Source organism: Pteropus medius, unplaced genomic scaffold (assembly GCF_902729225.1).
Source record: "Pteropus medius unplaced genomic scaffold, Ma_sr-lr_union100, whole genome shotgun sequence".
NCBI lineage: Eukaryota > Metazoa > Chordata > Mammalia > Chiroptera > Pteropodidae > Pteropus > Pteropus medius.
The window spans coordinates 197867-269955 of record NW_024346238.1 but is presented as its reverse complement, the minus strand read 5'-3'; the positions used below and the strand labels follow the sequence as shown (position 1 = coordinate 269955).

General features: G+C 34.7%; 4 protein-coding genes and 5 pseudogenes across 4 annotated transcripts; 4 read left to right on the top strand and 5 right to left on the bottom strand.

The window, feature by feature from the left end:
* Window positions 1-4854: 4854 nt before the first annotated feature.
* LOC120613094 (olfactory receptor 5W2) lies at window positions 4855-5793 on the bottom strand. The gene has a single exon (XM_039875720.1). The coding sequence runs from the start codon at window positions 5791-5793 to the stop codon at window positions 4855-4857; it is 939 nt and encodes a 312-aa protein (XP_039731654.1).
* A 7789-nt stretch (window positions 5794-13582) lies between these two features.
* On the bottom strand, window positions 13583-14763 carry LOC120613093 (olfactory receptor-like protein OLF1). The gene has a single exon (XM_039875719.1). The coding sequence runs from the start codon at window positions 14525-14527 to the stop codon at window positions 13583-13585; it is 945 nt and encodes a 314-aa protein (XP_039731653.1). The 5' UTR covers window positions 14528-14763.
* Window positions 14764-19932: 5169 nt separating this feature from the next.
* LOC120613079 (olfactory receptor 5L2-like) lies at window positions 19933-20881 on the top strand (annotated as a pseudogene).
* A 2131-nt stretch (window positions 20882-23012) lies between these two features.
* On the top strand, window positions 23013-23948 carry LOC120613092 (olfactory receptor 5D16-like; annotated as a pseudogene).
* A 6088-nt stretch (window positions 23949-30036) lies between these two features.
* Window positions 30037-31021, top strand: LOC120613077 (olfactory receptor 5L1-like; annotated as a pseudogene).
* A 7972-nt stretch (window positions 31022-38993) lies between these two features.
* On the bottom strand, window positions 38994-39932 carry LOC120613076 (olfactory receptor 5W2-like). Its single transcript, XM_039875709.1, has one exon. It carries the CDS (start codon window positions 39930-39932, stop codon window positions 38994-38996), a length of 939 nt encoding a protein of 312 aa, XP_039731643.1.
* Window positions 39933-48186: 8254 nt separating this feature from the next.
* On the top strand, window positions 48187-49228 carry LOC120613091 (olfactory receptor 5I1-like; annotated as a pseudogene).
* A 2038-nt stretch (window positions 49229-51266) lies between these two features.
* On the bottom strand, window positions 51267-52205 carry LOC120613075 (olfactory receptor 5W2-like). Its single transcript, XM_039875708.1, has one exon. The coding sequence runs from the start codon at window positions 52203-52205 to the stop codon at window positions 51267-51269; it is 939 nt and encodes a 312-aa protein (XP_039731642.1).
* Window positions 52206-64821: 12616 nt separating this feature from the next.
* LOC120613090 (olfactory receptor 8U9-like) lies at window positions 64822-65796 on the bottom strand (annotated as a pseudogene).
* Window positions 65797-72089: the final 6293 nt, after the last annotated feature.

Sequence of the window (72089 nt, the reverse complement as noted above, 5' to 3'; positions counted from 1 at the left end):
ATATCATCGTTTATCTACTTTAATGCTGATAGACTGTTGAGTTAGTTTCTCTTTTTCTATCATCAATAATGTGAATGTGAACATTCTTGCACATGTTTTTGGTAGAGATATAGAGTCATTTATCTTGTATATAAAACCAGGAGTTGAAAATGTATTCATGTGTGTACGTGTGTAAAATTTAGTTTTAGTACTATCATTATACGGTTTTCTATAGAAGTCTGCAAATCCATACTTCCGCTATCACTATTAGTAAAATGGATCAAATTTGATGGTATTGGGGCTCCTGCAACCTGTGAAATTATCTCTGTCATCATTGCCACTTCCATTTCAGGTCAAATTTGCCTAGAAATGTAATGTATTCCTTTGTTACGAATAAATTTGCAAATGTCTGCATTTTTTAAAAATCTCTCCAAAGATAGCAGTGGGTCTATGCATTGATAGAATCATATCAATATAGGTTCAGAATGATGAATTCCTGCAAGTACTTGATTTCCATTATACTAATAAGTTGGATATCTACTTTTATGAAGCATCTCTTAAGTAAAAATGCAGACTAGAAGGCCAGGTAAATGGGTCCAGCTTGATGGTAATGGAAGTCCTTTAATATATGCTATCTATCTCTCTATCATCATCACCACTTCCATTTCAAGTAAAATTGCCCTATAGATGTAATGTATTTCATTGGTATGAATGTATTCTCAACCACCTGCCATTTTTTCAATCACTTCAAATAGAAGTAGGTCTATGCATTAATAGATTCATACCAACACATATATAGATATGATAGCTGGAATACACAATGAAGATTATCTGCTTTAAGCCCCTCTTTTGACAGTGTATATGAGGCTGAAAGAGGAAAAGCGATATGTTGAAAGTCACAGGTATAATGAGTTGGGAGTAGATGCAGACTCAATATTGTTATTTCTACTCCAGGTGATAACATGGTTTGATAAGGGATCTAAAGCTAATTCAAATTTGCTATTCTTAAGATGGAACCATATTATTATCACTATAGTGAGAATTATTATGGTTTTGATTTAACAAATTTTGCTAGCTAGCTTTTCACTAGTATAGAGCTCACTTCTTGTACCATTATTCATAGACCCCAACTGTCATCTCTAGTTGTGCTTATCTTTAGGGATACCGATCCCTCAGCCAAAAATATATATAAGGAACTTTGATGAAAGAATTGGCTTATGACACTGACTTGTTGCACACCATTGCTGAAGGAGCCTGAGTCCTGGGAGCCAGAGATGGGAACTGGAGCCTACGAATGGTGGGATGACAGTGTGACTAGATTCCGCAGAATGGACGCTATAGAAGGTAAGGCTGGAAAGTCTAAAGAAAGCATTTAGTCCACGGATGAAGTTGAGTCGTGGGAGAGAGGATGAACTCGTGAAGAAAGCCTTCAGATAGTGAAAATGTACGTTGGTTTATGACTCTAGGTCACAGTTCTATGTACTGCACTGAAACTATCTTTCCAAGAAGAATTTTGTCCAACAGATCAGTGGGAAGTTAGGACTCTGGCCAAGGTGGTTTCCACAGTGAAGAATGAAATGGCAGGATAATGACAGGCAAGAGTTTTGTCCTAAATATTGAGCAGTAAATGTCTAAAGTGTTGGGTTCGTCATAATAGATAAATATCGGTTCTTTTGCAGCGAAGTGTGCCATTACAGCCACGGCACTTGGGATAGGGACAAACAGAATAACATGAAATGGGGTACTCTGGGATTAATCATTTAAATTCTATTTTGGGGGTCAATGTGGGGTCTGGAACTTAGGTCAGTAGGAAGTTTCAGGTATCCGGCCTGGACATGGAAATGGTGTGGCCAGCATGGGGAGCCATGAAGAAACCACTGTTCAGCTGTATCCAAGAGTGAAGGCAGGATCAGGAAAAACAAATCCTAAGGTGGATGGCAGAGAGCTTCAAACATCACCTGATCAGGAACTGGAATCTGACAGATTGGGGAGCAGGCTCTAATGTAGATGAAGATGGATCCGGGAGACTCCATTTCATACCATAATGCCATGAAGGATATACCATATTTTCTTTTAGCACCAGGGTTTCAATCCTTGATAGGGGCTTAGTTGGCTCTGTATGGTCTTAGAAACTGTCTCGAACAATCATATATGCCTCATTTCATATATATATGGATATATTAAACCCATGATAAAGAGATGAGGACACTGAGGCTTAAAAAAATTAAGTAACTTTATTAAATTTTTTATTTTTTATTTTTTAATTATAGTTGACTTACAATATTATATTAGTTTCAGGTGTATAACATAGTGATTAAACATTAATACAACTTACGAAGTGATCCAGTAGTCAAAGGTCACACAACTAATAAGGAAATAATAGTAAACAAATTTGAACTCTGTTTCATTTCAAAGTCCAGTTTTTGTCTTAAATTGTCTCCCATCTTTAACTTTTTAAACTTTTATTATTAATTTTTAAGTTAAATTTATCAGGGTGATATTGGTTAATAAAATTACGTAGGTTTCAAGTGTATAATTCAACAATACATCATGTGTATATTGCATTGTGCATTCACCATCCAAAGCTGAATTTCCTTCCATCACCACATGTTTGCCCCTGTTATCTTTATCTACCACCCCCTTCCCCTTTCTCTCTGGTAACCATTAAACTGTTGTCTATGACTATGAGTTTTTGTTTTTTCATTTTGTTTGTTTATTGTTTTCAGTTTTATATCCCACATGTAAGTAAAATCATATGGTTCCCAACTTTTTCTGTTTGATTTATTTTGGTAAACATGATCGTTTTTTAAAAATGAAAATAGAACACAAATAAAAGCAAATATTCTGCTTTCCTGATCATGTGTAAAAGCTGTTTGTTCAGTATCTTTAAAGAAAAAGGTAATGCAAAGAAAAGCAAGGAATATATTTTTTCCTTAAACAGATATGTAAAAGACGGCCATTGAACCCAATTTCATGTAATGTGAATAAGCTTAATTTTATAGATATAAATATACTTAACACATTTCAGTGAACTAACTCAGTAAAAAACATCAGTAAACTAAGATGTTTTGACAATGATTGAGAGGTCCTGGTATGTTGTTCTGTGAACAAAATAAATTATTTGGGATTATAAAAGAAAATAGTTAAGAGTAAGAAAATATTTTTATTAAAACTCTCTTTAATCAGTAATCGAAGGCAAATAATCTGCCAAAAATTGCATGATTTAAATGTACCATTTCATTCTTATGGTGCTTGGATGTATATAACGATTAGCACATTTTATGCACTAAAGGACATATAAAATTAAGGAAGAGCCCTAAATAAAAAACATTGTACAATCCATGACTGTTCTCTTGAAAGCAGAAAAGAGTGCCTTCATGTTCCTTTCTTGACAACAACATAAAATAAAATAAATACTCTTCGAAATCTAAAATTGTGGGTTTTTTTAATAACCGAATTGTTAATTGATTATAGTGAGAATGACATAAGCAATTGGCTTAATTAAATTATTGGAATAAAGTAAGGATTACTTAGCAGCTACTCATCGATGACAATACTAAAATTGTGTTTAGAATACAGTTCCAGTTTATTTTAGAGATATACAGAGAGCAAATATAAATCCTTACGAGTGGAATACCAATATACCTACTATTGCTCATTTTTCTATTGAACACATTTTTGTTAATAATTAACCCTTTTTAATTTAAACTATATCAACTGGGCAATTTGATTATTTTTAAAAATTTCAGTCTTAATTAGCATGGAATTATGAACACATCAAGACTGAGTATTCTTTTCCAGTGATCCTTGAGGTGGTCCTGGTGCATTAAGCCCAACTACCGTTCATGCAGTGTCTGTACAGTTGTCAATAGCACCATTTCTGTTCTTCACAGTGAGAGCAAGAAGGAATGTGAAGACTGTGAAGTATAGTATAACTCTAGAGCTGCTGATGCTAGAGATATCTTGATAAAATTGGAGCAGAATGATGAGAAATAGAGGATCTGAGACATTGACTACATCAAATGATTCCTTTCCTTGATACTTACACAACTTAGGGAACAAGACAAAAGCACATATGAATTTTGTCTAAGATGTACATACTAGAATAAAATAAAATAAAATAAAATAAAATAAAATAAAATAAAATAAAATAAAATAAAATAAAATAAAATAAAATAAAATAAAATAAAAAATAGAGAGATATTTTTTGTAAATTTTCAAAAACTATTGTATCAATTTTGAAGAAGACACTCATTCATTCAATAAATGTTTATGAAAGGCATCCTGGAGCCGAGCATTGTAAAACACAAAGAGGAAATGATGGTTAACAAGGCAGGAAAGGTCTGCATTTGTGGAAATTTAGGACTGGAGTTAGGACTGGAGTTTCTACGATTTAATTATAATTGACTTAATTATTACTTATATACTCTAAGCGTTATGATGGAACACTTATAGGGGAAAACTAGGACATAAGAAACATTCAAACAAACCTATTTTAATCCACTAACACTCAATTCTGGCTGAGTAAATTTATTAAACCCATCGTTTTAAAGAAATGGAACCTTAAAAGGATAAGTTAAGTTGACATGGGTGGAGCGGCTGCTCTGCATATGTCTCTCTGGGACGTACACATGGACAGAGCAGGAAGATATACAAAGATCCTTTTTGAGAAACAGCAAAGTGAACCTGTTACCAGTCTTTCTTACTTTGGAGAGAAGAATAAGATCAATAATAAGTGCTCTCTAAATTCGATTTTGACACAATAAGCAAAATATCTAAAAGGGGCACCAATAAGACTACAGCAAACTATGTCACAGTACATGAACTATAACTGTCAGAATCTTTCAATATATACTTTGAGGTAACAATAGAGTTTCACCCAGAATATAATTTAGTGCTGATTGATTTTTTCAAGGCATCTTTCACATCCTTATTCCTTAAGCTGTAGATCAGTGGGTTTAACATGGGGATGACAACTGTGTAGAAAACGGAGGCCATTTTGTCCGTGTCCATGGAGTAACTGGAGCTGGGTCGGAAATACATGAACAAGAGTGTCCCATAAAATATAGCCACAGCGGTTAAGTGGGAGGCACAGGTAGAGAAGGCTTTGAGTCTCCCCTCTGCTGATTTCATTCTAAGGATGGTAGTTATGATGTAGCTGTAGGAGAGGAGCACAGTGACAATACTGAACCCCAGAACACAGCTACTGTAAGTGAACATCATTATCTCATTGACAGATGTATCTGACGACGAGAGGGCTAGTAAGGGTGGGAAGTCACAGAAAAAGTGATTGATGGTATTAGAATTGCAAAATGACAATCGGAATGTGCAAGAGGTGTGGATTGCTGAATCTACCAAACCTTGGATGTACACAATGGCCACCAGCTGTGTACAGACACTCCTGGACATGGTAATTGTATAAAGAAGTGGAATGCAAATGGCTACATAGCGGTCATATGCCATGACAGACAACATGACACATTCCACATCTGCAAAGGCACCAAAAATAAACATCTGAATGGCACATAAGTTATAAGGAATCTTCTTTTGCTCAGATAAGAAATCGACTAACATCTTGGGAGAGACAGTGGAGGAGTAGCAGACATCGCAGAAAGACAGATTGCTCACGAAATAGTACATGGGCGTGTGGAGTTTGGAGTCCGCGCTGATCAGCAGGATCACCCCCACATTGGCAATCACAGTGATGCCATAAACCAGCAGAAAGAGCACAAAGAGCCCCAGCTGCACGTCCCGTCTGCCAGAAAGTCCTACGAAGATGAAGTCAGTAAACACAGTGCAGTTCTCAACAGCCATCACTCAGTTCTGGAAGCCCTGCTTGTGAAAGCAGAAACGGAAGTGGGAGTTTAACACTGTCTTACTGTCTTAATAGTAAAACTGCAGGTGCTTTCCCTTTTCAGTAATGAGAAGTAAACAATAATAGGACTACATGAGGAAGCTTGACTCCTTAGAAATATACGCTATGTGATATAAATTGATAAAATGATAACGATAGTAATATCGCTTACATTTGCATAGCATTGTATAGAGTTTACGGCACATTTTTATCCAAATTAATCATGCTATTTCCATAACAGCTTAATATTTATAATATTTTTTTGTTAGTTCTTTGTTATAGATTGAGTGATTGATGTTTTCAGAGTTGAGGCGATAGTTCTTTAATTTGTGTCGTAACCCACATCTTCTGACAAAGTTGTTGTTGTTTTTCAAGATTGTGGAAACATGGTTATATCCTGTAATAAAGAAACATAGTTCAGTGAGAGGGGCAAGTAACAAATACTTTTCTTTGCTTTTCCCTTGTCATCCACAATTGTGGAGTGGGCAGAGATATGGCAGGTTCCTATTTATAACATTTCCCCCACTTCCCTATTAACTTCTCACGTCCTTTTCAATCTTAGTTAACAGGGTTGGAAATAGTCTGTGATTGAGGACCCACTGGAGCAGGGAGGGTGTGGGCTGCTGGAGAGGAGCATAGAGAGGTCTTCATGAGGGATAAGCTAGAGTGCACAGATGGTAATATGTCAGAGACACCACGCTCCCTCTGACAGCTGCTGTGCTCGGGTGAGATTGTGAAGAATGTTTGAGACCTGACAGTGGGCATGCTGGTAGCACAAGTGGCAGAGAGGGGAAAAAAAGTTTATGTATTTCTATGTGAATTACTTTCCTCTAATCAAGTGGAATTCTCATGTCTATTTACTAACAGAACAGCTGTGTAAGACACATGACAAAAGTCCTCATCTGCCCACAGTCCCATAACCTGAGAGGATCATGTGAGAACCGTGCCCCCATCCCACTTTTCTAGAAATTGAGATATTGCTTATGTTTTTTTTTTATCTTTATTTTCCTTGACTATCTCTGAAATCTGTCTCCTTTTGCTTTATCAGAATTGGTCTTTGAGAGGTCAAATGACTCCTATGTCCTATCGCTTTATTTTATACAAACCAATTATGTGTGTATAATACTGTGCATGACCTCCTCTGTCCTGTGAGAAATTAATAAAAGTGAAATTGAAGGTGGATAAAAAACAGAAAAACAAAATATGAATCATAATGTAGTGATCGAATTGCAGGTCTCCTAACCCTTGGCAGAAACTCATTTAAATATCTGCCCCTGTAGACACAGTTTTAAGAAAATGATTTCCTTAAAAGAAAAAAAGAAAAAAAGAAAATATCTTAAAAAAATACAAAAGTTCAGGTAAGATACAAAAAACAAAAAACAAAAAAATCTGTCCTACCACCTCCATAATCCATACTTGCATTCTGTTGCACTCCCTGCCATTTATATATATGACTCTGAAGTGTATTGAGAAAAGAAATTAAATAAATATTTGTATAATATTCCATGTTATCCCTTTGGTTTTATAGCATGCTTTCTGTCATATTAAAACAAAAAAAAACTGAAGCAAGCTAAAATATAAAGCAGAAAAACACAAAGTACCTGTACCTGTTCCAAGGCATTGACCTGTCTGTTGCATCTAGTCTGCCTGCAAGAGAGATCGGCACTGTCTCCCGACTGACCTGGATTATATCACCATCTCTGTGTCTGGTCCCTGGGGGTTGAATACTTGGTCTCTCAGGAATAAGTGATAGATATAATAATATCCTTTATCATCTGGTTTATCCTACAGGCTGGGTGATTGAGAAAGAAATACAGATCTTTCAAAAATTGTCAGGTGGTTTAAAAAGCCACCTAAACAATTCTCCACCAGGTAAACTCAAGAAAATGCTACGTTCGTGGCACCTAAGAGCTTTCCTACTCTTCTCTGCTTCTGTGGTGCCTACCTGGAGGAGGCAGAGTCACCGTTGTCACCTTCTGATTCTTCTCTATACTCGTTTTTCCTTCAGGTGCTCCCTGTCCTCAGGGATGCCAATTTCCTGAGGCCACACTCCCTTTAGGCAGCTCAAACTTTACCTTCGTAAACACGGAAGCCCCTCCAGGCCATGCAGTCTAACTCCCACTTCACATTAACTTGGAGCATGGGTAGCCATATACTGTTGAAAATTGGATCATCTAAATTCCTCCCCAAGGGTTTGAATTTTATGGGATGGCTTTTTTAAACTATGAGTCGAAGGAAAGGTTTAAGGTAGAATTTAAGACAAAAAAGACAAACAAATGAGAAAAAAATTTGTGTCTTCATGGCTTTTCAGATATCGCTGGTGCCCCCAAACATTATGTAAACAACACTCTACTCATAAACTCCTTCTTCCAGACAATGGTCCCCTGGCCCTGAGGTCTGGACTATTATCACACAAGTTCAGTGCATGATAGTGCTACCAAGGAAAAACAGGTTTAGTAAGTCTCCCTGTTGTAGAAAACAATAAAAGTAGGATCTGTGGGTTGCTAAAACATCTCTGATATCTAAGTAAGATAGTTTCTGGTGACAAAAGATAATCATTTAATTAAATATTCTATGAAAGTTGCAAGCTTTATTAATTTTATAAGTATATCTTAAACATGTATTGTGTATAGGAAAATGCTAGAGAATTAAAATTAAAACTCTACTATTGTCTACAATCTGATAGAAAGTTGTCTTTATTTTTTTGTTGTTTAAAAATTTTTAAAAATTAAATTTATTGGGGTGATATTGGTTAATAAATTCATATAGGTTTTATGTATTCAAGTTAGCAACATGTCACATGCATATTGCTTTGTGTGTTTAACACTCAAAGTTAAATTTTCTTCCATCAGCATGTATTTGATCTCCTTTGCCCTTATGTACTTTTCCTCTCCCCACTTTCCCTCTGGTAAACACTAAACTGTTGTCTGCATCTATGAGTTTTTGTTTGTCTTGTTTGTTGCTTTCAGTTTTATATCCCACCTGTAAGTAAAATCATATGGTTCTCAACTTTTTCTGTCTGACTTGTTTTTGCTTAGCATGATAATCTCAAGATCCATCCATGTTGTCACAAACTGTTGGCTTTATATCATCTTTTCTTATGGCAGGGTAATATTCCATTCTTTATATGTACCACATCTTCTTTATCCATCATCTGTAAAGGCACTTCGGTTGTTTCCATGTCCTGGCCACCATGACTAATGCTGCAATGAACATTGGGGTGCATATATCTGTTACCACTGGGTTGATGCAAAACCCCACATAGCTCCAGCAGCATGGGGGATGGGGAGGGATAATGGCGCAGAAACATAGTTAGCATTTTTCTTCAGTTCTTCCTCATTGACACAGCGAAGAACCACAAGTCAGTGAGATTTAGAAAAGATTTATTAAAGGTATATTTTAGAAAGACATAGCATGCCCCAAGGAGGCACATGGTTTCAGTGATGAGCTGTCACAACAACCAACAACCACACAAAAAAGGGCCCAAAGGTGGGAATCCCTGCATTATACTTGGGCTGTGATGAGTGGTTCCAAAGGCATTCCTAGGTGATTGGCAAGTGAGGTTATTTTGATTGACAGTTGGCTGCTCTATAACTCTTTGCCTAGTACCCATGTGTATACTCAGAATTCTACTACTATTGAGATATTCTTTGGACAATCTCTAGGCTGGGCCCCTATTCCTTTATTCTCCCTGTCGCTCATGTCTGCCTAGCTACCTAACATTTCTTTATGCATAAATATTTTCAAATTTTGAAGGTAGACATACAGAAGAATGATTTTTGGGTCATATGGCTATTCTATTCTTAATTTTTAGAGGAAACTCCATTCTGTTTTCCCTAGTGTCTGTAGCAATTTACTTTCACATCAGCAGTGTATGAGGACTCTTTTCCCCCCTACAACCTCTGCAACACTTGTAATTACTTGTCTTGTTGATAATTGCCATTGTAACCGAATGTAATGTGGTATCTCACTGTGGTTTTGATATGCATTTCCCTAACAGCTAGTGAAGTTGAGTATTTTTTCATATATCTGTTGGCCATTTGTATGTCTTCTTTAGAGAAATGTCTGTTCAGGTCTTCTGCCCATTTTTTTATTGAATTGTTTTTAATGTTGTTGTTGAGTTGTATGAATTCTTTGTATAAATTTGATATTAGCCCCTTATCAGTGGTGTTGTTTGCAAATATTTTCTCCCATTCAGATGGCCGCCTCTTTGTTTTGTTGATGGTTTCTTTTGCTGCACAGAAGCTTTCTTTTATTTGAATTTTTTAATTTATTTATTTAAATTAGTTTCAAATATACAGTACATTCGTTAGACATCTATATAGTTCATAAAATGATGCCCCCAATCGCAGAAGCTTTCAAATTCGATATAGTACCATTCATTTATTTTTGCTTTTACTTCCCTTGCCTTTGAGGACAAATTCAATAAATCTCTAAATCCAAAGTCCATCAGTTAGTACCTATGTTTTCTTCTTTGCTATTTGTTTCGGGTCCTGTATTTAGGTCTTTGATTCGTTTTGTGTTAATTTTGGTGTATGACGACGGATAACAGTCTAGATTCATTCTTTTGCATGTGGCTTTCCAGTTTTCTCATAAACCATTTATTGAAGGGGTTTCCTTTCTCCGCTACATGTTTTTGGATCTTTTGTCAAAAATTACTTGCCCATATATATGTGGATTTATTTGTGGGCTCTGAATTCTGTTCCATTGGTCTGTGTGTCTGTTTTTCTGCCAATACCATGCTGTTTTGATTATTGTTGCTTTGTAGTATAATTTGAAGTAAGGCACTATGATGCTTCCAGCCTCAATCTTTTTTCCCAGGATTGCTTTGGGTATTTGAGGTCTTATGTGATTCCATATAAAACTAATGATTTCTTTTGTGTTCTATTCTTTAAAAAATGCTATTGGAATTTTTATAGGGATTGCATTAAATTTGTATAGTGCTTTGGGGAATAAGGCTGTTTTAACTATATTGATTCTTCCAATCCATGAACATGGAATATTTTTACATTTCTTTGTGTCTTAAGTTTCTTTTAATAATGCCTTATAGTTTTCAGTGTATAGGTCCTTCACATGCTTTGTCAAGTTTCTTCTTAAGTATTTTATTCCTTTTGTTGCAATTGCAAAGGGAGTATTTTTTTTTTCTTTATCTGAAATGTATTGTTAGGGTATAGGAACACACTGGATTTTTGTACAATAATTTTGTATCCTGCAACTTTATTCTTTTCATTATTTCTAACAGTTTTTTTTTTCCTTTGGTTGCAGTCTTTAGAGCTTTCTGTATAGAGAAATCATATCATCTACAAAAAATGACAATTTGACTTCTTCATTCCTAATTTGGATGACTTTTATTTCTTTCTCCTGCCTGATTGCTCTGGCTAGGAATTCCAACACTATATTGAATAAGAGTGGTGAGAGTGAGCATCCTTGTTCTGTTCCTGATGTTCGAGCGAAAGGTTTCAGTTTTTCACTATTAAGTATGACATTAGCTGAGGGTTTGTCATTTATGACCTTTACTATGTTGAGATATTTTCTATCTATATACATTTTATTGTGTTTTAATAATAAATGGATACTGTATCTTGTCAAATACTTTTTCCGTATCTATTGATATGATTACATGGTTTTTATCTTTAATTTTGTTTATATAGTATATCATATTGATCAATTTGTGTATGTTCAACCATAATTATACCCCTGGAATGAAGCCCATTTGATCGTGATGTATAATCTTTTTAATGTATTGTTGTATTTGATTGGCTAGTGTTTTAAGATGTTTGCATTTATAGTCATCAAAGATATTGGTCTGTAGTTTTCTTTTTTGTGTGTTATCTTTACCAGGTTTTGTTATCAGGATAACGCTGGACTTCATAAATTGAGTTAGGAAGTATTGCCTCTTCTTTGATTTTTTGTAAGAGTTTGAGAAGAACAAGTATTAAATTATCTTTGAACGTTTGGTAGAATTCACTAGTGAAGACACTGGTCTTGGACAGTTTTTACTTTTGGGGAGGTTTTCGATGATTGTTTCAATTTCCTTACCGTTGATCAATTTATTTAAATTTTCTAATTCTTTTTGATTCAATCTAGGAAGATTTAAGAACTTGTTCATTTCTTCTAGGTTATTGAATTTGGTGGCATATAATCTTTCCTAGTATTCTTGTTTGATTCTTTTACTGTGGTATCAGTCATAAATTTTCTTTCATTTCTGATTTTGTTTATTTGTGCATTTTCTCTTTTTTCCTTAATGAGTCTAATGAGGGGTAGTCAATTTTATTGCTGTTTTTAAAGAATTAGCTCTTTGTTGCATTAATTTTTTCTCTTGCCTTTTTGTTCTCAGTTTCATTGAATTCTGCTTTAATTTTTATTATTTCCTTCCTTTTGCTGACTTTGGGCTTCACTTGTTCTTCTTTTCTAGTTCTTTAAGATTCAATGTTTGGTTGTTAGTTTGTTATTTTTCTTGTTTCCTGATATAAGCCTGTCATAATATAAACTTTCCTCTTATTAACGCTTTTGATGTATCTCAGAATTCTTAATATGTTGTAGTCTCATTCTCATTTGTTTCTTTGTATCTTTTGATTTCTCCTTTTATTTCGTCTTTGACCCCTTCATTCTTAAGCAGTATCTTGTATAACCTCTACTTCTTTGTGGGTTTCCCCACTTGCTTTTTGCAGTTGATCTCCATTCACAAAGCGTTGTGCTTGATATGATTTCAGACTTCTTGAATTTGTTGGTCTAGTTTCATGTCCAAATATATGGTCTATCCTTGAGAAGGTTTCATGTGCACTAGAGATCAATTTATAATCTGATGTCTGGGAATGAAAGGCTCTGTAAATGTCAATGATGTTCAATTGGGTTAATTGTTCATTTAAGGGTGATATTTCCTTATTGATTTTTTGTTTGGATGATCTATCCATAGCAGACATTAGGGTATTTAGGTCTCCTACTATAATTGTGTTTTTGATTTTTGTCAGTTTCTTCCTTTAGTTCTGTTAGTAGTTGCTTTATGTATTTTGATGCTCTTCTGTTTTCATTTTGATGCTATCCCGAATAATTCAATGGTGAATATTTTTGTTCATGTCTTTTGGTGAATCTATTCATTCATTTGTCTTGGGTATAATTCTAGAATTCTAGAATTTTTTGGAGGGGAGTCATAGTACACACACACACACACACACACACACACATATAATTAACACCTATGAAATGCTTAATGGTATTGGTAGTAATATCAGCATTTACTCAGGTAATATGTAGCAATGATGTAGGTACTATATTCTTCTCATTTTACAGAAAGGTTAACTGAGGCATAGAAAATTTAAGTAACTTGTTTAAAGTGCCATTCACTAGATTAATACAGAGCTGCAATACGAACCAAGGAAATCTGGCTTCTTCCGTCATCCTGTAATCTATACTTGTCAATAGATATTCTACACATAAACACACATACCCACACACACATATGTACTTTTCTGAAGTATTTACTACAACCCTTAAGACAACCTGATACAACCCATTTTAGCATTAACTCCAAACTAGTGATCATTGAACAGTAGTCTGACTATTATTTAGCAGTAATTTTGAAAAAAATATTTTCTTACATTTTGGGGTTATAAAATGCATTTGACTGTGTGAAGAATAAATGTTTGACAGAGTCTCCTGTGTGAGAAATGATGTATGTGGTAAGGTTGTTGCTGATTCCCAGTTAGAGCTGGTAATTTGGGAATTAGATGAATCTTGGACCCTCATATCTCACGAGGCATCTACCTTAGATCCTATGGCTTTCTTAGTGGCATCTTTTACATCTTTGTTTCGCAAACTGTAAATCAGTGGGTTCAGCACTGGGATGATAACAGTGTAGAACACTGAGATAAATTTATCAATGTTGGGTGAATACAGGTAACTGGGCCGTGAGTAAATGAAGAGAAGAGTCCCCTGATAGATGGCCACAGAAATCAGATGAGACGCACATGTAGAGAAGGACTTCTTCCTTCCGCTGGAAGAGCGGATCTTGAAGACTGAGTGAAGAATGAAAGCATAGGAGGTGATGATAATGATGAAACAGATAATTTCCACCGAGCTGCCGTACGTGGAGAGGAGCCACTCATTAACTGATGTGTCTGTGCAAGATAGCTTAAGCAGGGGAGGGAGGTCACAGAAGAAATGATTAATGACATTTTTATCACAGTATTGGAGAATAAACGCAAAGATTGTGTGAACCAGGGAACTCATGTTGCCTCCAATGTATGACAAGACGATCAGCCATATGCAGATTCCCCGAGACATCACACCCGTGTACAGTAAAGGGTTACAGATGGCGACATAGCGATCGTATGCCATGGCAGCCAAGATAAAGGATTCCGTATCTGCAAAAGCACAGAAGAAGTAAAACTGCAGGGCACAGCCATAATAGGAAATAGATTTGTTCTCTGAGAGGAAATTGACCAGCATTTTGGGAACAATGGCTGAAGAATAGCAAAGGTCTACGAAGGATAAGTTGCTAAGGAAAAAATACATGGGGGTTTGAAGGCGCGGATCGATTCTGATTAACATCATTAATCCAATGTTTGCCAGCAAAATTATACCATACAATGTCAGAAACGCGAGGAAGAGGACAATCTGCAGTTCAGGGCGTGTTGAAAACCCTAACAGAATAAACTCAGTCACCAAGGTGCTGTTTCCATCTATAAATTCCATATTCTGTGTTTCCTTTTTAGGAGAATTCTACCATCCTAAAATGTTATATTGATGGAAAGAGAAAAATAATTTGATAAAATTATTGTTATTTCATTGTTTCAACAAACGTACAAAAAAGCGATCTAATAAAGAACCCCAGCCCAAACTGCCTTTTAAATACAAACGCTGAGAAATATATTTCAGAATTTAGTAGCTATGAGATTTGAAGGTTGCTAGTTTTTATTTTATTTGTTTGATTAATGACCACTTCTTCCTATGGACAGTTGTCTCTCTGCATGCGGGGGTCATGTCTGAGTCTCCTTACCTATTTGTATGCCTAATATTGCACAATCGTTGGCCCAGAAGATTAGAGGAAGTAATGAATTCATTAATGGACTGATGATGTCACGAGGAGAAAAAAATATATATAATTAAAAATAAATGGACTTATAGAATATACTTTGGAATGATAATAATTACAGAACAATTTGCTCTATCTGTCCAGAATTTAATAGATAGTGGTATGCTGTATTCTTGACAGAGTAGATGTGTGGTGTAATGAAAGATACACCAATTATTTTTTTAAATAGAAAGTAAAAGTGATCTTAGTGAAATGAAAACAAATTTTAGTAAACGTTAGTTGTGAGTATATATTTTTCATCGGAAAGAGTTTAAGGTAATTCCATAAATCCTGTCAAGATACTAAACTAAGTTGATTAATTGTTTCTTCACATGTATTATAATTCTTGGCCTCTAGGAAGTGCTCAATAAATATGAATTGACTGAGTAAAGCATGCAAAAAATGTAGTCATAAACTGACTTATAATTAAATAAAATTACTCTATATGGCCTTCCCATTGATTATATGCTATGAGCAAAAGAAAATAGTTAGCTGCCATTGATTTTTAATGCTAATATGATTTAGGTTGTTGAGTCTAAGAATTCTGCCAATTTTTCCTTCTGTGACCTCAGAATTTTTCCAGGAATGGGAGGAATTTGACCTAACTTTGAAGTACAAGAAATTTTATCTTAACGTTGAATGATGGACTTCAAAATACGTAAAACAAAACCAGTAAGCATCCCATAGGCTATGTTAGTGCAGCCATAATGGGCAGGAGGAGAACAAAATGATTTGGGTTCATTCTCTCATTTATGCAAAAATATTTGAACAGTGACAGCGCTAAAAACTTTATTTATTTATATGATCTGATCATTAAAACCATCTTATGATACAGGCACAAAGAAGAATCTTGAGAGAATCAGAAGGGTTAATGTTTTGTGTTATGTTTTGGCTTCAGAGAGTATGAAGGATATATAATACTACATTAGGAGAGTGGTTAATTACTTCTTATTTTGCTTGCTTACAAAGTAACCAAGGTGTTTAAGAAAGATAAGACCTTGCTATGCAGTTAGTTTTAATTTTGCTAGATTCTTCTCATGGCTGCATATAAGCTTTTGCATCTCTCTCTCTCTCTCACACACACACACACACACACGCACACGTGCATGGATTATAAGAATGACAAGAAATATCTCAAAAGGTTGTTGTATGGGTTAAATTAGAAAAATTATCTATCTATCATCTATGTATCTATCATCTTCTACCTACTTATCTACATATTTATCTTTTCATATGGTCACACTTACTGACACATTGTAGATAAATAGCAAATACTAGTTTAAATTGCTCCACTACTCTCTCTTCTTTTTGGCTTATCACTAGTGCTATATGGTAAGGTTTTATTAATAATGATTATCATGTATTTAATGGTTTTATGTGCAACGCAATATTCTAAGTACTTTACATATAATTAATTTAATTGTCACAAAAAAGTAGCAAAATTACAACGTGGTTATTATTACAATCTTTTTTTTTTTTTACAGTTGAGAGCAAGTTTGAGAGCTAAGATATGATAGAAACAGGACTGGAACCCAAGCTCTTGACCCTAAAGCTTTATAATACATTTAAGTCTGTATAAGTTAGATTTTTATTATTAATTCTATATTTTGGATAAGAACATTGAGGCTTGGTGGAATATACCAAGTTATTCAGGTGGTAGTTGACAGGTATAATTCAATACAGATGTATCCAAAACCAGAGAGAAAACATGAAGGTGTTAGAAGACCAATAGTTTGGCCACTGTGAGACAGGCTGAGGTGCATAAAACTGTTGCAGGAAGGAAGAAATGTCTCACCTACTCACCATGAAAGCAGGGCATATATTCTTGGAACCTTCACATTGATCATCTTTTTTAATAGCCTGAGAATTCCATTTATAGAAATGTAAAAGGGAAGAGAAGAGATATGAAGGTGAAGATGGGAAAAGATAGTGAATCTTGGATACTTGCATTAAAAGGGAATGAACCAAAAGATCCAATGAGAATACTATGATTCACTAAAATCTTCCCAAATATATAACATAAACAATCTGAAGATAGAAAATTAACTAATTCAAATGATTAGGTAGCCAACCATGCTTCAGTTCTCTTACCTGTAACAGAAAAATTTCTTTAAACGAAAAGTGTTTTAGATGTTTTAGATTCCCATAGAAGTTATATGAGAAAGAGTGACACAACATAGATCACTTTGTGGGCATGATACTAACTGAAAAATGTGGTTTATCTCATCTACTTAGACACAAATCAATAGTTCTTGCTCTCAGATCCATAAAAGCCTACTTTTATGCCATTAAAGCCAGTCTAGTAAACACAGAATCTATTTACCAAGGAAGGAACTGTTTTCCACTTACATAGATGAATAATTTCACCAATACAACCAATGACTTTTACATGCTTTCTCGTGTCTTTGGGGACCTACCTAATAATTGAAGGATTCCAAACATACTTATTTAGAAAAGATACCTAGGGAATAATTAGCAGAGTTTTTGCCATTGCAATTTTTTCCTCTAAAATCGCATTGGCAATTATAATAGAAATGCTGTTAGTGTTGATTTGAATAGGCAATTTTCACTCTCAGAAATGTCGGGATTTTTTTTAAATGGTGTTTGGAATCCTGCAAGGATCGCCTTTATTGTTCCTTGCACATAGTTCAAATATTTAAAAATGTAACTATTGCTATTTAAATTACCATAAAAAACCACATGGAAGAGCAAAAAAAAATTTTACTTCTGTACTGGAAATTGATTGGTTTTTTCATGGCATTGAAAGACTTGCCCAGTAAAGGCTTCTATAAGACTTGGTATCAAAAGGTGCTTCTGAGGAGATGGAAGGACTTATGGATGAGCGTCTCATGCCAGAGAGCCTCAAGAGAATGTTACAGTGATCCCAGGTAGTGAAAACCAGTTCTCATCATCACCTCAATTAGCCCTACATATATTGTGCATGACAGTTTCACCAAAACAATAATACTTAAGGGCTAGTTATGAATAGTGGAACTCCACTGGTTATATTATAGGCTTTACATTTTTTTCCTCACAGCATAAAATTAATGACTCATATACCTGCAGAATTTGAGAGCAAATCTTGTTAAAATTTATATCCAGTGAAAAGATTCACTTCTAAATGAAGACTGAAAATTTGGTCAGACAACTTTAGTTTACTTATTTCCAAAGGCGAGAATTCCACTTTAATCCACTGTGAAAGTTCTAACTATTGAAAAAAAAAAAATCACATTATGGTGAGCTTCAATCTAACTTATTTTTCCTCTTTATTTGCAGTGTGATCCTTCTACTTACATGCACACAAGATAGAACTTACTTTGTCAGTTGGGACAGTTTAGTGACAGAACTGGTGAACTGCAAGTTAACTCTTTAAAGAAAACCGAAAGTCATTTCAGCATAATGGGGCCATATTGAGAGTTTAACAAAATTTTTACTTACTGTGGTAATAATGATGGCAATAAAATAATTTGAGAAATGTTTTAAAATTTTTCTGACTATGTTTTCTTTGTAAATTTCCATTTCAAAAATTTATTTATTTAGCATTTTTCCCACTCAGAACTCAAAATATCCATTCTTGTTACTCTTTTTTACTCTTTAGAAAGGCGATTAATAACCTAACACTAATTGGGTGATCTGTTAGAAATTGTGGATAGAGGGGTCCAAGCCTCTAAGTTTGTTGTAAACAGAAACCACTTTCCCCAGTAACAGCATTGCTTTTGTAGAAAATCACTTAGAATGTCTGCATAATCCCCAGGACTTGCATTCTTCTTAAGTGTGATGCAAAATGTCCCTGCAAGTATCCAGGAAAGTTGGAGGGCAAGGGAGGGTAAAGGGGACCTTTCTTATAAAAGTAAGCTAATTATACTCCCAGTATATACAAGTGTTCTAGAAAAGCACAGTTGTTAGGAGTACGGATATAGCTAGAATTTAGCTTTTGACATTATATCAGCTGGTACACAGCAGGTATGATATTGGCTGGTTATTTTAGATTTGAATTTATAAAGTTGGCGCTGCAGATCATATTGCTTTACTGCATCTGATTTTATATTATCTGATATTAGAAAAATGTCAAAGATTTTGTAGGCAACTGATCAGATATCCCCCATGTATGGTTTATTAAGAGAAGATTATGTATAATATGTATATATAACCTAATAGTCTCTGTTATTTACATTAAAAATCAAAAACGCCAAAGTCTTCAATTTGAGGTAAAATTTGGTGATTTATAGTAGTATTTTTGCTCCCATTGAGAACTTTTAAATAAAAAGAAATGTAAATTACAGATATCACATAGAATAGAAACTGTCAACTTCCATACTTAACCAGGAAACTAATCTAAAACCCCTCTTGGTATCTACATTAACATGACTTTGTTTTTCCTCTGTTTCCATTAATATGACTTAACCCTTCTCTCCTAGGGAAATATTTTCATTGCTCCTTACAAAAATTTCTAAACAATCCATGGATCATTCAACAGAAAACATCAACCTACAGTTTACTTCCTAACTTTTTTTAAATCTCTCACCACAAAATCTTTTTAGTACTGTTTCTACAAAACTGAACTGTTGTCTCTTGATCTCTAGTTAATCCTAATCAAACCCTTGCTTTGAAAGAACCACCTTAAACCAAACTTTCAAGTTTTACATTATTTACTTGCCTTCCCATCTCCCTAGAAACAGCCAAAGCTCTGTGAGGTGGTGTTCTCTCTTACTAAGGTAAGCAATACACTCAGCTTTGTCTTATCGACTGGTTATGTCGGTGATATTTGGAGAATAGTCTTTTTCATCATATATATAAACTCGTTAATATGGACTAGAGTGAGTATAATTCAAGAAGGCATATAACTATTTAGATGTGAGCTAAATACCTGAATGTATAAAAAGGTTTATTACTTTTTGGGGACAGAAGAGTGCCTTACAAAGAAGCCCCCAAATGGCTTTAGAGCAAAGAAAGAGACTGGCTTCTGGTTTTCATAGGAGTTAGAGGGCAGAGCTGGAATGAGGGTTACCATGTTCATTAGTTTCCCATGGCTGCTGTAAGAAATGAGCAGAAACTTAATGGCTTACAAAAACAGAGATTTTTATTCCCCTATGGGTCTGGAGGCTGGAAGTGGAAAATCAGTTTTATTGGGCAGCAGTCAAGTTTCTGGCAGGGCTGTGTTGTTTTCAGAGGCTCCAGAAAAAGATTTGTTTATTGCTTCTTCCAGCTTCTTCTGACCGCTGGCATTCCTTGGCTTGCATCTGCAGTATTTCCAAACCTGGGATGCATGGCGCAGTTTTATTTATTTTGTGCCTATGGAATCACTGAGGTGTTCCTGCCGGCCGTGATGGCCTATGATCGCTTCGTGGCCATCTGTAATCCCCTGCTGTACATGGTCACCATGTCCCAGAATCTCTGTGTGGAGCTGGTTTCTGGCTGCTACCTCTGTGGAACTGTGTGTTCTCTGATTCACTTGTGTTTAGCTCTTGAGATCACATCTTACAGATCAAATATGATGAACCAATTCTTTTGCGATCTGCCCCCTCTCTTATCTCTTGCTTGCTCTGATGTCACTCTGAATGAACTGCTGCTATACATTGTGGCCACGTTCAATGAGCTCATCACCATCGTGATCATCCTCACCTCCTACTTGTTTATTCTCATCACCATCCTGTGGAAGCGCTCTGCGGAGGGGAGGCGCAAAACCTTTTTCCACCTGTGCATCCCACCTCACAGCCATCGTCATCTTATAGGGATCAAGCCTTTTCACTTATTGCCGCCCCAGTTCAGGCAACAGTGGAGATATAGACAAGGTGGCCAAAGTATTCTACACTGTGTTGATCCCTATGCTAAACCCTCTGATCTACAGCTTGAGGAACAAGGACGTGAAGGAGGCTTCCAGAAAAGTGTTGAGCTCCAACATATTTTCCCAGAGAATATTTTCTTGGCAGGACTTGAAGTCTGGTGGAGGGGTGAATGGGTGGTCTGCAGTGTAGGAGTGGAGAGAACAGCCAGGAGGTAGGTCTCTATGAGTGAGCTGTTTGATTGCATTATTGTTTTGTCTCTGCAACTGACAAGGGTAGGACTGAGCATATTTCAAATGTGAAGCTCACCTCTTTACTTTATTCACCTGAAATATTTTAATTGGGTATGGGTAATGGACTGTTAATGCACACACATTTAGATTGCTGTAAAACCTTCATAAACTTAATAAAGAACTCAGGACGATCATACTTTCTAGTCCATTATGGAAACTATGATTCATTTTAAAATTGAATTCCTTTTACTTAACAATGAAGAGCATATCTTTGCCAGGTTTTGCACAGAGTGAGATACCCGTGTATGTTTATATCTTGCTTGTTGTTCATTTCCTGCTTCCCTTATTATGTTTTACTCTTTGTTATCACAATGTCCAGTGTCTTTGCTAATTCGTATATTTTATATCTGAAAAATGGAGACAAATAAAAATAATTTCATGGAAATTTTGGAAATATTAATTACATGTCATGGGAACACAACTTAGGATAATTCATAGCACTTAATTAGTTCTCTGTCTCCGTCCGTCTCTTGTGTTGCTCTGTCTTTCCGTCTCTTTGTCTGTGTGTTTGTGTGTATATATGTATAGTATATAGATAATATATATCATGTTTATATACATTTAATAAGTAGCGGAATGAATGATCTATACAGTACTATAATGAGAAAAGTTCTAGGTGAACTGGGATATGATGGTTAACATAATATTCTGAGTTCTTTTAGATATGGTTTTGCCACATTTAGCAACCAAAATTACAGAACACTATATTTCATGTGAACTCCAGATAAACAATAAATATTTCTTTATTATGAGGATGTCCACACAATATTTTGAACACACTTATAGTAAAAATTTGTTATCTCTCTGAGGTTCAAATTCAACTGGGGTCTTACCTGGATAGCAATTTGAGAAATCCCACCATTTTCCCTTTTTTAAAAGCTCCTTTATCATAAATGTCTTTAGAATATGGAGACATCTTAATTCTCATCCATATTCTTGACACGTAATAGAGAAATGTACGAGTTCTTCTAGGGAGAGGAGAGAAGGGCCTAGAGAAGGGACGTGTCTTTCTCAGCGATTGAGAGTAATTACCAAAATGATCTCTTAACACAGATGTTTCTCTTATTCTCTATGTGTCAGCTTGTCTCGAGAGCATCTCGAGAGCATCTCTGTGTCCCTCAATACATTCTCTGGACTAGTTCTCTTAGTTTCATAGTATGAAGTCTGTCTTTAATGTAGTCAAAAGAATTAGCAAGGAATTGTGAAAACGTGGTCTTTACAAAATAAAAATGCTGAGATGTCAAACTGTAATATGGATCGGAGCCTGGCATAGTGAGATAGGTACATGTTTAGAAATGTAAGAATCTGGGTTCTGGTTGTAGGTTGATTATGTAAAATCTATAAGTCATTAGACAAGTCATGGCATTTACAGCTTTCTCTGTGCTCATCTTAGAGAAGAGCAGTTCAATTTTATAGACATTCTTTACTAAGATGTAAGTCATTAGATACTTTGATATCGGACCTATTTCTTCAAAAAGAGGAATGATGATTAAAGTGCTAGACTCATATTTAAAATATGGACATAAGTAAGAACGTATACTATTTTTTCTTTATGTCACAATATATGCAGATATGTTTTTACAGAAATTAACTCTAATTATAGAAGTTATTTCACATGCTTCCACTTTTCATGAGTAATTATAGGACCAATAACATATTATTTCATTTTTCTAAATGTTTCCTTGCAGAATTTAAGAATTCAATGAGAGTAGAATATCTTACATGAGGATTTGGTTGCATACTACCATCTAAATCACTCAAGTTCATAACTAGTACATTTGTAGGTTTTAAAATGATATTTAAGAACAAGAACAGAATTTCTAAATTTTTGAGAAAGTAACATTAACCATTAAACATTGTATGCAACTTTAGATATTCCTGGATCCTTAACACCTATCGAGATTTAACCTAGATTATTTTGTTTTACCTCTCACTCTACACAGGAGAGAATTAGGCATGCTTCATGCATCAATCATTCTCCATAATATATAATTTGCAGGTCTGATTTTCAGATCCCACCATGAAGAAATATGGTTCTGGAAGGGACAAATGCAACTTCTGGAGCCATATTCACCCTGTTGGGCTTCTCAGATTACCTGGAACCACAGGTTCCCCTCTTCCTGGTGTATCTAGCCATCTACAGCTTCAGTGTGGTAGGAAATCTTGGAATGATTGTGATCATCAAAATTAACCCCAAACTACACACTCCCATGGACTTCGTTCAAAGCCATCTCTCATTTGTGGATTTCTGCTATTCCTCCATCATTGCTCCCAAGATGCTGGTGAACGTACTCGTAGAAGACAGAACTATTTCATTTTAGGTTGTATGGTGCAATTCTTTTTCTTTTGTACCTTTGTGATGACTGAATTAATTCTATTTGCTGTGATGGCCTATGACTGCTTTTTGGCCATTTGCAACCCTCTGCCCTACACAATTGCCATATCCCAAAGACTCTGTGCTCTGCCGGTGGTTGTATCCTATCCGTGGGGAGTACCATGTTCCTTAGTACCTACATGTTCTGCTATCAAACTATCTTTTTGGGGTTTCAATACAATCAATCATTTCTGTTGTGAGTTGTCCTCCCTGATTTGCCTCTCCTGCTCTGATTCTTATGTTTGCCGGTTGCTTCTTTTCACTGTCGCCACCTTTAATGAGGTAAGTACACTGCTCTTCATTCTCACATCTTATTTGTTCATTTTTGTGAGCACCCTTAAGATGCATTCAGCCGGTGGGCACCGCAAAGTCTTTTCCACCTGTGCCTCACACCTAACGGCCATCACCATCTTCCACGGCACATCCTCTTCCTCTATTTTGTGCCCAACTTTAAAAATTCCAGGCACACAAAGAGGCATCTATGTTTTACACAGAGGTGATTCCCATGTTGAATCCTCTGATCTACAGTCTAAGAAATCAAGATGTCAAGGATACAGTCAACAAAGTATTGAAAACCCAATTTTTTTCATAGTGATTCATCTACTGATAAATAGTTACTTCTGTTTTTACGGAACACCTTTCTGATTTTTTAATGCACTATGTATCAAGAGTCATTTAAAAAATCACTTTAGATTTTTCCAAAAAAAACCACACATATTTAGAATGGAAAAATATGAATTTTAGGTCAGCCAGAATATATCTACCTCTGACTACTTCTCTAGTATAAACTAGAGAAGATCGATTGTCCTCACTCAGTCTTTATCTACAAAAAAAATATTATATTTAGATTTAATTCATAAATAATGTGTGAAACCAAAGAAAATATATCTGACATAGTGCATATATTTAGTAAATTCTAGTTCTGTTATCTTTTCTTCCCTGGTAGTTGATAGGTTGTAGGTGCTAAATAAGTAAACATTTTTGTTTAAATTTAGAGAAATAGATGATAGCAAAATATATAATCTTACTCTTATCTTTGGTAACTCTTCTTGCTCCTATAGAGAATGGTTGATATTAGTGTTATTCAATATTTTAAAACTCACATGTCTCTCAATTCACTAAAAATCTATACATCTATGCAATTTATTATTAACTTCAAAAACAATACATCATCAACATAATGGAGATAAAGAAACCTGCAATTTAGTTCATGTCATTCTTATTTTATGTCCCCAATAATCAATTTGAAATATGTAAAACTCCAGATTTTGTATCATTTGTTTTGTTCTTTAATTTCTATTGAAATTCAATTACTTTCCTGAATTGTACACTAGCATATTGCTTTGCAACAAAAATATATATAAATTTTATTTCCTATGTTAATAAAGTTCTATGTAACCTTTGTCTACATTGAATTATCATTGTAATCATCATTACTTTACTCCTATGCAATAATTAAATATAGTACACAAATTGAAAAATTTTCAAAGAGAAACTGCAATATCTTTCAAAATGCATGTCTTAATGATGTTGATAGGGATGAATTTTATATACTTTAATTTCAAATAATAAAACTATCTATGGATAAATGTTTTTATTGCTAGAATGATACAGATTTCAGCACACATATTTGGTCATATAACGAAAAGAAGAATGAGACACAATGTGATATTTTTTTAGCATGACACACATTTAATTCAAAAACCTTAAGAGCCATTTTCATTAATGATTATTTTGATAATTTCCTAAATATCTTTATATCTATTTTATTTGTTGATTTAGATGTATTTGGCAATCTTGTTTTGAAATAGATTTGTTGTGCAGTCATTGGAGAAATTCACTTTCTTAGTTTCCGATAAGTTTATAAAAAAAGTTTAGGTATGAATTTTTAAGTGACAATTTCATAATGCGTTATAATACATATTATGATTTCACTTAGTTGAATGTTCGTTAAATCAATATTTTCACTCCTCTGGCCTAAGGAGGTAGCAAACTAGAATGAGATTGGCTCCTAATATTACAGCACAAAAGGCTAGATATTCTGCAAATTAAAACATTTGTGGAATCTACGGGTAGCTGACATCACTGGGCAATCGACAGAAACAGGCATGGTGTTACCAGTAATAGCATTCCAGTGCTAGTGCAGCGGGAGAATCAAGTGAGAGGTCCTCTTTCTAGGTTACATGTAGAAAGGGCAGATTCAAAGCTTAAGGTGGATTAGACATTGAAAATATCTGGCAAGTCAACCACCATCCTTAATATAAGGTAATGCTAGAGAAACGTGAATTCTGCAGTGCACTAAAGAAGCCATAGTAGCAACAAAGCTCAGTTCAAGTTCCATATTTAATATCAAGCAAAAGGAGTGGATTAATTTCCAGGCAAGATACCATTTCCTTCAGTCTCTACTGTTCAACGAATGATATCCATTCTTAAGCAAAAATTATATGGGTTAAAAAGGTCAAGAGAAGAAGAAGTACAAATTAGTAGTTACAAAACATCCATGGAGATTTAGAGAATAGCACACAGTATATAGTCAATATTATTGTAATGGTTGTGTGTAGAAGAAGAATAATCGTGAGGATCACTTAATAAATTACATAAATGTCTAAGCAAAATAAAAAAAAGGAAAAAAAATTATATGGCATACAAAGAAACAGAAGAAAAATCCACTATAAAAAGATAATGATATAAACAGAACTAGACCCAAATATGAAATAGACATAGAAATAGCAGACAGGAAACCTAAAATTTATATGATTCCTACGGGTTATAGGGATCAAGGTAGACAGCGTGAGGGATTTCAGCAAACTCACGGAACCCGAATGAAATAAAAGTGCTGGAAAAACAATAGAGAAAAGAATGTTTTAGGAGGCAAATGGTAGGTTCAACATAGATGAGAATTAGCAAGAATAAAAAAATAGTAAAATTAAATATAGGCCCAAAGAAAATACCAAAATTATAGAAAGATAAAAAAAAAGACAGTAAATAAAACCAAAGAATATACCTAAGAGCTGGATAAAAATATCAAATAGTAAAAGTAGCTGTCATTTGAAACTCACAAATAAAAGAGAATTAGCTCAGGGTGGAGGAAATACATGTAAATGTATTGACTATAAATATTCCGAAATTAATGAAAGACACAAAATGCAGATCCAAGAAGCTTAGAGAACACATAGTAGAATGAAATCACACACACGCACATGCCCAGAAGGAAAGTAAAAGAGAAAATATTGACTATTTAAGAACCATTATACGGTTGACCTTGAACAGCATAGAGGTTAGGGGCCTGAAACCCATTCAGTCAAAAATTGCATATAACTTTTGACTACCCAAAACTTAACTACAATTGATAACTGCTAATTTCAGGTCCCCCATGGGTACCAAAATCCGCAGATGATCAAGTCCCCTATATAACATGGCATAGATCAATGCAGAGAGTCAGCCCTCCACATCTACTTCCAACTGAGGTTTAAAAACAGTACAGGTATTCATTGAAAAAAAAAAATCTATTTATAAGTTTACCTGTGCAGTTCAAACGCATCTTCAAAGGTCAACTGAATATTGAGCAGGCCCTTCCATCTTCAACACTATTAACATTCTGTATTGAGTAATTTTTGTCGTGGGCCACTAGCCTGTGCATTACATGCTGTTTAGCAATATCCATGGTCTCTACACACTAGATGCCAGGAGTATTACCTGTAGTTGTGATAATCAAAAATATTCCATGCATTGTGCCTTTTTAAATGTCCCCTATGTGTTTGTTTGAGGGGAGGGTGGTGTGTGAATTTAGGTATGAAACCAACTCTACATTAGAACAACTAATGTAAAAAAAAAAAAGGTAAGCACAAGTCTGATAAAGGATTTGTACCCAGAATAAATACAGACAGAACTCTCAAAATTAAACAATACACTTTTAAAGAAGCCGAAGATCAAGGAAGAAAGCACAAGAGAAATTATAAAATATTTTGAACTGAATAAAAAGAAAAACACAATCAAAAACAGTTTAAAAGATTCTTCTAAGGTGCTCAGAGGGAAATTTAGAGATTTAAAAGAATAGGAAAAAAAAAGAAAAAGCTCAAAGCTGGAACCTTAACTTCCACATTTAGAAACTACTAAATAAATGATGAACTCAAAGCAAACAAAAAAATAAAAAACAATAAAAAGTAAGTCTAAAATAAAGACTAGAGTATAACTTAATAATACAGCAATGAAAAACAATACAGCAAATTAATGCATTTGAATTTTGGAAAGATCCATAAAAGACATAATTTGATCTAGAATTTAAGGCATATTTGTGTTATTTCATTACAATGATATGAGCTGTGACCCACATATGTGACACTAGGATGAAATGTTATATGGCGTCACAGAATCAGGAAGGAAGCATGCTTGATTTTAAACAACTCTTTCACAAATTGGGGTATTTAAAAAATGTTCCTGATGATATTCCACAGACAGTTATTATTATCTGTGTTTTCTTCCTTTGTAGTATTAGTTTATTTTAACTTGTTTTTAATTATTAGGGTTTAATGATTGATTTGGAACTTGAGAGACCCATTTCCCTGGGGCTTAAGTTACAGTATAAGTTTCTAATGGTACTGGTCCCAATGTCTTCAGCACATGGGAGGAAACGTCTGTTCTTTAGGTTCGTTAGCTAGAATCAGGCTCTCGTTCTTGAAAAGGAAATGGATATCTTTGCCCAGCAAACAATAATTGAAAAGATATAGCTAATTCATCTCTCTTTTATTAGAGAACATTTTAACCAAAACCATATTTCCGTGTACTTACTGTTTTAAATTCATTGTCTTTAATATTGAGAGACAGTTTTGATAAAATCAAAACAATTTCCTCTGCAACATCAAACTATGATATATATGAAAGAATATAAACAAATGACAGCCCAATCCTCTGTCTCTGTCTCTGTCTCTTTCTCTGTTTCTGTCTCTGTCTCTGTCTCTCTGTCTTTCTCTCTCTACCACTCTCTCTATCTTTCTCCATAATAATTTTGTCGTGGGATCTGGAAATTATGACCATGAAAGTGCTCCTTAATTATCACCCTAATTCTGAGGGTTGGATTTATATGCCTGAGATATGGTGACAGAGAGAATGGAGAGTCAGGACATGAGAATTCTTTCTGCTCAGTAGAGGACGTGAATTTTTTTTAAGATTTGTTTTGGTTTCATCATAAATTGATTTCTTGTTATTAGCCTAGAACTTTAGAAAGATAATTTTCCAAGTTGATTTTCCTGTTTTAACTTCGAAGTGGACAAATAATTCAGGGTTTTGTTTTTTTGTTTTTTCGAGTCAAGTAATGAGTAAACTATGACCTCAGGAAGGTGATTTTTTTTCCACTTCTTTAAAATTGGCTCAATACATGGAGAAAATACCAGCTTACATTTCCAGTCTAAAATCTCATTGCTATATATATTGTGTAACGTCATGCGTATACTTCTCCTCTCTAGGAGACTGGACAGGGAATAAAATTTCTCAACCTCCATATGCTTTTTCTTTAGGAACAGGCCTGAATGGCAAATCTCACTTGTATACAACATGCAATGTAACCACCGCCCCCAAACAACTATCTGAGAAAACCTGAGAAAGTTTTCACTTACCTCATTTTCAATATGGATAAAGGATTTATCTTTCTAGAGTTGTAGCCAAACAAAGTGATAAAATGACATTTCTGTCATCTGTATTTACCCTCTACATTTTACTTAAACATACATATACACACCAGGGGTACTAGGTATTTTTTTAAAAAGTAACCTTCTTCGAAACGTCATTTAAATAACGTGATAACTTTCTACTATAGATACGATATATAGTTAACGATTGTTCTATTTTTGACATTTAATTTTTCCAATTGTAAATATGGTAAACAATGTAGCTTTAGATATAGTTTTCACAATTTGTAAATGTAATTCAACATTTCTTATAACAGCTTCCTAAGAATAAAATCTCTCATGAAAAGTATCAGATAGCTTTTATTGTTATCAGCGTTAAGACTTTGGCTATATGTTGCCTAATTGCTCTCCAAAAAGGTTTATACAAGATTTATATCTTTCTGAGTCATTATTGATATTGGTCACTATCATTATAACTAATTAAGTCACTTTGTTAATTTGATGAGTGAAAGTATGATAAACTTGAGAATATATTTTAAATATCTTTTTTTTTTATTCTACCTAATTCCAAATTGAAGGAGTCCTTATGAGCCATCAATTTCAAAGAAATTTCTCACACTCCCTAACAAGGGAATTTGTACATGACTTCACATGTTGCACATTTATGCTATCAATGGAACTAAAAATAAATTAGTGTATTTGGTATAGTATCACAATCGTTGTTATTCTATTTGGACGGAACTTATTACACTTTTCAGGGAACAGGAGATGATCTCATATTGTTTTACATTATACAGTTGAATCTATTCCAAAGTCCATCAAAACACCTCATTCGATTCATCAATTTATTGTGGTAGATAACAGTTGGGAATCACAGATTTCCTTTGACTTAGATTAACTTTGATCGGTGGAATCTGCTGAGACATTGAACATCTTGAATCATTTGACAATTATATTTAAATTACATACACCGTTTGATATCAATGTTATATTTTTCTTAAGTTTATGTAAAGGTGTGTTTTCTTTCTTATTCTCATTTCAGAAGAAACACGGAACTTATCATTTGGTTTGCAACCCGACACTTGGTGGAAATGGGGGAGGAGAATTGTACCATTGTGATGGAGTTTATTCTTGTTGGATTATCAGATGTCCCTGAGCTGAGAGTCTTTCTCTCCCTGCTGTTTCTTCTGATCTACAGAGTCACAGTTTTAGCCAATCTAGGCATGGTTGCACTGATTCAGGTCAGCTCTTGTCTCCACACTCCCATGTACTTTTTCCTCAGCCACCTGTCCTTTGTGGATTTTTGCTATTCCACGACCATTGTGCCAAAGATGCTGTTCAATATCTTCAACAAGGATAAAACCATCTCCTTCCTTGCATGCATGCTGCACTTCTACTTGTTTTGGACATGTGCCATCACTGATGTCTTCCTGCTGGCCGTGATGGCTTACGATCGCTTCTTGGCCATCAGTAGCCCACTGCTGTACTTGGTCACCAGGTCCAGAAACTGCGGGTGGTGTTGGTGTCGAGCTGCTACCTCTGTGGAATTGTGTGTTCTCTTACTCACTTTTGCTTAGCGCTTGAGATCACATCCTATAAGTCAAATGTGATAAACCACTTCTTTTGTGATCCGCCTCCGGTCTTTAATCTTGCCTGCTCTGATGTCACTCTAAATGAACGCATGGTGTTCATTGTGGCTAGTTTCAATGAGATCATCACCATAGTGATGAGTCTCACCTCCTACTTGTTTATTCTCATCACCATCCTGAGGATGCGCTCTGCAGAGGGGAGGCGCAAAGCCTTCTCCACCTGTGCCTCCCACCTCACAGTCATCATCATCTTACAAGGAACAGTCCTTTCCACTTATTGTCACCCCAGTTCAGGCAACAGCTTGGATACAGACAAGGTGGTTTCAGTGTTTTACACTGTGGTGATCCTCATACTGAACCCCCTGATCTACAGCTTGAAGAACAAGGATATGAAAGAAGCTCTCAAAAAAGTCTTAGGAGCCAAATTACATTTTGAGAAGGTCCTTTCTTAGCTAGAATCAGGATTTCATCGGAGAGCCTTAAAGAGGAGTTTGGGGGGGTGGATATGAAAGAAAACTGAAAAATAGAGAAGAATTTTACATATTAGAGAATGATACATGCTTTTTTGGTTTTCATATTTCTGTCTTAAGTCATATCTTATTCTTTTTATTGGCTGTTTCAGACATTTATGCCACCATGCTGCTGTTCTCCAGTCTCTAATTGCTTGGAATAAATTTTGAGAGTGGTGTTGTTAGATTCAATTTCCTGGTTTGAGATAACATCAACATATTTCCAACAAAGTGCACATAGAAATACATGTCTTTTCCATCATTGTTAATGAAAAAATACATTCTTATTAAACTGATTTCATTTTTATTTACATGGGGTGAAGATACATTCATCTCATAGTCTGTGTTTTCTCATGAAAATTTGGAGTAATTTCCTACATGTTTATGTATATTTGGGGGTTTACTTTTTAGTTGGTTATGATTCTTGTCTTTTGCATTACCTTTTCTATTGCAAGATTATAATTTTAGAACTTTTAAAACCTACTCTTCTGCAAAACTGAGATATCATCCAATTTCATAATAAAATTTTCATAAAAAATACATGATGTAACTAAGTTCTTAGCACAATATGTGGTATAACTGATTAACAAGTTATCTGATGTTATTGCTATTTTTACTTTTCCCTTTTATTTGTTATTCTACCTTAATTCTCGATTAACACGATGATCATGTATTTGATAGCATACCTTTTAAAATTGTTGTGTTCTTGTTAATTTTTTATTTTCTCTACCTAAAATTATTTTAAGCATTCAGTATAATTTCTAAATGTATTATATTCTAAACTTAATGTATTAGTTTTCTATGGCTTACTAAAAAATTACTGCAAATGTGGTGGCTTAAAACACTAGACCTATATTCTCTTACAGTTCTGGCATCATAAATTTAAAATCAATATCGTTGGGCCAAAATCAAGGTGTCACGAAGATCACAATCTTTCAGGGTTGTCTAAGGGACAATTCTTTCTTTATCTCTTTCAGCTTCTGTTTGCTGCAGACATTCCTGGACTGATGGTCATATTACTTCACTCTTCAAGCCTAGCATCTTCAAAATTTTCTCTGCTCAATTTTTATTACATTTTCTCATGCATACATGTGTATGTGTATATGCGTGTGTGTGTATATGAAATAACTCTTTGCCTCTCTGTTCTAAATGCCTGTGATACCATTTAGAGTACACCCAGATAGATAGTCCTAGATAATCTCATCTCTCTATCCTCAACCTTATTGCATCTCCAAATGACCCTTTCCCAAATAAGGTGGCACTTACAGTTTCCGGGAATTAGAACCTGATATGTGTGAAGGTCCTTTTTCAAACCTCACACACCCATCTGATAGAGGATAAATCATAATTGACTTTTCCTATCTTCCTACAATGTTAATACTTTGTTTGACTTCAATGTAACAAAACTGCAAGGACCTGGCCCATAAAATTCACTCTTATTAATGTTTCATAAAAAGAAAACCTTTGAGTCCAAAGATCTGTTAGAAATATTCCAAATGAAATAGAGAAAGTTTTTTACCCTTCATCCTCTAATTAGGACAATGTTTCTCAGCCTCAGTACATGTGACATATTGGGACAGATCATTCTGTGCTCTGGGTGTCTGTCCTGTGCATTACAGGGTGTTTAACAGCCTCCCTGGCCTCTACCCATTACATGCTAGAACCACCCTTCCCCACATTTGTGACAAGAAAAATGTCTCAGGTATTGTCAAATCTCCCCTAGAGAGCAAAATCTTGAGCTGGGAGTCGCTAAACTAGAGTATTTCAATGTACTAGAGCTCTAGTCTACTCAGAGAAACCTTCAATATTGAACTTCCCTGTGTTTAAGAAGCCTTTATAACTACCCAGGCACTCACATTTTATCCAGTTACTAATTTATCTCTCTCCAGAATCTATAATGTTCCAGAGATCTTTGATTTTAGGGTTTCAGAGACACCGAGTTACTCTTACTTTAGCATGGATAACTATTGGTCTCATATCCTACTAAGATACAGGTATACTTTTTATATCTAAAGGCTGATTGTTTTATTAGCACAAAGGAAGTCTGCATTATACTCAGCTTCACAAAAACATGGAATGTCAGATTTCTATTTTCTTTCCAATGTTACTTTGTAAGTAACAAACCCGGTTGGCTGAGAATAATCAAGGGACACTGAGTGCTCCTCAGACAGGTCTGAAAAGAAATACAAGTTTCTTTTGTATTTCTTTAAGTGGTTTTATTTACATATATAACTTGGTTACTCTCTTACTTGCAAACTGTAGGGGTTGATATGTATTTCTCCTTCCTTTACTTATTGCTTTTCAATTACTTGGTGGGTACCCAGTTTCTCCTATTTTTAGTGGGTCTCTACTTTTGTACAAATGGGATTTGGTGAAGTGTTCATGGCCAGTCACCAGAAAACCAATGATTGGATTCTGAGTGGATGCGCGTGAACTAGTGAATTAATGATGGGATTTTGCTGGGATTATTAGGAAAGAAGGATTTCTTTCTGCTGAGATTAATCCTCTGGGTAGATAGAAGCTCAAAAATGCTGATATTCCTCTTTGCCAAGACATATTGAATCCATCCCCACCGCAATTTTATATTCACTAGGTAACAAACTCTCTCTAAATCTTATTGTCACGTTTCCAGTCATGAGATACGCTTTCCAATCTACATTGCTTGTGTTATTTCTTCTACTGTCTCTCATTCACTCTTTGGCATTTGCCAAAATTCTTTATGTTCAGTTGAAATTATCCTCATTTTCTGTTTTGTACCTAAAATACTGCTTGGCACAAGCTATTTATGGAGTAAAAGTATGTATTGAATTATGACTCTGATCTATTCTGGCCTTGGATGACCAGAACTTCACTTCAACATGATGCACATATATCACATCTCAGAGTCATTAACTTTATTTGTAATTGGTTTTCCATCGCCATGTTGACTCCAAGATCTCTAATTCTCAACAGTTAGATAGACGCAGTTTTGTTTCTTTCCAGTTTATTCCATCATTTTACCACATACAATACTCTATTAGTTGTTTCATAAGTTGCTTTTGAGCAGATGAAGTCAAATTAGATAGTAAATTTCATAATCTAATGTTCTATACAATAATAGACTCTTTTGAGAGCCAAATATGTATTTTTCTTGAGACATTCTCAAGATGTAGAAACACACATTATGTCATTTCATTTTGTGCGTAATCAACTTCTCAGTAGAACTGTTTAATTGCCCATTTAAATTTTCCCACTGGGATTTGCATATAAGTGTGTGTGTTCCTGGGATTTGATGTGAGATCAAGAAGCTAATCTCAAAGCCTCAAAGCAAAATATAAAAGGCCTTGCATTACCTTAGGGCACCATAGCTTTCCTACAGGAGGCACAACTTTTTCTATAGGCTTAAGAGGGGTACGCAAATGGATTATGAAAAATGTTGCAATGGGTCAATTAAAAAGTTTTTAAGTCTCAAAATTAATTTTTCTACTGAAAAATGAACTAATGCTGACAACGGTGTAGTAAGGTGAATGAAAAGAGTGATCTGGTAAGTATTAGCTTAATTTTACCATATTAAAGCTCAATTTTAAAAGTTTATCTTCTTAAACTGATTTATTTTAAACATCAGAAACTGATGTTTGGGGGAAAATATACTTAGAAAAACACAGGTTTTAAATCCTCAAGTTATCTCCACCAAAACAACAGCAATAACAAAAAATGTTCATTTCACACACAATATTCTTAAAATAACCCTCAGCATTACCGGAGGGGATTTTAAGAAGAAAGGAGATGTCAAAGCTATCACACGAAATGGGAGAAATAAGATTTATTACACATTGAAAAATCTTTGATTTGACAACTAGGATTTAGTTTGGGATGTGGAGTAAAAGGGTTTTAGGTTGTTGGAACAAAATTGTTAGTTAAGTAAGCTGAAGTGAGAAAGTAGAAACCTGTGTAGATGCCTGTAAGAAAACATTGCACTGAAACGAAGGGCAATAAACGGAGGTAGATACAGGGCTATATTCATCAAGATGAAATTGACTTAAACATTGCTATGTGCTGACAGTTTCTGAGGTAAAGATTATTAATAATAACAGTAATAGTAAAGATTAATAGTAATAATTAATACGTATCTTAATTGATGTAAATAGTTAGAGTTGGGTGTACCGTGGACAGGATTAGCTTCATAGGAGAAGCATGTTTTTCTTGGAAAAGGAAAAAAAGGAGAGAGGGAATCGTCAATGAATTCAAATGAGTATACAATGACTCAGTGAGAAAGTTGAGGGTATACTTATTTGCTATTTTACATTTTCCTCCACAAAATAGAAATCATTTTCTGTTAGTGAGACGAAGGCTGTGGAATGAGACCTAAAAAGAATTATGAAGGTTTGCAATAGCTATTAAATGATGGAAATAGCTGTGTATAACATGAAATGTTAAAGAACAATTATATATATATATATATAAATATATATATATATCAGGTAGACATGCATATATATAACAATATAGTGACATTAATATAAATGTAAAATAAACATGTGCCAATGATTTTACTTAATTCATTAATTAATTAAGTAGTTTTCATTGGCACAAAATAATTCAAAGTCTAAATAGGCAATTCACAAATAAATAGAGAAATAGATACAAAACTGGCTTTGTCATGATGTGGAGGAAAAGCGATTGTCTCTATATGGGAAAAAATGTGAACGGCTATAGACACATGTCACTTAAATTGCTATCAGTTATCTACACTTTTACGGATTTGTTAGGGCAAAGACAAGAAAAGGCAGAGGTAAATCAGAGACGTGGATAGATGAGCCTTAGTCTACATTCTTTACTATTTTTCACTACTAGGACATGGAAACGTTCCTGGTTATCATTATCATATTGCCTGGGTTGAATTGAATACATTTGTAAGCTTAAGGATTTCTCTAATTGTATTCTATAGCTTGGATTCCAGATAAAATAACATAGTTGTCTGGATTGACTCAGAATTGCCACCTTTCCAGCTTGTGAACATAAAAGTCACAAGATGGTGAGGATATGGAGGGTGGAGAAGGAAATTCATTTAACACATAATGTGATAAGAAAGGAACTATTGTTCTTGTGTAATAAATGATAAAACTGAAACTCAGTGATTAATTGGCCTGGCAAGGTTTCACAACTGCTGTGTGACAAAGCTAGGACTCGGTCACTTTTATAACTACTTCTGAATCTTCTTTCTATTTTTCAGTGGATATCAAAGAATTCTAAGGAGTTCTTTTGTTCCTCAGAGGCGAAGGCACATCTCAAGGTGAGAAATATAGAACTTCTGTTCCTCTGCCCATACAAGGCTTCACTTGGAACAGCAGTGCTTTATCTGTTGTAGAAATATAAACAACACAAATGGGAAGAGAGGCTATTTATTCAGAGTTTGCTATATGACACTTTGGTTAACTATTACTTGATATTGGTGAATGATGAAAGAATTGAAGAAAGGCTGAAGCCCACATTTAGGGTCCAACTACTGATTTGATGGTGTAATTGTTTAATGTGGACTACAACAGCTTTAAGAAATAGGTGATAATTTATCAATTTAGCTAAAAATTAAAAATCTATATACTTCCTACATTAACTGCAGACATGCCTAAGAGTTAAGATGCTCAAGTAGATTTAGAATTACTTTTCTATTTCTTTTGTTCATTTTCTTTTTTTTTTTGGTTTATGTTGAAGTTATCATTAATATTGCCATTATTACTCTGTCACAATTGCAGAAGTCCAGGAGTACTTCAGAGAATGGTGTTGGAGAACAGCACTGTGAAAAACGAATTCTTTCTCTTGGGATTTAGCGACCATCCAGAACTCCAGAGTGTTCTTTTTGCTGTATTTTTTTCCATCTACTCTGTTACCCTGATGGGGAACCTTGGGATGATATTGTTAATCACAACCAGCCCCCATTTGCATTTCTTGATTGGAAAAGTCAGTTTAATATGATGTTGCCCAAATCTGTGAGTAATGAGGCCTCAACCACAGAATAAAGCATGATGCCATGAGCAATACCAGTTTTTTTCTGTCAGCACTAGGAGTTTAGTCCCTGATAGGGAGTTAATTGGCTAAGGTTACAGAACTGACAAGTAAAAGATATATACAGATGGGAACTCAGGTCAGAGTCACTTCAAAGTCCATCTTTTATCTTAAACCTTTTTCATCATGATCATTTTCTTAAAATGAAGATATAAAAAATCCTGGTATCCTAATCAGATATGAAATCAATTAAATCAAAGTCTTTAGAAAATGTTTAAGAGATAATGAAATATTTTTATTTGTTTAAAACTCTCTTCAAATAGTAATACAATACTAGGAACCTGCTGAAAATTACATTTTTAATGTGTTGTTTGATTCTTAGGATGTTTTGAAGTACACAAGAGTTCATTTTATGCACAACAGGAATCTATAAAGTTAGGAAAGAGGATTTAAAAAAAAAACCTTGTATAACCCATCACTCTGTCCTCTTGAACCTAGAAGAGTTCCTCTGTGCTCTTTCCTTGACAACAACCTAAAATAAAATGAATGCTCTAGTGAACCTGAAATTGTGTTATGCTCTTCATAAGTGGATAAATTCTTAATTGATTAGAGTGCCAACAACATATGCACTTCATTTGGTTTTTGGAATAAGTTATAGGTTTATCTAGTATCCATCTATAGAGCAATGGCTACTATTAAAATTTTGTTTACGATACAGTGCATTTATTTCACAGATACCTGGAGAGCCAATATAGAACATTACAAATGTAATACTAATGTAAATACTATTTGGTCTTTTTTTTTTTTCTATTGAAAACATTATTAAGGTAATAAATCTTCCTTCTAACTTAAACTATATTAGTTCGATATTTCAGCTTTAAATTCATTTAACTTTTAACTAGTAGAATGCTATGATTACACGAAGTGAAATGAAGTCCTCTATTCCATTGGCCTTTGCAAATGTTCCAGATTCTGTATCCCAAAATTCCATTTATGCAGTTTCTTTACAATTGTCTAGAGCACTATATTTGTTCTCCAGAGTGAAGACCAGAAAGGAAATCCACAGACTAATGTGCACTGTGAGGTGCAGTACAAATCTAGAACTTTTTATCTTGGGTCGACTGCTGATATAAATGGGCCATCATGTTAGTGAATATTGGATCTAAGAAGATTTTCAGATCAAATGATTATTTTCCCTTAATTTTATCACAGCCAAAGCCAAATGGCAAGAAGTACAGATAGATATATCATCTAAGATAAACATTCTAGAAGAAAGTTAAAAAGATAATACCTTTTCTTATCATATTTCAGGTTACATTCATTAATTTATTAAATATAGTTTTAAATGGCACCCTGGAGCTAGGCAATTGTAAATAGCAAAGCAGAAAGGATAGTGAACAAGACAGAAAAGGAATGTGCCTTCATGAAACTTTGAGTTAGGGCAGGAGATTTTCAATATATTTCTATTTATTGATTTATTGCTTACATGCTTCTAAGTAGGGTGATATTGGTACACAGAAAGGAGACAAATAACCTAATTTAACCCACTAACACTCCGAGCAAGTTTATTAACCTCATTATATGTATACATATTTAAAGGAACCTTAAAGAGGGAACTTTGAATTGATAAGGGGTGGGCGCCAGGGAGGTCGTGGTTGCTATTTCTTTGATATCTCACTGGGCCTTACTCATGAACAGAGAAGGTCGGCATAAAAAGATCCTCTCTACAAATCAGCAGAGAGAAAATATTATTATTTTCGCTTAGTTTGGAGAGAAAACTAAGACCAATAGTTACTCCTTCTTGCACTCAGTTTAGGCGCAAAGGCGAAATATCCAGAAGTTTGTATGGGGATGCTACAAGAAGCTTTGTCAAAGTACCTGAATGTGAGCTCTCAGAATCTATCAATACACACTTTGGGGTAAAAACACAGTTTCACCCAGAACATAATTTAGTGCTAATTGAATTTTTCAGGGCACCCTTCACATCTTTATTCCTTAAGCTGTAAATCAGTGGGTTTAACATGGGGATGGCAACTGTGTAGAAAACAGAGGCTATTTTGTCCGTGTCCATGGAGTAACTGGAGCTGGGTCGGAAATACATGAACAAGAGTGTCCCATAAAATATAGCCACAGCGGTTAAGTGAGAGGCACAGGTAGAGAAGGCCTTGTGTCTCCCCTCTGCTGATTTCATTCTCAGGATGGTAGTTATAATGTAGCTGTAGGAGAGGAGCACAGTGACAATACTGAACCCCAGAACACAGCTATTGTAAGTGAACATCATTATCTCATTGACAGATGTATCTGAAGACGAGAGGGCTAGTAAGGGTGGGAAGTCACAGAAAAAGTGATTGATGATATTAGAATTGCAAAATGACAATCGGAATGTGCAAGAGGTTTGGATTGCTGAATCTACCAAACCTTGGATGTACACAATGGCCACCAGCTGTGTGCAGACACTCCTGGACATGGTAATTGTATAAAGAAGTGGATTGCAAATGGCTACATAACGGTCATATGCCATGACAGACAACATGACACATTCCACATCTGCAAAGACACCAAAAGAATACATCTGCATTGCACAGAAATTATATGAAATTCTCTTTTGCTCAGATAAGAAATCGACTAGCATCTTGGGAGAGACCGTGGAGGAGTAGCAGACATCGCAGAAAGACAGATTGCTCAGGAAATAGTACATGGGCATGTGGAGTCTGAGGTCTGTGCTGATCAGAAGGATCATCCCCATGTTGGCAATCACAGTGATGCCATAAACCAGCAGAAAGAGCACAAAGAGCCCCAGCTGCACGTCCCGTCTGCCAGAGAGTCCTACGAATATGAAGTCAGTAAACACGGTGCAGTTCTCAACAGCCATCACTGAGTTCTGGAAGCCCCTGGTTGTGAAAGAAACGGAAGTGGCGGGTTAACACCGTCTTACTTTCTTAATAGTTAAACTACTGGTTCTTTCCCTTTCTCAGTAATTAGAAAAAGAGATAAACAACACTGTCTTTTAAAAAAATTTAAATTGACTTCCCTGGAAATATATCTAATTTAACAAATATATCAATAAGTTGATAAAATGATAATGATAATAATACTGCCAAAAATTGTATAGTATTGTATAGAGTTACAACACACTTCCATCGGAATTAAATTATGCTATTTCCATATCTAGATTACGTTATTACCAAATATGATAATTTTTGCTACTTTTATCTTATAGATAAAGACATTGATGTCCTCAAGAGTTGAGAAAGTACTTCTTATGATTAGTTCTTCCAGATAACAACGTCTTCAGATAAAATAGTTCTTCCCGTTTTTTTAAAATTTAGTAGAAATATTGTCATATCCTGTAACAGAGAAGCATAGTTAAGTGAGAAGTTCAGATAATATATTCTCTTGTTTTCTCTCATTATTCAAAATTATGGAGCAGGCAAAACTATGGCAGCTTCATGGATATATCTTTGATATAGCTTCATGGTATACCAATGTATACCATGGATGTATATTGCTGTTTCCCATTATCCCCTCATCCTATCCAGCCTCAAGAAATAAGGGATGGAGACATTCTGTGATTCTGGACCCACCGAAGCAGGGAGGGTGATGTTTGCTGCAGAATAGGGTGCAAGGGTCTTCATGAGCGATATGCCAGTGCGCGCAGTCAAGAATATGCCAGGGTCAACCACGCTTCCTTTGACAGCTGCTGTTACTTGGAGGAGATTCTAAATAACATCTGGGACCTAATCAGCCCAGGGATACTAGTAGCAGAGGTGGCAGAGGGACAGGAAAGGGACTACAGTTTAGAGAGTGAGTCCCTCCATCCTAATCTGCCAGGATCCATATGATCTATTCACCAACAAATCAGATGTGTAAGACAAATTATGAAAATCCCCATGTTTAAGCCCCATAAACTCAGAGTGATTCCTGTCTGAACTGTGCTTCCTCCCAATTCCCTAGAATTTTTAATAATTGTTTTATTCATTTATTTCTTTAGTCTTTATTTCCCTTGAATAACTCTGAACTCTGCCTCCCTTAGCTTTAAAACTATTAGTCTTTGAGAGGCCAGTTGAATTATGTCCCATAGTTTTATTTTACCCAAACTAATTACGTTGTATATAATATCATACATCACCTCCTCTATTCTGTGAGAATATAAGAAAATTGAAGGTAAAGATAGATGAAATAAAGATAAAGAACATCTGAATATTGATTTAGTGATCAATATGCAGGTCACCAAGCCCTTGGCGTAAACTCATTATGATGTCAGTCTCAGAAACACATCTTCTAAAAAAAATACCTTCCTTAAAAATGTAAAGAGTTTAAAGAATGTATGAAAGTACAAGTAAGAGATTAAAAACACATGAACAAAAAATGGTTAGCCGCCTTCACCATCCATGCTTGTCTTCTCTTGTATTCTTGTCATTTATTTATATATGTATTCTAGATAAATAGATTGATAAAAGTAATTAAAAATTTGTATAATATTTTATACATACCTCTTGTTTTATAACATTTTTTCAGTCGAAAAAGGATAAAAGAACTAAACAATCTAAAATGAAATTATTAGAACAGCAAAAAATATTAGTACCTGTGCATGCCTCCTGACCTTTTTTTGCAGGCAGCTCTACCTGCAGGAGGGGGCAGCACTTCACTGTCTCCTGAATGACCTGCATTATACAAACACCCTGTGTCTGGTCCCTGGGTATGGAACACTGGAATTTCAGGAATAAATGATAGATATAATAATGTGGTTCATCATCTGATATTTCATACATATAAGGTAATTTAAAAAGGAATACAGACCTTTAAAAATTATTTTTCTCTTGCCCCCTCTACTGTCTAATATTTTATTTACTTAAAAGACTAAAACGACTCCAATCAATAGGTATTTTCTATTTTCAGCTCGCCAACCCTTACACCATCTGTTACAAAACAAATACACACCCACTAAGGCTGATATATTTGCACAGACTCACATACACAAACATTATTGTAATAAACATATTCACAAAATAAAGATTTCTGAAAAAAAAACAACAAAAATAATCAAAATCACACTGTCTATGGATAAAAATATTTTGCTGTCTATATCATTGAATTTTTAATTGTTAAACACAAATGGTGTCAAAATTAACATACTAGATGTGTGTGTATGTATTATGAATACAGGTAATATTTATTTCTATTGATGTACTCTAATTTATTCAATCTATCTGCTGTTAATGGCTATTTGGTATGTATAAAATATTTTCATATGATAAAAATGTTAGTACAATTACACATACTTAGTTTATCATGTCCATGTGTTTCTTTAAAACACATTATATAAATGGTGTTTAAGAGCAAAGAAATTGACCTAAAAGAAAGGCAATTTTGGCTTTTTTTACAGTAGTCAGATGTTTAAATTCTCTAATTATCTACACATATTATGATATATTTCATATATTTCCCATGTTCTGACTTGTCTCTAACAACCTCATGACATGAAACAGAACTGGAAAACCAAAGGTAATAATTTAACTCCTAGAGTCTCTTAGATATTTTCATTGTGTTCATAGAAATTGCTCACAATTCATTCCTGAATACAGTACAATGAAACAAATTTGTCTCAAAAGATAATGGTCTTAAATAGTCTCATAGAATGTGAAAGTGTGTATATGTTAAAGTGACATTTGAAATTTCACAAAATTAATGACCCATAGACCCCTAGATTTCTGAGAGAACTGAGAGCACCCAAGTCCTGCTTCATAGCCGAGGCAGGATCCTAACACTGATCGAGGGCAAAGGCAGCAAACGGGAAAGGTTGCCACATTGGGAGAGCATATGCTTTGTTTATATTAGCTGAGTAATTGAATATAATTAATGTTGGTGTGAAAAGAGTGATGGAGAGGGAAGCTGCATCGCACGGTACCAGGAATCAGATGGAAAATGAAAAAATTGGTGTGCCTTGCTGTTATGCAGACTGGCAGCTTAGGGGATAATCTCTGAATTGCTCATTTATTGAACAATATTTAATCATGTGAATCAATCATTGCACTACAATTACAAACATAGGTTGGTTGTGTTCTTTAATACTTAATGTTGACTGAAATTCCAAGAAAATGTGTAATAATCATGTGCACTAGCTCTATATCTTGAGTCTTATTTGAGTTAATTTAATTGCCAGAGATTTGTAAAGACAAAATTTGTGTAACCAACAAGGAATATGATATGTGTAAGGCATATAGCAGTTTATGCATTACAGTGTATCGGGAAGTTTAAAAGTTCTTCTGAATCCTCACCTGTAGTAAACAGAAATATGGGTTTGCTGCTATTTTTGCTTAGTTGTTTTCCTTATGTGACATTATGAAGTGTCTTCTAGTTGCTAAACATAGAATCATCTCAGGCAAAATTCAATATAATTAATATATTTTTAATTTACAGAAAAGTGATTTTACTGACCAGTTTTAATGGCTTTTCATAATGTATTGCTCTTGTTTAGTGTGTTGATTGCAATACTAAGACACCAAATGTACTCCCGTGGGAGAGATTGTTAAGTCAAATCTCAAATCATCTGAGAAATTGTTAGTAATTTTCCACCAATTAAACTCAAAAAAATGCTATAGTCGTGGCATCTAAGACCTCTACTGCCTTCCTCTGCTTCTCCGGTTCATGTTCGGAGGAGGAGGAGGCATCCTTGCCACCTTCTAATTCCTCTCCATACTAATTTTCCCCTCAGGTGCTCCCTGTCCCCAGAGATGCCGATTTCCTGAGGCCACACTTCCTTAGGCAGGATCCCGACTTCAGTTCTATAACATGGAATCCCTTTCAAGCCATACAGTCTAACTGGAGCATGGGTAGCAATATATTGCTGAAAACTAGGTAATCTAAATTCTTCTTCCAAGGGTTTGCATTTTAACAGAATGGCTTTCATTAATTATGGGTTGAAAAAGAATTCTTCAGGTAGAATTTAAGACATAAGAGACAAACGAGTGAGAAAAATTTTGTATGTTCACGGCTTTCCTGATATTATTGCTGCCCCTGAACATAATACTAAGTAAACAACTGTCTACTCAGAAACTCCTTCTTCCAAACAGTGGTCACCTGGCCCTGAAGCCTGGACCATTATCATCCAAATTCAGGGCCATGCTAATACTATTAGGGAAAACCAGGTTTAGTAAGTCTCCCTGCTGCAGGAAACAAGAAAAGTAGGGACTGTGGGTTGCTAAAAATATCTGTTCTATAAGCATGGTGGAATTTTAGTAAAATAAAGGCTAATCATTTAAGTAAATATTCTATGAAAGTTGTATGCTTTATTAATTTCACAAGAATATCTTGAAAATGTCTTGCATATAATAAACTGCTGGAGATTTATAAATTAATAATAAAATTCTGCAGTTGTCTACAATCTGATAGTAAATAGTTTTTGTTTTTAGAAACATTTAAAAGTTTTAGTTATACATATATATTAGAAAAACATATATTGTAGTAGACAAATTTTTAATGGCATATACATATATTTGTTATTTTTAAAATAAAGCCAGTCAATTTGCAGAAACAAAAACGTCCCAGCCACAAACCCTGAAAAAAACAAACAACCCCAAGACAGAACATAATGAGCATTTCAGAGACTGTGACTCCTAACAGAAATAGACTTCCCATGTGATATATAATTTTGTATGTTTTTATAAAAGAAAATATGTTGGTTTTGTCACTGACGATGATACTTCATAGAAGTTCAATGAAAATTATCGTGGTAATTTCTTTTTGTGTGGCATCTTTACTGTTTACCGAAACCTGAAACACTCTCTATGGAGCTATTCTATGGCTCTTCCTCACTGGCTTGCCACAGCATTGACAACACTTCACATGACCGAATATTGCCAAAGGACACATTTCTGGAAATCCAATGAGAAGTGATAAAAAGAAGTGAAAACAACATACTGTAATGCTTCATTTTCACATGTTTGTATTTTAAGTTGCTTTTGCCTTTAAAATGAAAATGGGAAGAGGAAAAATAAATATTCCTGAGCTGTACACTATTCTGTCTTTTCTTTGTGTACGCATTGTGTTTGTGTGTCTGTTGACATTTGAAACTCTGAATGAAATGATGTTCACATTTTTTATTCTTTATATACTATGGCATGTGGTCCATATGGGCTTGGATTAACATACATTAGTATCTGTAATGTGTTATCTCTATTATTATTTGAAAAATACAAAAGTAAACTTGAAATTCACATGTTTAATGATATCATTAGCACAGTAATACAAAAGGAATGGTTGACTTATTAATCTTGATTAAAATATAAATAAGTTAGATCTTTAATATCCTTATACCAATGATAAATAAAGTCAGACAAATTCACGCAGGTCTAACAAAGAAATGTCATCATTTGGCAATTAGATTGAAGAGTTTATTTAACTGAGTAAGCACATAGAAAACGCTTCACTTACAGAATTCTCAAGACTTGCTTCATTTGTCCAAAAAGTAAGGTTTTTCTTCCCCCTATATTTTTCAATTTTGGCCATTTAGAAACCTACCTGAAATGAGCAAGTCTATATAATAATAGACTCTTTTGAGAGCCAAATATGTATTTTTCTTTGAGACATTCTCAAGATGTAGAAACACACATTACGTCATTTCATTTTGTGCGTAATCAACTCCTCAGTAGAACTGTTTAATTGCCCACATAAATTTTCCCACCGGGATTTGTATATCAGGGTGTGTGTTCCTGGGATTTGATGTGAGATCAAGAAGCTAATCTCAAAGCCTCAAAGCAACATATAAAAGGTCTTGCATTATCTTAGGGAACCATAGCTTTCCTAAGGGAGGTACAACTTTTTCTATGAGCTTAGGAGGGGTACCCAAATGAATTATGAAAAATGTTGCAATGGGTCAATTAAAAAGTTTTTAAGTTTCAAAATTAATTTTTCCAGTGAAAAATGAACTAATGTTGACAACAGTGTAGTAAGGTGAATGAAAAGAGTGATCTGGTAAGTATTAGCTTAATCTTAACATATTAAAGCTCGATTTTAAATGTTTATCTTATTAAACTGACTTATTTTAAACATCAGAAACTGATGTTTTGGGGAAAATATACTTAGAAAAACACATGTTTTAAATCCTCACATTATTTCCTCCCAAAACAACAGCAATAACAAAAAATGTTCATTTAACACACAATATTCTTAAAATAAACCTCAGCATTACCGGAGGGGATTTTAAGAAGAAAGGAGATGTCAAAGCTATCACACGAAATGGGAGAAATAAGATTCATTACACATTGAAAAACATTTGATTTGACAACTAGGATTTAGTTTGGGATGTGGAGTAAAAGGGTTTTAGGTTGTTGGAACAAAAATCTTAGTTAAGTAAGCTGAAGTGAGAAAGTAGAAACCTGTGTAGATGCCTGTAAGAAAACATTGCGCTGAAATGAAGGGTAATTAACAAAGGTAGATACAGGGTAATATTCCTCAAGATGAAATTGACTTAAACATTGCTATGAGCTGACAGTTTCTGAGGTAAAGATTATTAATAATAATAACAGTAATAGTAAAGATTAATAGTAATAATTAATACGTATCTTCATTGATGTAAATAGTTAGAGTTGGGTGTACCGTGGACAGGATTAGCTTCAGAGGAGAGGCATGTTTTTCCTGGAAAAGGAAAAAAAGGAGAGAGGGAATCGTCAATGAATTCAAATGCGTATACAATGACTCAGTGAGAAAGTTGAGGGTATATTTATTTGCTATTTTACATTTTCCTCCATAAAATAGAAATCATTTTCTGTTAGTGAGACGAAGGCTGTAGAATGAGACCTAAAAAGAATTATGAAGGTTTGCAATAGCTATTAAATGATGGAAATAGCTGTGTATAACATGAGATGTTAGAGAAAAATTATATATACATAAATATATATATATATCATGTAGACATGCATATATATAACAATATAGTGACTTTAATATAAATGTAAAATAAACATGTGCCAATGATTTTACTTAATTCATTAATTAATTAAGTAGTTTTCATTGGCACAAAATAATTCAAAGAAGTCTAAATCGGCAATTCACAAATAAGTAGAGAAATAGATACAAAACTGGCTTTGTCATGATGTGGAGGAAAAGCGATTGTCTCTATATGGGAAAAAATGTGAATGGCTAAGGACACATGTCACTTAAATTGCTATCAGTTATCTACACTTTTACGGATTTGTTAGGGCAAAGACAAGAAAAGGCAGAGGTAAATCAGAGACGTAGATAGATGAGCCTTAGTCTACATTCTTCACTATTTTTCACTACTAGGACATGGAAACGTTCCTGGTTATCATTATCATATTGCCTGGGTTGAATTGAATACATTTGTAAGCTTAAGGATTTCTCTAATTGTATTCTATAGCTTGGATTCCAGATAAAATAACATAGTTGTCTGGATTGACTCAGAATTGCCACGTTTCCAGCTTGTGAACATGAAAGTCACACGATGGTGAGGATATGGAGGCTGGAGAAGGAAATTCATTGAACACATAAGGTGATAAGCAAGGAACTATTGTTCTTGTGTAATAAATGATAAAACTGAAACTCAGTGATTAATTGGCCTGGCAAGGTTTCACAACTGCTGTGTGACAAAGCTAGGCCTCAGTCACTTTTATAACAACTTCTGAATCTTTCTATTTTTCAGTGGATGTCAAACAATTCTAAGGAGTTCTTTTGTTCCTCAGAGGTGAAGTCACATCTCAAGGTGTGAAATATAGAACTTCTATTTCTCTGCTCATACAAGGCTTCACTTGGAACAGCAGTGCGTTATCTGTTGTAGAAATAAATACAACACAAATGGGAACAGAGGCTATTTATTCAGAGTTTGCTATATGACACTTTGGTTAACTATTACATGATATTGGTGAAAGATGAAAGAATTGAAGAAAGACCGAAGCCCACATTTAGGGTCCAACTACTGATTTGATGGTGTAATTGTTTAATGTGGACTACAATAGCTTTAAGAAATAGGTGATAATTTATCAATTTAGCTAAAAATTAAAAATCTATATATTTTCTCCATTAACTTAGACATGCCTAAGAGTTATTAAGATGCTCAAGTAGATTTAGAATTACTTTTCTATTTCTTTTGTTCATTTTCTTTTCTTTTCTTTTTTTCTGGTTTATGTTGAGGTTATTTTTAATATTGCCATTATTACTCTGTCACAATTGCAGAAGTCCAGGAGTACTTCAGAGAATGGCGTTGGAGAACAGCACTGTGAAAAACGAGTTCTTTCTCTTGGGATTTAGCGACCATCCAGAACTCCAGAGTGTTCTTTTTGCTGTATTTTTTTCCATCTACTTTGTTACCCTGATGCGGAACCTTGAGATGATATTGTTAATCACAACCAGCACCCACTTGCACAGCCCTATGTACTTCTTCCTCTGCATTTTGTCCTTCGTAGATGCATGCTACTCTTCTGTCATTGCCCCCAAGTTACTTGTGGACTTGGATTCTGATAAGAAGAGTATTTCTTACAATGGCTGTGCTGCACAGTTATATTTTTTCTGCTCTTTGGTTGACACGGAATCTTTCCTCCTGGCTGCCATGGCTTATGACCGATTTATAGCAATCTGTAATCCACTGCTTTATACTGCTATTATTCCAAGAGAATAATATACTGCTTATTCCAAGAGAATTTGCTGCCTGCTTGCTATTGGAGCATTTTGGGGGGGCCCCATGAGCTCAGTAATTCACACTGCTAATACGTTCCATCTGTCTTTTGGCTCCAAAGAAATTAGCCATTTCTTTTGTGACATCTCCCCACTCTTCTCTCTGTCCTGCACTGACACTTACAAGCATGACATTGTTCTGGTAGTGTTTGCTAGTTTGGTAGAGGGTATCTGTCTTCTAACAGTTCTTCTCTCTTACGTCTGCATCATAGCAGCTATTCTTAAAATGGGTTCGGCCAAGGGAAGAAGAAAAGGATTCTCTACTTGTGCTTCCCATCTGACTGTGGTCACTATTTACCATGGTACTCTCATCTTCATTTATTGCGTCCCAGCACTGGTCATTCGCTGGATATTGACAAAGTGACTTCTGTGTTCTATACATTGATTATACCTATGTTAAACCCCATAATTTATAGTCTAAGGAACAAAGATGTCAAACATGCCTTTAGAAAAGGAATTAATCAAAAAGTGCTTTCCTAAGAATGGATGAAACTGAGCCTGAAAACTTTTCAACAATGTCTATTTTTTGGCCTTTAGTTCTTGATTGGAAAAGTCAGTTTAATATGATGTTGCCCAAATCTTTGAGTAATGAAGCCTCAACCACAGAATAAGGCATGATGCCATGAGCAATACCAGTTTTTTCTGTCAGCACTAGGAGTTTAGTCCCTGACAGGGAGTTAATTGGCTAAGGTCACAGAACTGACAAGTAAAAGATATATACAGATGGGAACTCAGGTCAGAGTCACTTCAAAGTCCATGTTTTGTCTTAAACCTTTTTCATCATGATCATTTTCTTAAAATGAATATATAAAAAATCCTGGTATCCTAATCATATGTGAAATCTATTAAATCAAAATCTTTACAAAATGTTTAAGAGATAATGAAATATTTTTATTTGCTTCAAAACTCTCTACAAATAGTAATTCAATACGAGTAACTTGCTGAAAATTATGTTTTTAATGTGTTGTTTGATTCTTAGGATGTTTTGAAGTACATAACAGTTCATTTTATGCACAACAGGATTCTATAAAGTTAGGGAAGAGGTTTAAAAAAAAAACCTTGTATAACCCATCACTGTGTCCTCTTGAACCTAGAAGAGTTCCTCTGTTCTCTTTCTTTGACAACAACCTAAAATAAAATGAATGCTTTTGTGAACCTGAAATTGTGTTATGCTTTTCATAAGTGGATAAATTCTTAATTGATTAGAGTGCCAACAACATATGTACTTCATTTAGTTTTTGGAATAAGTTATAGGATTATCTAGCATCCATCTACAGAGCAATGACCACTATTAAAATTATGTTTAGGATACAGTGCATTTATCTCACAGATACCTGGAGAGCCAATATAGAACATTACAAATGTAATACTAATGTAAATACTATTTTTTTTCTATTGAAAACATTATTAAGGTAATAAATCTTCCTTCTAACTTAAACTATATTAGTTCGATATTTCAGCTTTAAATTCATTTAACTTTTAACTAGTAGAATGCTATGATTACACGAAGTGAAATGAAGTCCTCTATTCCATTGGCCTTTGCAAATGTTCCAGATTCTGTATCCCAAAATTCCATTTATGCAGTTTCTTTACAATTGTCTAGAGCACTATATTTGTTCTCCAGAGTGAAGACCAGAAAGGAAATCCACAGGCTAATGTGCACTGTGAGGTGTAGTATAAATCTAGAACTTTTTATCTTGGGTCGTCTGCTGATATAACTGGGCCATCATGTTAGTGAATATTGGATCTAAGAAGATTTTCAGATCAAATGATTATTTTCCCTTAATTTCATCACAGCCAAAGCCAAATGGCAAGAAGTACAGATAGATATATCATCTAAGATAAACATTCTAGAAGAAAGTTAAAAAGATAATTCCGTTTCATATCATATTTCAGGTTACATTCATTAATTTATTAAAAATAGTTTTAAATGGCACCCTGGAGCTAGGCAATTGTAAATAGCAAAGCAGAAAGGATAGTGACCAAGACCGAAAAGAAATGTGCCTTCATGAAACTTTGAGTTAGGGCACGAGATTTTCAATATATTTCTATTTATTGATTTACTGCTTACATACTTTGGAGTAGGGTGATATTGGTACATAGAAAGGAGACAAGTAACCTAATTTAACCCACTAACACTCCGAGAAAGTTTATTAACCTCATTATATGTTTACATATTTAAAGCAACCTTAAAGAGGGAACGTTGAATTGAGAAGGGGTGAGCGTGGGGGAGGTCGTGGTTGCTATTTCTTTGATATCTCACTGGGCCGTAATCATGAGCAGAGAAGGTAGGCATAAAAAGACCCTCTCTACAAAACAGCAGAGAGAAACTATTATTACTTTATCTTAGTCTGGAGAGAAAACTAAGTTCAATAGTTACTGCTTCTTGCACTCAGCTGAGGCGCAAAGGAGAAATATCCAGAAGTTCGTGTGGGGATGCTACAAGAAGCTATGTCAAAGTACCTGAACTTGAGCTCTCAGAATCTATCAATACATACTTTGGTGTAAAAACACAGTTTCACCCAGAACATAATTTAGTGCTAATTGATTTTTTCAGGGCACCCTTCACATCTTTATTCCTTAAGCTGTAGATCAGTGGGTTTAACATGGGGATGACAACTATGTAGAAAACAGAGGCCATTTTGTCTGTGTCCATGGAGTAACTGGAGCTGGGTCGAAAATACATAAAGAGAAGTGTTCCATGAAATATAGCCACAGCGGTTAAGTGGGAGGCACAGGTAGAGAAGGCCTTGTCTCTCCCGTCTGCTGATTTCATTCTAAGGATGGTAGTTATGATGTAGCTGTAGGAGAGGAGCACAGTGACAATACTGAACCCAAGAATACAGCCGCCGTAAGTGAACAACACTATCTCATTGATAGTTGTATCTGAGGAGGAGAGGGCTAGTAAGGGTGGGATGTCACAGAAAAAGTGATTGATGACATTGGAATTGCAGAATGACAATCGGAATGTGCAACAGGTGTGGATTGCTGAATCTACCAAACCCACAATATAGGCAATGGCCACCAGCTGTGTGCAGACATTCCTGGACATGGTAATTGTATAAAGAAGTGGATTGCAAATGGCTACATAGCGGTCATATGCCATGACAGACAACATGACACCTTCCACATCTGCAAAGGCAGCAAAAGAATACATCTGCATTGCACATAAATTATATGAAATTCTCTTTTGCTCAGATAAGAAATCGACTAGCATCTTGGGAGAGACCGTGGAGGAGTAGCAGACATCGCAGAAAGACAGATTGCTCAGGAAATAGTACATGGGCGTGTGGAGTCTGGGGTCCGTGCTGATCAGCAGGATCATCCCCACGTTGGCAATCACAGTGATGCCATAAACCAGCAGAAAGAGCACAAAGAGCCCCAGCTGCACGTCCCATCTGCCAGAAAGTCCTACAAATACGAAGTCGATAAACACGGTGCAGTTCTCAACAGCCATCACTCAGGTCTGGAAGCCCCTGGTTGTTAAAGAAGAAACGGAAGTGGGGGGTTAACACCGTCTTCCTGTCTTAACAATTAAACTACTGGTGCTTTCTCTTTCTCAGTAATTAGAAAGAGATAAACAACAGTCTCTTTTAAAAAAATTTAAATTGACTTCCCTGGAAATATATCTAATTTAACAAATATATCAATAAATGATAAAATGATAATGGTAATAATATTGCCATAAATTGTATAGTATTGTATAGAATTTACAGCATTCTTTCATCTAAATTAAATTATGCTATTTCTATACCTAGATTTATGTTATTACGATATATGATAATTTTTGCTACTTTTATCGTATAGATTAAGACTCTGATGTCTTCAAGAGTTGAGAAAGTAGTTCTTACGATTAGTTGTTCCAAATAACAACTTCTTCAGATAGAATAGTTCTTATCGTTTTTTTTAAAATTTAGTAGAAATATTGTCATATCCTGTAACAGAGAAGCATAGTTAAGTGAGAAGTTCAGATAATATGTTCTCTTGTTTTCTCTCATTATTCAAAATTATGGAGCAGGCAGAACTATGGCAGCTTCGTGTATATAACTTTGATATAGCTCCATGGTATACTACTGTATACCATGGATATATATTGCTGTTTCCTATTATCCCCTCATCCTATCCAGCCTCAAAAAATAAAGGATGGAGACAGTCTGTGATTCAGGACTCACCGAAGCAGGGAGGGTGATGTTTGCTGCAGAATAGGGTGCAAGGGTCTTCACTAGAAATATGCCAGTGAGCACAGTCAAGAATATGCCAGGGTCAACCACGCTTCCTTTGACAGCTGCTGTTACTTGGAGGAGATTCTAAATAACATCTGGGACCTAATCAGCCCAGGGATACTAGTAGCAGAGGTGGCAGAGGGACAGGAAAGGGACTACAGTTTAGAGAGTGAGTCCCTCCATCCTAATCTGCCAGGATCCATATGATCTATTCACCAACAAATCAGATGTGTAAGACAAATTATGAAAATCCCCATGTTTAAGCCCCATAAACTCAGAGTGATTCCTGTCTGAACTGTGCCCCCTCCCAATTCCCTAGAATTTTTAATACTGTTTTATTCATTCATTTCTTTAGTCTTTATTTCCCTTGAATATCTCTGAACTCTGTCTCCCTTAGCTTAAAAACTATTCGTCTTTGAGCGGCTAGTTGAATTATGTCCCATAGTTTTATTTTACCCAAACCAATTATGTTGTATATAATATCATACATCACCGTCTCTATTCTGTGAGAATATAAGAAAAGTGAAGGTGAAGATAGATGAAATAAAGATAAAGAATATCTGAATATCGATTTGGTGATCAATACGCAGGTCACCAAATCCTTGACGTAAACTCATTATAATGTTAGTCTCAGGAACACATCTTCTAAAATAATACCTTCCTAAAAATATAAAGAGTTTAAAGAATGTAAGAAAGTACAAGTAAGAGATTAAAAACACATGAACGAAGAATGTTTAGCCACCTTCACCATCCATGCTTGCCTTCTCTTGTATTCCTGTCATTTATGTATATTGTATTTAGATAAATAGATTGATAAAAGTAATTAAAAGTTTGTATAATATTTTATACATGCCTCTTGTTTTATAACATTTTTTTTCAGTCGAAAAAGGATAAAAGAACTAAACAATCTAAAATGAAATTATAAGAACAGCAAAAAATATTAGTACCTGTGCATGCCTCCTGACCTTTTTTTGCAGGCAGCTCTACCTGCAGGAGGGGGCAGCACTTCACTGTCTCCTGAAAGACCTGCATTATACAACCACCCTGTGTCTGGTCCCTGGGTATCGAACACTGGACTTTCAGGAATAAGTGACAGATATAATAATGTGGTTCATCATCTGATATTTCATACATATAAGGTAATTTAGACTTTTAAAAATTATTTTACTTTGCCCCTCTCTACTGTCTAATATTTTATTTACTTAAAAGACTAAAACGACTCTAATCAACAGGTATTTTCTATTTTCAGCTCACCACCCCTGACACCATCTGTTACAAAACAAATACACACCTACTAAGGCTGATATAGTTGCACAGACACACATACAAAAACATTATTCTAATAAACATATTCACAAAATAAAGATTTCTGAAAAAAATAACAAAAAATAACCAAAATCACACTGTCTATGGATAAAAATATTTTGCTGTCTATATCATTGAATTTTTAATTGTTAAACACAAATGGTGTCAGAATTAACATCATAGATGTGTGTATATGTATTAGGAGTACAGGTATTTCTTTCTATTGATTTACATTAATTTATTCAATCTATCTGCTGTTAATGGCTATTTGGTATGTATACAACTTTTTTCATATGATAAAAATGTTAGTAAAATTACACATACATAGTTTATCATATCCATGTGATACACATTATATAAATGGTGTTTAAGAGTAAAGAGATCGACCTAAAAGAAAGGCAATTTTGACTTTTTTTACTGTAGTCAGATGTTTAAATTCTCTAAGTATCCACACATGTTATGACATATTTCATATATTTCCCATGTTCTGACTTGTCTCTAACAACCTCATGACATGAAACAGAACTGGAAAACCAAAGATAATAAGTTAACTCCTAGAGTCTCTCAGACATTTTCATTGTGTTCATAGAAATTGCTCAAAATTGATTCCTGAATACAGTACAATGAAACAAATTTGTCTCAAAAGATAATGGTCTTAAATAGTCTCATAGAATGTGAAAGTGTGTTTATGTTAAAGTGACATTTGAAATTTCACAAAATTAATGACCCAAAGACCCCTAGATTTCTGAGAGAACTGAGACCATCTAAGTCCTGCTTCATAGCCGAGGCAGGATCCTAACACTGATCGAGGGCAAAGGCAGCAAACGGGAAAGGTTGCCACATTGGGAGAGCATATGCTTTGTTTATATTAGCTGGGTAATTGAATATAATTAATGTTGGTGTGAAGAGAGTGATGTACAGGGAAGCTGCATTGCACGGTTCCAGGAATCAGATGGAAAATGAAGAAATTGGTGTCCCTTACTGTTATGCAACCTGGCAGCTTTGGAGATAATCTCCGAAATGCTCATTTATTGAACAATATTTCATCATGTGAATCAATCATTGCAGTACAATTACAAACATAGGTTGGTTGTGTTCTTTAATACTTAGTGTTGACTGAAATTCCAAGAAAATGTGTAATAATCATGTGCATTAGCTCTACATCTTGAGTGTTATTTGAGTTAATTTAATTGCCAGAGATTTGTATAGACAAAATTTGTGTAACCAACAAGGAATATGATATGTGTAAGGCATGTAGCAGTTTATGCATTACAGTGTATCGGGAAGTTTAAAAGTTCTTCTGAAACCTCACCTGTAGTAAACAGAAATATGGGTTTGCTGCTATTTTTGCTTATCTGTTTTCCTTATGTGATATTATGAAGTTTCTTGTAGTTGCTAAACTTAGAATCATCTCAGGCAAAATTCAGTATAATTAATATATTTTTACTTTACAGAAAAGTGATATTAGTGACCAGTTTTAAAGGCTTTTCATAATGTATTGCTCTTGTTTAGTGTGCTGATTGCAATACTAACACACCAAATGTACTCCTGTGGGAGAGATTGTTAAGTCAAATCTCAAATCATCTGAGAAATTGTTAGTAATTTTCCACCAGTTAAACTCAAAAAAATGCTATAGTCGTGGCACCTAAGACCTCTACTAGCTTCGTCTGCTTCTCTGGTTCGTGTTTGGAGGAGGAAGAGGCATCCTTGCCACCTTCTGATTCCTCTCCATACTAATTTTCCTCTCAGATGCTCCCTGTCCCCACAGATGCCGATTTCCTGCGGCCGCACTCCCTTTAGGCAGGATCCTGACTTCATCTGTATAAACATGGAATCCCTTTCAAGCCATACAGTTTAACTGGAGCATGGGTAGCAATATATTACTGAAAACTGGATAATCTAAATTCTTCCTCCAAGGGTTTGCATTTTAACAAAATGGCTTTCATTAATTATGGGTTGAAAAAGAAGTCTTCAGGTAGAATTTAAGACATAAGAGACAAACGATTGAGAAAAATTTTATATCTTCATGGCTTTGCTGAAATTGTTGTTGCCCCTGAACATAATACCAAGTAAACAACTGTCTACTCAGAAATTCTTTCTTCCAAACAGTGGTCACCTGGCCCTGAGGCCTGGACCATTATCATCCAAATTCAGGGCCATGCTAATACTATTAGGGAAAACCAGGTTTAGTAAGTCTCCCTGCTGCAGGAAACAAGAAAAGTAGGGACTGTGGGTTGCTAAAAATATCTGTTCTATAAGCATGGTGGAATTTTAGTAAAATAAAGGCTAATCATATAAGTAAATATTCTATGAAAGTTGTATGCTTTACTAATTTCACAAGAATATCTTGAAAATGTCTTGCATATAATAAACTGCTGGAGATTTATAAATTAATAATAAAATTCTGCAGTTGTCTACAGTCTGATAGTAAATAGTTTTTGTTTTTAGAAACATTTAAAAGTTTTAGTTATACATATATATTAGAAAAACATATATATGTTCTAGACAAATTTTTGATGGCATATATTTGTTCTTTTTAAAATAAAGCAAGTCAATTTGCAAAAACAAAAACGTCCCAGCCACAAATGCTGTAGAAAAAAAAAACAAACAAACAGAAAATAATGAGCATTTCAGAGACTGTGACTCCTAACAGAAATAGACTTCCCATGTGATATATAATTTTGTATGTTTTTATAAAAGAAAATATGTTGGTTTTGTCACTGACGATGATACTTCATAGAAGTTCAATGAAAATTATCGTGGTATTCTCTTCTTGTGTGGTGTCTTTACTGTTTACCGAAACCTGAAACACTCTCTATGGAGCTATTCTATGGCTCTTCCTCACTGGCTTGCCACAGCATTGACAACACTTCACGTGACCGAATATTGCCAAAGGACACATTTCTTGAAATCCAATGAGAAGTGATAAAAAGAAGTGAAAACAACATACTGCAATGCTTCATTTTCACATGTTTGTATTTTAAGTTGCTTTTGCCATTAAAATGAAAATGGGAAGAGGAAAAATAAATATTCCTGAGCTGTACACTATTCTGTCTTTTCTTTGTGTACGCATTGTGTTTGTGTGTCTGTTGACATTTGAAACTCTGAATGAAATCATGTTCACATTTTTTATTGGATGTATATTATGGCATTTGGTCCATATGGACTTAGAATAACATATATTAGTATCTGTAACTTGTTATCTCTATTATTATTTGAAAAATACAAGAGTAAACTTGAAATTCACATGTTCAATGATATCATTAGCACAGTAATACAAAAAGAATGATTGACTTATTAATCTTGATTAAAATATAAATAAGTTAGATCTTTAATATCCTTATACTAATGACAAATGAAGTCAGACAAATTCACGCAGGTCTAACAAAGAAATGTCATCGTTTGGCAATTAGATTGAAGAGTTTATTTAACTGAGTAAGCAGATAGAAAACGCTTCACTTACAGAATTCTCAAGACTTGCTTCATTTGTCCAAAAAGTAAGGTTTTTCTTCCCCCTATATTTTTCAATTTTGGCCATTTAGAAACCTACCTGAAATGAGCAAGTCTTTCTGTCATTATCTCTTGTATATGAACAATAGGTAGATTGCATTTTATTCCTTCCTAGTGACAGCTGGGACTTAAATCTCTAAAGCCTCTGCCTTCCCTCTTCTGTATTTTGAAAACAGAATTAATTAGATTTCTGGTTCTGAATTTTCCCCTGTGAACGCTGCAATGACTTTAGCAAAGGCTGAACTTCTAATTCTTCCCTTTTTTTTACTGAATTGATGATCAATGTCAAAAATTTACCAGAATTTCTTTTAATGCTATGCTTTATGGCTCTCTGAATCTACATCCTCCTCCAGTGAAACCAAATGTCTAATGAAATTCAAATAGATCCTCTACTTAATGATTATCATCTTCTTTTCATTATTCACCTGTTTCTTCCACCTCTGAAACATCTCCTTCATCTCTTTTTCAGATATATGGTAATCTTACACATTGCTTTTTTCATTAGTTTTGTCTGATTCCTTTCCCACAAGTTCATGTGAACCACCCTCATTACGATGGTTTTTTAACTGTATGTGTTGGAGGCAAACTTTGCCCTTTGCCTTTCTAAGTTCTTTGGCTGCCTGACATAAGACATAAGATAAATTAATTAACCTGCCATAAGACAAATTAACAGGAGAAGAACAAATTTAATTTTGCATGTATGGTAACTCCATAAAAAATGTGAAACTTAAAGAAGTTTTTCTACTTTTTAGATTTGTGAGTAGTCATGACAAAGGTGTTAGGACTTGGAATAGTGAATTATTGAAGTAACAATGTTTGTTTATACAGCCTTCCCTGCCCTGAATTCCCTATCTCTGCCTTCTGCCCCTGTGGTACGTTTTACATGATATGATACCTTACTCATGGGAGATTTATTCCCTGATTTTAGGGATAACAAAGAAGTTCAGCATGTCCTCCTTGTACCTAATTTTTAAAGTTACTTTATTTCAAATAATTAATACGGCATAACTGTTTTTCAACTATATAACATCCATGACTCCTACTACACTCTTTATCAATGTTTGTGTATTTCGAATATATCTATATACATTATCTCTGTATCTATCATCTATCTATCTATCCTTCTATCTATCTATCTATCTATCTTTATCTATCATCTATCATTATCTATCATCTATCATCATATATCATCTATCTATCTCTACATAGATATAGATATGTTTTTCTACATTCTCACAATCCTTACCATATAATTTGAATTAATTAATAATAATTAATAATGTTTTTAAATATTTTAGTATTACTAGATTAGTGGATGTTCAACAAAGAATAGAAAGAAACAGCCATCAAAGGCTGTTTCTACTAATGTAGTTACATGCACAGAGATGATTGTTTATAAAAAAAAAAATATATGTTGTGATAATGTTTTAAAAAAACATGTTTTCTACCTGGCTGTTACTCATAAGTAACCATTTAAAAAGTATATGCTAATTGAGAAGATATGGTTCAGGTGGAAACCCTTAAAGTCTTTTATATATAAAAAATATTCTTCATAGTTGTTTTCACAGCATGCTACTATGTGAGAGGTCATGGTATCCAACCAATGCCCCCTTGAAAACCAGAGAATCTTCTTGGGCTTTACTTCTAATCTGAAATGTTTTCACAAAAATGAATTTAAATTTGACAACTAAAAATATCTAAGAAATCTAGTGTCTTTTAACTTAGACAATTTCAATGAATAATTAAGTGTGTCCTTGAATATTATACAGTCCTTCAAATACTTGGTCATTTCTATATTATCTCAACAGATCCAGTGCTTTGATGATCAGATACTGGGGCAGAGACGAAAAATGATCTTTACTTCTAGTGTAATTAATATGTAGGTCATTTCAGATCTATTACCTTAGCGTCTACAACCATTTTATGTACTTTCTGAAGAGTTATATATATGACCAAGCCTCATACAATATGTTTGGTTAATTTTGTGTTAGTGACATCTAATAGAAACTTAAGTGTTATCTATTGTTTCATTTATTTATGTAATTCGTTTTGCCATTTTCTGTCCCCCAAATTATGCAGGTCCTTGGGAAAACAAAGCTGGAATGCACAGTCCTTGAGCTAAAAATTCTCACAATCTTAGATTGGAAACTGAGATTTAATAAACAGAGTGCTATTGAAACAATGTTTAAATGAGATAGTTGTCTGGGATCTTAAAAAGGGACATTTAACCAGAGGTAAGAAACGGGAAGATGGGAAGGCAAGCTTCCTGGGGCAATGGACAGAGAAGTTTCTGTTTTTCTATTACCAACAATGTTAATGTGAACATTCTTGTACATGTTTTTAGTAGTGATATAGTCATTTATCTTGTATACAAAACCAGGAGTTGAAAATGTATTCATGTGTGTGTGTAAAATATAGATTTAGTACTGTCATCATACGGTTTTCTATAGAAGTCTGTAACTCCATACTTCCACTATCACTATTAGTAAAATGGATCTAATTCGATGGTATTGGGGTTCCTGCAACCTGTGAAATTATCTCTGTTATCATTGCCATTTCCATTCCAGGTCAAATTTGCCTAGAAATGCAATGTATTTCTTTGTTATGAATAAATTTGCAAATGTCTGCAATTTTTAAAAATCTCTCCAAAGATAGGAGTGGGTCTATGCATTGATAGAATCATATCAGTATAGGTTCAGAATGATGAATTCCTGCAGGTACTTGATTCCTTTTATACTAATAACTTGGATATCTACTTTTATGAAGCATCTCTTAAGTAAAGATGCAGACTAGAAGACCAGTTAAATGAGTCCAGCTAGATGGTAATGGAAGTCCTTTAATATATGCTATCTATCTCTCTATCATCATTGCCACTTCCGTTTCAATTAAAATTGCCCTATAGATGTAATGTATTTCATTGGTATGAATGTATTCTCAACCACCTGCCATTTTTTCAATCACTTCAAGTAGAAGTAGGTCTATGCATTAATAGATTTATATCAACGCTTGTATAGATATGGTAGCTGGAATACACAATGAGGATTATCTAGTTTAAGCCCTTCTTTGACAGTGTATATGAGGCTGAAAGAGGAAAAGCGATATGTTGAAAGTCACAGGTATAATGAGTTGGGAGTAGATGCAGACTCAATATTGTTATTTCTACTCTAGGTCGTAAAATGGTTTGATAAGGGATCTAAAGCTAAGTTAAATTTGCTATTCTTAAGATGGAACCATATTATTGTCACTATAGTGAGAATTATTACAGTTTTGATTTAACAAATTTTGCTAGCTAGCTTTTCACCAGTATAGAGCTCACTTCTTGTACCATTATTCATAGACCCCAACTGTCATCTCTAGTTGTGCTTATCTTTAGGGATACCGATCCCTCAGCCAAAAATAAGGAACTTTGATGAAAGAATTGGCTTATGACACTGACTTGTTACACACAATTGCTGAAGGAGCCTGAGTCCTGGGAGCCAGAGATGGGAACTGGAGCCTACGAATGGTGGGATGACAGTGTGACTAGATTCCGCAGAATGGACGCTATAGAAGGTAAGGCTGGAAAGTCTAAAAAAGCATTTAGCCCATGGATGAAGTTGAGTCGTGGGAGAGAGGATGAACTCGTGAAGAAAGCCTTCGGATAGTGAAAATGTATGTTGGTTTATGAATCTAGGTCACAGTTCTATGTACTGCACAGAAACTATCTTTCCAAGAAGAATTTTGTCCAACAGATCAGGGGTAACTTAGGACTCTTGCCAAGGTGGTTTCCACAGTGAAGAATGAAATGGCAGGATAATGAGAGGCAAGAGTTTTATCCTAAATACTGAGCAGTAAATGTCTAAAGTGTTGGGTTCGTCATAATAGATAAATATCAGTTCTTTTGCAGCGAAGTGTGCCATTACAGCCACGGCACTTGGGATAGGGACAAACAGAATAACATGAAATGGGGTACTCTGGGATTAATCATTTAAATTCTATTTTGGGGGGAATGTGGGGTCTGGAACTTAGGTCAGTAGGAAGTTTCAGGTATCCGGCCTGGAACTGGTGTGGCCAGCATGGGTAGCCATCAATCAAGAAATCTCTGTTCAGCTGTAACCAAGAGTGAAGGCAGGGTCAGGAAAAACAAGTCCTAAGGTGGATGGCAGAGAGCTTCAAACATCACCTGATCAGGAACTGGAATCTGACAGATTGGGGAGCAGGCTCTAATGTAGATGAAGGTGGATCCTGGAGACTCCATTGCATACCATAATGCCATGAAGGATATACCATATTTTCTTTTAGCACCAGGGTTTCAATTCTTTTAGCACCAGGGTTTCAAAGCTTAGTTGGCTCTGTATGGTCTTAGAAACTGTCTTGAACAATCATATATGCCTGATTTCATATATATATGAATATATTAAACCCATGATAAAGAGATGAGGACACTGAGGCTTAAAAAGATTAAGTAGCTTTTTGAAAATATATTTTTTTATTTTTTAATTATAGTTGACATACAATATTATATTAGTTTCAGGGGTATAACATAGTGATTAAACATTAATACAACTTGCGAAGTGATCACCCCAGTGAATCCAGTAGTCAAACGTCACACAACTAATAAAGAAATAATAGTAAACAAATTTGAACTCTGTTTCGTTTCAAAGTCCAGTTTTTGTCTTAAATTATCTCCCATCTTTAACTTTTTAAATTTTTATTATTAATTTTTAAATTAAATTTATCAGGGTGACATTGATTAATAAAATTACGTAGGTTTCAAGTGTATAATTCAACAATACATCACGTGTATATTGTGTTGTGTGTTCACCATCCAAAGCTGAATTTCCTTCCATCACCACATGTTTGCCCCCGTTATCTTTATCTACCACCCCATTCCCCTTTCTCTCTGGTAACCATTAAACTATTGTCTGGGACTATGAGTTTTTGTTTGTTCATTTTGTTTGTTTATTGTTCTCAGTTTTATATCCCACATGAAAGTAAAATCATACGGTTCCCAACTTTTTCTGTTTGATTTATTTTGGTAAACATGATTGTTTTTAAAAATGAAAATAGAACACAAATAAAAGCAAAAATCCTGCTTTCCTGATCATGTGTAAAAGCTATTTGTTCAGCTTTATCTTTAAAGAAAAAGGTAAAGCAAAGAAAAGCAAGGAATATATTTTTTCCTTAAACAGATATGTAAAAGACGGCCACTGAACCCAATTTCTTGTAATGTGAATAAGCTTAATTTTATAGATATAATTATACTTAATACATTTTAGTACAGTAACTGAGTGTGAAAGATGTTTTGACAATGATTGAGAGGTCCTGGTATGTTGTTCTGTGAACAAAATAAATTATTTAGGATTATAAAAGAAAATAGTTAAGAGTAAGAAAATATTTTTATTAAAACTCTCTTTAATCAGTAATCGAAGACAAATAATCCGCCAAAAATTGCATGATTTAAATGTACCATTTCATTCTTATGGTGCTTGGATGTATATAACAATTAGCACTTTTTATGCACTAAAGGACATATAAAATTAAGGAAGAGCCCTAAATAAAAAACCTTGTACAATCCATGACTCTGTCCTCCTGAAAGCAGAAAAGAGTGCCTTCATGTTCCTTTCTTGACAACAACATAAAATAAAATAAACACTCTTCGAAATATGAAATTGTGGTATGTTTTTTTATAACTGAATTGTTAATTGATTATAGTGAGAATGACATAAGCAATTGGCTTAATTTAGTTATCCGAATAAAGTAAGGATTACTTACCAGCTACTCATCGATGACAATACTAAATTGTGTTTAGAATACAGTTCCAGTTTATTTTATAGATATACAGAGAGCAAATATAAATCATTACAAGTGGAATACCAATGTACATACTATTGCTCATTTTTCTATTGAACACATTTTTGTTAATAATTAACCCTTTTTAATTTAAACTATATCAACTGGGCAATTTGATTTTTTAAAAAAAATCAGTTTTAACTAGCACGGAGTTATGAACACATCAAGATTGAGTATTCTTTTCCAGTGACCCTTGAGCTGGTCCTGGTGCATTAAGCCCAACTACCATTCATGCAGTGTCTGTACAGTTGTCAATAGCACCATTTCTGTTCTTCACAGTGAGAGCAAGAAGGAATGTGAAGACTGTGAAGTATAGTATAACTCTAGAGCTGCTGATGCTAGAGATATCTTGATAAAATTGGAGCAGAATGATGAGAAATAGAGGATCTGAGACATTGACTCCATCAAATGATCCCTGTCCTTGATACTTATACAACTTAGGGCACAAGACAAAAGCACATATGAATTTTGTCTAAGATGTACATACTAGAATAAAATAAAATTAAATTAAATTAAATTAAATCAAATTAAATTAAATTAAATTAAAAAAATAGAGAGTTTTTTTTGTAAATTTTCAAAAACTATTGTATCAATTTTGAAGAAGACCCTCATTCATTCTATAAATGTTTATGAAAGGCATCCTGGAGCTGAGCATTGTCAAACACAAAGAAGAAATGATGGTTAACAAGGCAGGAAAGGTCTGCATTTGTGGAAATTTGAGTTAGGACTGGAGTTTCTATGGTTTAATTATTATTGACTTAATTATTATTTATATACTCTAAGCGTTATGATGGAATACGTATAGGGGAAAACTAGGACATAGGAAAGATTCAAACAAACCTATTTTAATCCACTAACAATTCTGGCTGAGCAAATTTATTAAACCCATCGTTTTAAAGGTAAGTTAAGTTGACATGGGTGGAGCAGCTGGTCTGCATATATCTCTCTGGGACGTACATATGAACAGAGCAGGAAGATATACAAAGATCCTTTTTGAGAAACAGCAAAGTGAACCTGTTACCAGTCTTTCTTACTTTGGAGAGAAGAATAAGATCAATAATAACTGCTCTCTAAGTTCAATTTTGACACAATAAGCAAAATATCTAAAAGAGGCACCAATAAGACTATAGCAAACTATGTCACAGTACATGAAATATAACTATCAGAATCTTTCAGTATATACTTAGAGGTAACAATAGAGTTTCACCCAGAATATAATTTAGTGCTGATTGATTTTTTCAAGGCACCTTTCACATCCTTATTCCTTAAGCTGTAGATCAGTGGGTTTAACATGGGGATGACAACTGTGTAGAAAACAGAGGCCATTTTGTCCGTGTCCATGGAGTAACTGGAGCTGGGTCAGAAATACATGAACAAGAGTGTCCCATAAAATATAGCCACAGCGGTTAAGTGGAAGGCACAGGTAGAGAAGGCCTTGTGTCTTCCCTCTGCTGATTTCATTCTAAGGATGGTAGTTATGATGTAGCTGTAGGAGAGGAGCATAGTGACAATACTGAACCCCAGAACACAGCTATTGTAAGTGAATATCATTATCTCATTGAAAGATGTATCTGAAGACGAGAGGGCTAGTAAGGGTGGGAAGTCACAGAAAAAGTGATTGATGATATTAGAATTGCAAAATGGCAATCGGAATGTGAAATAGGTGTGGATTGCTGAATCTACCAAACCTTGGATGTAGACAATGGCCACCAGCTGTGTGCAGACACTCCTGGACATGGTAATTGTATAAAGCAGTGGAATGCAAATGGCTACATAGCGGTCATATGCCATGACAGACAACATGACACATTCCACATCTGCAAAGGCACCAAAAAGAAACACCTGAATGGCACATAAGTTATATGAAATCTTCTTTTGCTCAGATAAGAAATCGACCAGCATCTTGGGAGAGACCGTGGAGGAGTAGCAGACATCGCAGAAAGACAGATTGCTCAGGAAATAGTACATGGGCGTGTGGAGTCTGGAGTCCGAGCTGATCAGCAGGATCATCCCCACGTTGGCAATCACAGTGATGCCATAAACCAGCAGAAAGAGCACAAAGAGCCCCAGCTGCATGTCCCATCTGCCAGAAAGTCCTACAAATACAAAGTCAGTAAACACAGTGCAGTTCTCAACAGCCATCACTCAGGTCTGGAAGCCCTGCTTGTGAAAGGAGAAATGGAAATGGGAGTTTAACACTGTCTTACTGTCTCAATAGTTAAACCGCTGGTGCTTTCTCCTTTTCAGTAATTAGAAGTAAACAATAGGACTACATGAGGAAGCTTGACTCCTTGGAAATACACGCTATGTGATATAAATTGATAAATGATAACGATAGTAATATCGCTTACATTTGCATAGCATTGTATAGAGTTTACGGCACATTTTTATCCAAATTAATCATGCTATTTCCACATCAGCTTAATATTTATATATTTTTGTTAGTTCTTTGTTATAGATTAAGCGATTGATGTTTTCAGAATTGAGGCGATAGTTCTTTAATTTGTGTCGTAACCCACATCTTCTGACAAAGTTGTTGTTTTTCAAGATTGTGGAAACATAGTTATATCCTGTAATAAAGAAACATAGTTCAGTGAGAAGTGCAGGTAACAAATACATTTCTTTGCTTTTCCCTTGTCATCCACAATTGTGGAGTGGGCAGAGATATGGCAGGTTCCTGGATATAACATTTCCCCCACTTCCCTATTAACTTCTCACGTCCTTTTCAATCTTAGTTAACAGGGTTGGAAATAGTCTGTGATTGAGGACCCACTGGAGCAGGGAGGGTGTGGGCTGCTGGAGAGGAGCATAGAGAGGTCTTCATGAGGGATAAGCTAGAGTGCACAGATGGTAATATGTCAGAGACACCACGCTCCCTCTGACAGCTGCTGTGCTCGGGTGAGATTGTGAAGAATGTTTGAGACCTGACAGTGGGCATGTTGATTGCACAAGTGACAGAGAGGGGAAAAAAAGTTTACGTATTTCTATGTGAATTACTTTCCTCTAATCAAGTGGAATTCTCATGTCTATTTACTAGCAGAACAGCTGTGTAAGATGCATGACAAAAGTCCTCATCTGCCCACAGTCCCATAACCTGAGAGGATCATGTGAGAACCGTGCCCCCATCCCACTTTTCTAGAAATTGAGATATTGCTTATGGTTTTCTTTGATCTTTATTTCCCTTGACTATCTCTGAAATCTGTCTCCTTTTGCTTTATCAGAATTGGTCTTTGGGAGGTCAAATGACTCCTACGTCCCACCGCTTTATTTTACACAAACCAATTATGAGTGTATAATATTGTGCATGACCTCCTCTGTCCTGTGAGAAATTAATAAAAGTGAAATTGAAGGTGGATAAAGAACAGAAAAACAAAATATGAATCATTATGTAGTGATCGAATTGCAGGTCTCCTAACCCTTGGCAGAAACTCATTTAAATATCTGCCCCTGTAGACACAGTTTTAAGAAACTGTTTTCCTTAAAAAAAAAAAAAGAAAGAAAAAAAGAAAGAAAAAAGGAAAGTATCTTCAAAACATATAAAAGTTCAGGTAAGATACAAAAAACAAAAAAACAAAAAAAATATGTCCTTCCACCTCCATAATCCATGCATTCTGTTGCACTCCCTGCCATTTATATATATGTCTTTGAAATGTATTGAGAAAAGAAATTAAATAAATATTTGTATAATATTCCATGTTATCCCTTTGGTTTTATATCATGCTTTCTGTCATATTAAAATAAAAAACTGAAGCAAGCTAAAATATAAAGCAGAAAAACACCAAGTACCTGTACCTGTTCCAAGGCATTGCCGGTCTGTTGCATCTAGTATGCCTGCAGCGGGGATCAGCACTGTCTCCCGACTGACCTGGATTATATAACCATCTCTGTGTCTGGTCCCTGGAGGTTGAATACTTGGTCTCTCAGGAATAAGTGATAGATATAATAATATCCTTTATCATCTGGTATATCGTACAGGCTGGGTGATTGAGAAAGAAATACAGATCTTTCAAAAATTGTCAGGTGGTTTAAAAAGCCACCTAAACAATTCTCCACCAGGTAAACTCAAGAAAATGCTACATTCATGGCACCTAAGAGGTTTCCTCCTCTTTCTCTCCTTCTGTGGTGCCTACCTGGAGGAGGCAGAGTCACCCTTGTCACCTTCTGATTCTTCACCATACTCATTTTTCCCTCAGGTGCTCCCTGTCCTCAGGGATGCCAATTTCCTGAGGCCACACTCCCTTTAGGCAGCTCAAACTTTACCTTTGTAAACACGGAAGCCCCTCCAGGCCATGCAGTCTAACTCCCACTTCACATTAACTTGGAGCATGGGTAGCCATATACTGTTGAAAACTGGATCATCTAAATTCCTCCCCAAGGGTTTGAATTTTATGGGATGGCTTTTTTAAACTATGAGTTGAAGGAAAGGTTTAAGGTAGAATTTAAGACATAAAAGACAAACAGATGAGAAAAAAAATTTGTGTCTTCATGGCTTTTCAGATATTGCTGGTGCCCCCAAACATTATGTAAACAACACTCTACTCATAAACTCCTTCTTCCAGACAATGGTCCCCTGGCCCTGAGGTCTGGACTATTATCACACAAGTTCAGTGCATGATAGTGCTACCAAGGAAAAACAGGTTTAGTAAGTCTCCCTGTTGTAGAAAACAATAAAAGTAGGTTCTGTGGATTGCTAACACATCTCTGATATCTAAGCAAGATAGTTTCTGGTGACAAAAGATAATCATTTAATTACATATTCTATGAAAGTTGCAAGCTTTATTAATTTTATAAGAATATCTTAAAAATGTATTGTGTACAGGAAAATGCTAGAGACCTAAAATTAAAACTCTACTATTGTCTACAATCTGATAGTACGTCGTCTTTATTTTTTTGTTGTTTAAAAATTTTTAAAAATTAAATTTATTGGGGTGATATTGGTTAATAAATTCATACAGGTTTTATGTATACAAGTTAGTAACATGTCACATGCATATTGCTTTGTGTGTTTACCACTCAAAGTTAAATTTTCTTCCATCAGCATGTATTTGATCTCCTTTGCCCTTATCTACTTTTCCCCTCCCCACTTTCCCTCTGGTAACCACTAAACTGTTGTCTGCATCAATGAGTTTTTGTTTGTCTTGTTTGTTGCTTTCAGTTTTATATCCCACCTGTAAGTAAAATCATATGGTTCTCAACTTTTTCTGTCTGACTTATTTTTGCTTAGCATGATAATCTCAAGATCCATCCATGTTGTCACAAACTGTTGGCATTATTTCATCTTTTCTTATGGCAGAGTAATATTCCATTGTTTATATGTACCACATCTTCTTTATCCATCATCTGTAAAGGCACTTCGGTTGTTTCCATGTCCTGGCCACCATGACTAATGCTGCAATGAACGTTGGGGTGCATATATCTGTTACCACTGGGTTGATGCAAAACCCCACGTAGCTCCCGCAGCATGGGGGAGGGTGGGGATAATGGCTCAGAAACATAGTTAGCATTTTTCTTCCGTTCTTCCTCATTGACACAGTGAAGAATCATAGGTCAGTGAGATTTAGAAAAGATTTATTAAAGGTATATTTTAGAAAGACAAACATGCCCCAAGGAGGCACATGGTTTCAGTGATGAGCTGTCACAACAACCAACAACCACACAAAAAGGGCCCAAAGGTGGGAATACCTGCATTATATTTGGGCTGTGATGAGTGGTTCCAAAGGCATTCCTAGGTGATTGGCAAGTGAAGTTATTTTGATTGACACCTGGCTGCTCTATAACTCTTTGCCTAGTACTCATGTGCATATCCAGAATTCTACTACCATTGAGATGTTCTTTGGACAGTCTTTATGCTGGGCCCCTATACCTTTGTTCCCCCTGTCGCTCAAATCTGACTAGCTACCTAACATTTCTTTATGCATAAATATTTTCAAATTTTGAAGGTAGACATACAGAAGAATGATTTTTGGGTCATATGGTTATTCTATTCTTAGTTTTTAGAGGAAACTCCATTCTGTTTTCCCTAGTGTCTGTAGCAATTTACTTTCACATCAGCAGTGTATGAGGACTCCTTTCTCCCTTACAACCTCTGCAACACTTGTAATTACTTGTCTTGTTGATAATTAACATCGTTACTGGATGTAAGGTGGTATCTCACTGTGGTTTTGATATGCATTTCCCTAACAGCTAGTGAATTTGAGTATCTTTTCATATATCTGTTGGCCATTTGTATGTGATTTTTAGAGAAATGTCTGTTCAGATCTTCTGCCCATTTTTTAATTGAATTGTTTTTAATGTTGTTGTTGAGTTGTATGAGTTCTTTGTATAAATTTGATATTAGCCCCTTATCAGTGGTGTTGTTGGCAAATATCTTCTCCCATTCAGATGGTCGCCTCTTCGTTTTGTTGATGGGTTCTTTTGCTGCACTGAAGCTTTCTTTTATTTGAATTTTTTTATTTTTTAATTTATTTATTTAAATTAGTTTCAAATGTACAGCACATTGGTTAGACATCTATATTGTTCATAAAACGATCCCCCTAATCGCAGAAGCTTTTGAATTTGATATAGTCTCATTCATTTATTTTTGCTTTTACTTCTCTTGCCTTTGAGGTCAAATTCAATAAATCTCTAAATCCAAAGTCCATCAGTTAGTACCTATGTTTTCTTCCTTGTTATTTTTTGTTTCGGGTCCTGTATTTAGGTCTTTGATTCGTTTTGTGTTAATTTTGGTGTATGATGACAGATAACAGTCTAGATTCATTCTTTTGCATGTGTCCTTCCAGTTTTCTCATAAACCATTTATTGAAGAGGTTTCCTTTCTCCGCTATGTTTTTGGATCTTTTGTCAAAAATTACTTGCCCATATATATGTGGATTTATTTGTGGGCTCTGAATTCTGTTCCATTGGTCTGTGTGTCTGTTTTTCTGCCAATACCATGCTGTTTTGATTATTGTTGCTTTGTAGTATAATTTGAAGTAAGGCAGTATGATGCTTCCAGCCTCGATCTTTTTTCTCAGGATTGCTTTGGTTATTTGAGGTCTTATGTGATTCCATATAAAACTAATGATTTCTTTTGTGTTCTATTTAAAAAATGCTATTGGAATTTTTATAGGGATTGCATTAAATTTGTATAGTGCTTTGGGTAATAAGGCTGTTTTAACTATATTGATTCTTCTAATCCATGAACATGGAATATTTTTACATTTCTTCGTGTCTTAAGTTTCTTTTAATAATGTCTTATAGTTTTCAGTGTATAGGTCCTTCACATGATTTGTCAAGTTTCTTCTTAAGTATTTTATTCCTTTCGTTGTTATTGCAAAAGAAATATATTTTTTTTCCATTTCTTTTTCTGAAATTTATTGTTAGGATATAGGACCACAATGGATTTTTGTACAATAATTTTGTATCCTGTAACTTTATTCTTTTCATTGTTTCTAACAGTTTTTTTTGTTTGTTTGTTTGCAGCCTTTAGAGCTTTCTTATATAGAGAAATCATATCATCTGCAAAAAATGACAATTTGACTTCTTCATTCCTAATTTGGATGACTTTTATTTCTTTCTCCTGCCTGATTGCTCTGGCTAGGATTTCCAACACTATATTGAATAAGAGTGGTCAGAGTCAGCATCCTTGTTCTGTTCCTGATATTAGAGTGAAAGGTTTCAGTTTTTCACTATTAAGTATGACATTAGCTGAGGATTTATCATTTATGACCTTTACTATGTTGACATATTTTCTATCTATATACATTTTATTGCGTTTTAATATTAAATGGATGCTGTATCTTGTCAAATACTTTTTCCGTATCTATTGATATGATTATATGGTTTTTATCTTTAATTTTGTTTATATAGTATATCATATTGATCAATTTGTATATGTTCAACCTTAATTATACCCCTGGAATGAAGCCCATTTGATCGTGATGTATAATCTTTTTAATGTATTGTTGTATTTGATTGGCTAGTGTTTTAAGATTTTTGCATTTATAGTCATCAAAGATATTGGTCTGTAGTTTTCTTTTTTGCGTGTTATCTTTACCAGGTTTTGTTATCAGGATAACGCTGACTTCATAAATTCAGTTGGGAAGTATTGCCTCTTCTTTGATTTTTTGTAAGAGCTTGAGAAGAACAAGTATTCAATTATCTTTGAACGTTTGGTAGAATTCACTAGTGAAGACACTGGTCTTGGACAGTTTTTACTTTTGGGGAGGTTTTCGATGATTGTTTCAATTTCCTTACCGTTGATCAATTTATTTAAATTTTCTAATTCTTTTTGATTCAATCTAGGAAGATTTAAGAACTTGTTCATTTCTTCTAGGTTATTGAATTTGGTGGCATATAATCTTTCCTAGTATTCTTGTTTGATTCTTTTACTGTGGTATCAGTCATAAATTTTCTTTCATTTCTGATTTTGTTTATTTGTGCATTTTCTCTTTTTTCCTTAATGAGTCTAATGAGGGGTAGTCAATTTTATT

What these genes read in the sequence shown, in the direction of transcription:
- LOC120613075 (XM_039875708.1), bottom strand. Translation starts at nt 52,205, where the DNA reads ATGGCTGTTGAGAACTGCACCGTGTTTATCGACTTCGTATTTGTAGGA.
- LOC120613093 (XM_039875719.1), bottom strand. Translation starts at nt 14,527, where the DNA reads ATGGAATTTATAGATGGAAACAGCACCTTGGTGACTGAGTTTATTCTG.
- LOC120613076 (XM_039875709.1), bottom strand. Translation starts at nt 39,932, where the DNA reads ATGGCTGTTGAGAACTGCACCGTGTTTACTGACTTCATATTCGTAGGA.
- LOC120613094 (XM_039875720.1), bottom strand. Translation starts at nt 5,793, where the DNA reads ATGGCTGTTGAGAACTGCACTGTGTTTACTGACTTCATCTTCGTAGGA.